Source organism: Dermacentor andersoni, chromosome 10 (genome assembly GCF_023375885.2).
Source record: "Dermacentor andersoni chromosome 10, qqDerAnde1_hic_scaffold, whole genome shotgun sequence".
Lineage (NCBI taxonomy): Eukaryota > Metazoa > Arthropoda > Arachnida > Ixodida > Ixodidae > Dermacentor > Dermacentor andersoni.
This window is the reverse complement of record NC_092823.1, coordinates 49,533,169-49,605,257: the sequence shown is the minus strand read 5'-3', so window position 1 is coordinate 49,605,257 and position 72,089 is coordinate 49,533,169. Positions and strand designations below refer to the sequence as shown.

Genomic DNA, 72,089 nt, shown 5'->3' with positions numbered 1-72,089 from the left:
TAGCTCACTGTACACGACACAGGGCAAAGGAAATCCGTGTTCAGCAACTATGTTAAATGCCATGTACGTAAATTTTACAACGCTACTCGTTCGAAGCGCGCACAGGTGCATATTGAAGAAAAGTTTCCAGGGTAGATAATTTAGTTCGTAATTTACACTAATTTTGCTCTAACCACGAGACATAATAATTTGAATATACTGCACGGAAAAACCTAGAGCGAATTAAATTGTGTGTCAGCTTCGTGTGTATACATATAGTCTTTCCTATGCATTAGGTTTTTTGCGTAATGCATTAACAGTTGACAGCCTATCTTATGATGTGTACTCTGTTTACATTACAGTTGTTTATTAGTTTACTCGTTTGTTTTGCGACTGGTGAAATGCCGGCATATATATATTTTCAACATTTGACATAACCCTGTATGTTTTGCAGGGACAACCCAGGACGTGCATTTCTCAGCACCCAGTCAACTGCCAAAAGTGACTCAAACACAGGCCACCAGTAAGTGGACATCAGTTGCAATTTCACATTATGCAGTTGGCGGCTGCCTTGTACGGAGACTTTCTTTTTTAATGAGATGGTGATGTCGTTCTAATGTACATTTTGACCACAAAGGTGCAATCATGTCTCACAGAGGCATACATGGTTGCTATTTTCTGCGAGGGACATGTTCTCGTGTTCGTGAAGCATTTGTGTTTGGCAGTATTGTCGCCCAATGAGTCGGATATAAACACTAACTCGCCACTGCCGGCAAGTAGTTGCGAGAAACGCATTATGACGCTGTAAAGTTATTTCATTAATTCGAAGGAAAGTTTTGCAGCAGGAAAAAAGGTTGCTATTCCAGGTAAATTGTCTTTTCCTCACAGGTTATTTAGCCAAACTGTGGATGCATGAAATTCGTGACTTATGAATAGATTTTAATTTATTCTTTAGTAATGCTTCTAAAAGAGACTAGAAATAGCATGTGACTACCTGTGCAATCAGCAGACCATACATTTACAGTCATAAGTGGCAGTTCCATGCAGTCTCGCACTTTATATAACCTTTCCTTTCAGCAACATTGGAACTGGTGGCTGCGTTTTCAGAAGAAGTGCACTTGACACTGTATATGTATGTGTGAATTCGGTTTTCTTTGTATGTGTCGGCTCACTGACAAACAGTGCAAAAATCTGTTGTACCATGAGCCTGACGACGCCTTCTGCTGCTAGAAATGCAGCACTTCGTATTTTATAGTACTGCATGACATTTAAATCAAAGCTACCACATAAAATGATCAAGAAAACTAACCGCTGTTATAGCTGTTTTCCTCAAAGAACGCTTGTCCTTTATGGGCTGTGTTAATCTGAGCTCTCCACCGATGTTTCAGTAGTATTATCCCTTAGTGAGTGAGAGATTGGGGGCAATTAATCGTGTTAGTGTTTAAGTGGTGTCCTAATTATGTGCATTTGTTCTAACAAAGTTGTCTAAATTACTTTATTGTGTAGTGTAAAGCTTATGAAACCATCAGCAACTACTGAGTTGCTAACACGCATATGGATTTGTCACTATACAGGTGGAACTCGGCTGTACCACTGCAGTGCTGCGGAAATTGCCTTCACCAGCGGCTTTGCAACAGCTGTTTCGCAGCATGTCGGTATGTGTTAATTTATAATTATGTTGGGATGGCCTAGTATTATGGACCACTGCTACTCTGTATTGTGACAGATCCATATGATAAGGGATGTAATGGGCACAGCGAAAACCTTTGAATTTTTTACTATGGTACATAAACAGGCTCTCCTTTTGATCACTGGAGCAGGAGAGAAGTGCATGCAGGCACTCCTGAATGTACATATATTTCAAAACATGAGAGAGACATATATACACACACACACACACACACACACACACACACACACACACACAATTAAACTAAAGGCAGGGACGTTCCATCTTTCATCTTGAATTGAATTGTGCAGCGCAAAAATACAACACAGACCACAGAGAAGCACACATGTTAACAGGTTTGATACACACATTAGTTCAACAGATTTGATACTTCAAGTGTGCTATTTTACACAAGGGGGAAGGGAAAAGGGAGAAAATCTGAAAAAAATGTGGAGTGGAAACAAAGGAATCGTGCCAAAAAGCATGAGAAGCATCGCGCAGCCAGGATCACCAGCAAGACATCTAAAAAGCACTCTGATAAAATTACATACAGGACAACCTTACGTATAGTTTGTTTCAATCAACTCAGATCACATGCAGCCATTACTGCAATCAAGTTGTTTCCTTATGTCATATGAGGGAATGATGTGGGCCCAAAAAACTGTTTAGAGCTGAAGGATTATGTTCCATTCTAGCCTCATTGCCTGCTTTTTTTATCATATTGTTATCAGCTGCTTATGTTAGGGACAAAAAGTAAAAGTACGAACTGTTTCCCGATTCGCCATTCCACACAACATGTCTTTGTGACTATATGTACATGCAGATGATCCATAGTTGAAAAATATTCAGTACAGTAGAATCTCATTACAAGATGCACTTGGTTGTAAGAGACATCTGAAAATGGTTTGGTTGGTTTTCTGATGTTTGCCACTTAACAAGACTGTATACAAGAGACACCTTTGTTACTAAGGATGACTTTTTATGTATTCACTACTTCGAAGGGACACAACCCAGACACATTCACTTTGTGCACCTTGTGTGCTCCGAAGGGCGTAAAGATCACGCAATCCTTACACAAGTCAATCGCGCATGTCTCTTTTAGCATGAACCAGAAAAGGAGGGCAACGAGGACAGTGCAGGGCAGAAAGTGTCGGCAGTTGAAGCTGACGAGCGTCTAAGAGCACCTCAAAGGTACTGCGAGCAACAAGGCTTGCAAAGTGAAGTGTTTAAATTCCAGAAGTTGGGAAGGAAGCTAACACAATCTACAGTCACTGAAAAGCTGTGAATGTCTTCCTTAAAGGGCCCCTAAACCACCGAGGTTGAAATTTAGTTGCGGTGTTGCAGTTCTACACAATAAGGCAATGAACAGGTAGCCACGAGAATTTCGAAACGGTGCAGTAATAGTGGAGCTACGTGTGTTTGATTATCGAAAAGTAGTCCCCACTCATTTTACTCTTTCATGTGGTACACGCCATATGGACAGTATCGTCTTTTCCTTGCCTAGTACACCTCTAAATGTTACGGGACAGGCCAACACCAACGAGCTCTGTTGCTGCCGCGCTGGCCCGTCGTCCTGCGATGGGTGGCGCTAATACAACGGAACTGTATGGTGACTCGTGTTGAAGAGCCTCATAGGGAGACCCTTCTGTTGGCATTTCTGTTCTTTGCCCCCATTGGCTGCCCACAATGGCATCGCGCGCAATGCGACGAGGAAGGAGTGTGTGTATTTGCTTGCAGGCCTTGCCGACAGTCGTACACTTTCGTTCGACCAATCGACAGCACCGGAAACTGGTGACATCATCAGAGACAGCCTGGTGACGTCAGGACAAACTGAGGGGTGCAGGATAGGTCCAGAGAGGTGCACGGGGTCATTTTCTTCATATTGTGGTGCTCCGGCAGTGCTACGCACTCTGGCATTTGGCTTCGTCGATCGTGACGGCATTCTGATTTCGATACGCTTGTTTACTTGAAATGTTCAAAAAATGTCGAGAAGTGGTTTAGGGGCCCTTTAAGCCAACCTGAGCATTTATTCCTTCAGATATATCAAAACATACTTAAGTGATGATGCATAATAAAGTGATCTAGTCTGGCTCCTCAGTGTCTCAAAATTTTTAGTTTCGAGAGACGTGTTTCCCGTGCCTCTTGCATATCTTCTGATGAGGCTTTACTGTAATATACACAAACAATTGTGTAACTCCTCCTGCAAGTATTATTCATTAAGCCCGGTCACTTATGTGCAAAGCTTGTGGTTAAGTCTTGATGTCCGTACTTTTTAGAGCTATGTTTATTAATTCATGCTGTTCTTATTGGTTCTTCGATGCAGGAGACAATGCCTACGAAATTATTGGCCCTGATCATGAGAGCCCTCAAGGGGCAAACAACATCTCTGTTGCAGAAGTGAGCCCGATACCACTTGGAAGTTACCATGACAGATGACACGGCAGCAATAGATACAGAGACTGCCAGGTCTACTGCAGCTGCAACAATCTACGAGGCAAGCAGCAGCGCATCAGCATCAGCAGCAGTGTCAGAAGGAACCACACCAGGCCTGGTAGAGCAACATGTGTGCTATCACTGACTTTTTTTTGTAGTGGATACAACTCATTTGCTCAACGTACAAAAGCTTTTCACCACGACTGTGAGCCAGTGTTATTGTGCAGCAAGTGCAAGACTAAGTTAGGTGTTATAACACAGTACAAGCATCACTTTAATATATGCAAATGCAAACATATTACAGTTGTTGCCTCCCCAGCCAGCCCACATAGTGACAACAATGTGGAACACATGGTGGGACACACCTCTCCCCCATTACAAGATAGTAGAGACTGTCAGTGTTGTTGCTAGATTGACTGGTCTTTGTAGGCAACTAGAAGGACAACACAGGTGTCATAAGATTGTTGTTGATGTTGTTGTTGAAGAGGTAAAAAAGAAGTTTGATGCAGCTGAAGTGCCAACTGATATTGAGCAAATCAAAAGCAACCACCTGAGAAAGCAACACTATCGAAATTTGGGTATCTATGTGCCGCCAACTCTGGTAAGAATGGCATAGGACAGAAGTGTGATGAAAATCACACAGACACTGCTGTTGCATCACTGGCCACAGTGAGCAGCGACTTGTAGGGCAAGAGAGTCAACTGAAACTAACATTATGATATAGTGTCATGCTCCCATGTGACCACTTTTCAAGTTATTTTGCAAGATACAGCTCAACCTCCAGAAACGAGACTGCAACTTGTCCGTAAAAAAGCTTTCACAAAAAATTATTCATAACGCTATTAACATAGCAGTATCCTTTTTTTTGTGTCGGTTCGAGGTTCCCGGCTGTCCATTAATGCAAAAATTGAGGAAAAAAAGAACATGTGTCGTACTTACACCTTTTTACGAGGGGGACAGAACTTTTCTAGTCATGCATCTTCATCATACTATCAAGTTTTTAAATGCCTTTTATAATTATTACCAGTTATATCTGAGTTGATTGTATGCATGTAGCAGGTGTAAAATCAGGTCAGTTGGATCAGATGCCTTATCTGCAAGCGAGCCCTATATTAAAGAAATTTGAATTAATATAGTTACGTTAGAGGCGCAGTCTTTCAGCACTTTATTGCCGGTGGTTTAAGCATTGCTCAATACTTTTGTGGGTGGCAATTTCAACCGGCACAGCACTGCGCTTTGCCACAGCCACATTTGTCTTCAAAGCGGTGTTTACCATTTGTGTTGATCTGTTTGTGTATGCATAGAGCAAGTTTTTAATTAATATTTTTCTGCATTCTTGTGCTTGCACTAAGCTTGTATAAGGCAGTTACAAAATGTGCGTCACTATAACGAACTGTTCTGTTGAGCTTACACTTGCAAATAATCGTGTTCAGATGGCCGCACTTCTATGCAGGTGCACCGCTAGCTTTGTGTATGTTCTCATGTTTGTATAAAGCTTATATAAGCTAGTTAGAAAATGTATGTCACTAAGCATTGTGATATTCTTTAAAGAACTGCTTGGTTGGTTTTACACTTGTCAATTAGTATTGAGGCGGTGGTATTCCCATGTATGCCCACTGCTAGCTTTCTGTGTCCTCACGTGTTTGTATTAAGTTTCTACAAGGGAGTTACAGCATGTACGTCACTAAGCGCTGTGATATTTTTTAAAGAACTGCTTTGTTGGTTTTACACCTGTGAGTAATAGTACTCGGGTGGCACTAGTCATGTGTAGGTACACAGGGACCATTTGTATACATTATGCTCATGTAAAGCAGTTACAAAGTGTATGTCACTAATTACTGTGATATTTGTTGAATTGCTGTGATGGTTTTACACGTGAATAATAGTGGTCAGGACACAGTACTTGCGGTTTATAGTTGAATTTATATACTGCCAAGGCATGGGCTGTATACGTACCAAAAGAAATGTATGTCATTATATTGTTGTGATTATTACTGTTTGGATTTTATTAAACTGTAATAAAATTGTTTCTTGTATCTATTGAGGTATGGCAATTTGTCATGCAACCAAACTGAGGACCTGAACTTGTGCATACAAATAAACAGCTAATTTAAGAGTATACTGCTCATATTCTGCTAAACCAGTTTAACAAATCTTGTACTACAATGCTGGAAAAATGACAGAGCTGACTCGGATGTACAGAAAAAGTTCTGCACTGACTGAAGGACTGCCCCACACTGGAGTTGGTAATGTTGCGTTTATTGGAGTAGAACGGGAAGTGCACTTCTATTGAAAACGTGACAGTCAATGCAGAAACATAAGGAAGACGAGCAGATGCACATTTATTTCAGGGCCCTCCATGCCTACTACTGCATTTCTAGTCTTCCTGTGCTCTGCGTATAAGCCCCTGTTCAGCCAAGGTTTTTACTCCATGACAGTTGTTCTACTGGGTTCGTAGCAATATTGAAGAAAAAAATTCAATGGTTTTCAAGGACTTTCGAGGCCCCGACACAGTAACTTCAAGGACCTCGTGCAATGTGTGTAGTAGTTTGGACAGGCAATAACTTGTTCAAGAACACCGTTAACTTTAATGCAAACAAAAGAAAACAAAACAAATCGCATTTCAGTGATTTCAAACATATCAAAGACTGCTAATTTGCCTTTCACCGCCCACCACTAAACGCACACAAGGAAGCATTTCAAGAAAGCGCTCAAAGGTTTTCTGCAATAGCACAATCAACTACTTGGACCTGCAACATTTGCAGTTTTTGAATACTGTTTGGTTTGACAGTGTATGTGATGTCATCTGTTGCCTCAGCTTTTTTCACCATCAAATAAGCAATAGTCATTTCTAATTTCTTTTTATTGTGTCTGTCGCTCTCAATTTACTCTTCACGGCTTCTCTTCGAATGCCTCAACTGTTGAGCTTCCTGCTTCTGCTCCTCCAAGCACATTTGTCGCCGGTTCCATGTGCATAAAACTGGTATCTGCAGCTCCTTTGTAATTTCAACTTTAAGGATGTCGCTTTCCTTCTATTACCTCCAGAGACAATTTTCTGTGACACGCGAAAGAGTGTCACAGAAGGGAAAAAAAGCGCTTGGCAATGTCTGCTAAGTCTAGCCAAGTGTATAAGTTTAAGGACTTTCCAGTACTTCTAAAAATTCAAGGGTTTTCAATGCCTTGAAAATGGCATTTTAGAAATAAAGGATTTTCAAGGATCGCTACAAACCCTGGATTCTAGCACCTAAATAATTTTACAAGCTTATTTTGGCATGGAGTTAGGAAATTCATGCTTTCTAGCTAACGCTGCACTATCTCTGTTCAGTGAAGCCACGAGAGCGCAACTATTTTGGAGTAAAGAAAAATACTGAAAGCTTTTAATACCACTCTTCTTTTTTTCTATGGAGCTTCGTATTGCCTAGTTAAGTTTACGAATGTGCCTGGTTTTGGCGGGCGTTTCTTCGACATTTTCTGGAAGAAGCAGATGTCTAGCCCCCGTATTCAGAAATGTATCTTAATAGAAAGCTCATGCTTGACTTGATATAAACGACGCCTGGTGCGAACGTCCCCCAAGACGCTCACTGCCTTTCTTTTGGTGCGTTCACGACTTGCGTCGTTTAGATCAAGTCAAGCATGGGCTTCAAGTTATGATGCATTTCTGCATATGGGGGTAAGCGTGCACAATTCCGGGCAACGCACTGTGCCATTGACACTGAGAGAAAACGGGGAAAACAGAGTTAACCACTTATGCTCCTAAACTTTCGCGTACCTGTGGTGTGCGTGTATCGTGGAAGAAACAGCGCAAACACAAGGACGAAAAAAAGCATCAACCACACCAGCGCTTCGTGGTGTGGCATGTTTTTGCGTCGTCCTTGTGTTGCGCTATTTCTTCTAAAATGCTCAACCAACTAGCCGTCAAGTCCATCCTGTGCATATATAAATTGAACACACGCATGAGTGTAGATGGTCTTCGAAGCTTTTAGAACGAGCACTGCCACAGGATACGAGCAGTGCACGCGTAACAAGTGGACACATTAGTCATTTAAACATGCGTGCCAATGCATTTGACGCGGCTATCGGCATAAGCAGTCTCCAAATGCTGGAATGCATGCGCTTCAAAACGCTAACGATCCGCTGCTAATGCAGGACAACAGCTCACAGCGGACTGAACCAAACTCTAAACTAATGCACTTGAAAAGAACGCCTACACGGCAGCGTGAGGCACGTCGAAATGCCTGGTACTGGCGTCGCAGTTGCTCAACAGTATACGCGCGAATTAAATTCACATACGTGGATGGTTGGCGCAATACTTTGTATCCGCGTATTTTGGAGAACATGGACTGGAGAAGCACTCGATCATGAGCTGAACGGCACATTTGTTATTTTCCCGTGGTGACGACAAGCCGTGAATAGTTCTCACGTTGTCGTCTACGTTGTCTTCCTTCGTTAGCCGTAGCAAGGAATGGAAATGATGCAAACGCACACGTATTCCAGTACACAACAGCACAGCACACTGCAGAGAAACCCCACCCACCACAGCCGATTCATCAAATACGTTTGATATATATATAACCTCTAAAAGAACACGACTGGGCGTGGCGGCGCTGTGGTGTAATGGTTATGATGTGTGTTTCGAATTGTACAAATGCGAGTGTACGCGGGTTCGAATTCACATGATGTATAGAGCATTGTGTTTCTTGATAAGTATGTGATTCCCTGACAATTGTATTCTAATTAGATTGTGTGACTCCTGATTGTGAAATTTGCGAAGATATTTGCAGATTAAATGTTAATTCGCTTTTTTTTCTCCTCAGTGGCGTTCGTGACGCATACGCATAGGCCACTTCAGAGCAGTCACGCCTCACGGTAGGCAGCAAATAGCCAGGAAAAAATGACTTTAAAATCCTGCATAACTTTGCTCACGTCTATTCTGAAGGCCGCTTGGAATCGGGCCGGTGTCTCTGAGGAGCCGCCTAGGGAACAGTATATCAGCGGCCCTAATTTGATCTGATTTCCTGCCTGCATGCGTGACCAGGACTTGGCTAAGAGGGTATTGGGAAGAGCACTAGCACTCTGTTCTGAAGGAGTACAAGCACTCTGTTTGGGGGAGTAGAAGTACTCGGTCTGGCGGTGTACTATTAACCCTGCGGGGAGAGTATTAGCACTCTGCGGAAGAGTACTAGCACTCCCTGTGGGAAGAGTATTATCACTCTGCGGAAGAGTACTAGCAATCCCTTGCGGTGGAGTAACAAAACTCTGTCAGGAGGAGTTGACCTACTCTCTCTCAAAGAGGGTCGATCTACTCTCGAAAAGAGAGTGAAATATGGGACAAGCAGCTACTCCCTCAAAGAGAGTGCCCGGCACTCCCTTAGTTTTTAGAGTGCAGTCAGCGTTCATCCTGTGCTCTTCCTTGTCAGTGCGCTGTTTAACGCTGTTTAAAATGAATTGGTAGACATTGTTTCTGTTTTTTAGGCTACTTACGCTGGTAGTGTAAGAGTATCTTCGCTGAATTAAACCAAGTGTACCTTAATGAGTGACACATTCTGAGTGACACATATTTGTTACTCGAGTTGCTACTTTGTTGCTACATATTTGTTACTCACGCAGATGGCATCGAAGTCAAATTTCACTCTAAGAAAGCGTCAGAGATTTTCATCGAACCCTGGCACCTACCAAGTCGCACGTCCACAGGACCCATACGGCGAAAAACTCCCGGGAAGTACGTGAAGGACCCTGAGAATGGGAACGCAATAAAAATGTTAATGATTTCGTGAATCCCCGTTACTTCAAGCGCGTTATTAACGACTTCAGTAAAGCATGATTTCGCATAAATTCCAAAGTGTGCTACTGTTCTGCATTTTTTTTTGTCCGCTTGTGCGTCCTCACGGATACTACCTGAAGCGCATTGGTCTATGTTGATCAGTAGCGTAGCCAACCGGGGCCAAAAGGTTGTCAATACCTAACTATTGAGCCGTATTGGGATGTGTAGAGCTCTCCCGAACCCGAGATTCTGGAACCATTCTAATGCACATCGTTCGAACTCGTCGCTTACTCCGAACTGCCAACTCGGAGCCTGGCGCACTGTCCACTACCCCAACGGTTAATGCACTGAAGTCTCGTGATGCATCCCGCACCTTGGTTCATATATACACCACCTCCCATCCGCGTGGACAATGGAACTCAAGCCAATCGGCGACGCGTCTGGTAGTAGTGATCGGTCGAGCGGGCTATGTATACCTGACAGTGCCGGCATGACCCTACACAAGAAAGGCAGCTTCGCGGTAGCGTGAAACTGGGTATGATTTCTTGAAGCACTTGTGCACTGAAGAGGGCACACAAAATGAGCGCAGGCAATGATTAACCTGTTTTACCTCCATTGTTCTTCATTGTAGTGGGCTCCGCGTGCAGATAATGACAAACACTGACCGCTGCCTGCCAGGAATGTTTGGGGCAGTTGTTAGGCCGCCCTGCGCATGAATGCGTGAATTAAGCAATAGTAGATGTACGCCACTTAATTTCACCCGTCCTGGACCAATCGAAAGGTTGCTTTCGAGTTACTCCGGGAAGACCATCATCATCGTCGTCATCATCATCATCAGTAATCTATGCCATGATCTCAGGACGTCTGCCCTCGCTCTCATTCGCAGAAAGAGAGAAAGAGGCAAAATGCGAAAGGCTGGAAGATTTGCTGTTCAATACCTTTATTACCCCATAACTTATCATTTCTACCCTTGAATTAAAGATTCAGAACTAACGCATTGCCGTCGACAGTCGTTGTGAAATTGTTTCTGCCGCAAACAATGTAGGGACGCAACCTACTGCCACTGTCGAAAGGAGCAATGTATGACGCGTGTACAGCAGTGGGACTCCTTGTTCGAGCTTGCCTGAGAGCACGCGACACCATCTAGCGCCGTCGCCGTGAAGCCTGCGCGTGGCCTTCGAAGTACCTGACGCGTGAGTGCGTGCGAGCGCTGAGAAACGCGTAAAGGCCAGGCCTCATGGAGCGAAGAAGCGACGCAATTTCGGCGGCCGCCGCTCGGCGTCGGCCGCCCGCCGCCCGATTTCCAAAAAGTGTCTGTCCAGCACAGAGCCATGCCGTTGTGGCGTGCTACCCTTGTGGCGGTGGCTCAGTTTGCTACCTTAGATGTTTGGAGAGGCATGCGGAAGTGATAAGAGCAAAGAGGAGGTTGTGCCGACGCGTTAACGGCTGTACGTGTTGCAGGAATGCTGCTATAGGAATGTTACGGCATATTTGTGCTGCATGAATGTGCTGCAAATGGGACTATTGGCACGTGCGTCACGTCGCGTTGCAACAAGTTGCTCATGAAAGTGTGAGCGTGCTAGTTTCCGTCATCACTACCTCGTGGTAGCTAGCTATTTCAGTCGCACTGTGTCTGGGATCGACCCACTTTCCCCAGCCACTACACAGCCTTCAGGACCCAGTTTACAAGGTGCACTATCATCTAAATCGCCTCAGGTCACAACGGAGCAGTGTGCGGAGTTCTTGTTTTTTGCTGGGGTACAATAAATCAGTCGTTGGCCCATCGCCGACACTGTCATGCTGTCGCCATCGTCAAACAACTGTCGATATCGTCTCGTCGCTTGGCTGTTGCCGCTACCCTCAAGCCCGCATCACAAGGCAAAATTATTTCGCTTGCTCTACGGGGATATATAGTATCATGAGTGCTGTAGTTATATCTTGTATATTGCTTCCGAGCTCTTCCTAGCGTTTGTTCAGAATGTCACTCAGGCTGTATGTTGTGTACGTTGAAGTTTGATTTGTCATTTTAATTTCATTTTATTTGGGCCCATTTACAAGCAAAGAGAGGCGGCCAAGGTAAAAGCTGCTTATTTGCAGCTTGAGTGGTCCCTGGCCCTTTTTACATATTGGCCTACTGGTGAGAAAGAACACTTTCACAAATTAAAAAAAAATAACATTAGGTTACATCGTGTAAAAGGAATAATTAAATTTCTTTCACTGTGAATGCACGTGGTTGCACTGTACCATGGAGATTTAAACCATAGTTTTCGCCAGACAGATGAGCTCCGATGGTGTGAAGGCATGGATGTCGATGGCGGCTTCTAGATAAGAATTTTGTAGCCATGGCAAGGTGTTTGCTACCCTTTAATGGCCGTAATTTGTTCTCGAAAAATGTATGATTCATTTTACATGGCTGCGCGGGTCATATATGGGTGCATTGCCTTTTAAGTTTGCTATATTTGTTTGTAAGTTGCTTCTATCTTTTACCTGAAAATAGTAGGTGCGTAGGAGAGCTTGTTTGTAGAGATTATGACTTTTTGTTATGTTGCCCTTGGTGAAAATACCCTCAGTGTGTGAGTTGTACGGCACACATGCAATAGCGCGTATTATTTCCTCTTTCGACAGCGATGTTCTAAAGGCAAATACAGGACATCATGTACTTCAATTCTGGGAAGCGGAATTTGCTGCGGATCCACTGCGCTCGTCGATCTGCTCTGTGGAGTGGTGCCGGACGCGCCTGGAATCCCTACTTTGCCTTCATGGAGGAAGGAAGAAGGATAGAGCATTACTCCACGCAGCCAGCCTTGGTAAGCGAACGCTCTGCGAAGTCAGCTTTTTACTCAGTGGCGGCCCAACACGGGACATCTTGCGTCGAGATGACGGAGCAAGAATCGAGATTTGCTGAGACGTTTAGTCGCGCCTCCTTCTGGCGCTCGGTCTCCCTGGCGTCTTATGCAGCCTGTCGTGCCTCTTTCAGCCGGTTTTATTCTTCTAGCAGGGCAGCGTCCATATGGACCAGTGCATACTATGGCGTAGTGCGGTGTGATGGGGGAGGGTGTGCCGTTGCGAACATGCACTACAGCCATTTTAAGATTGCGGCTAGTATCATCTCCAACCAATCTGCTTTACCGGTTGCTATTTGATGCTTACATCGACTCTCGGTTACGGGAGAGGCTGCAAATTTACAGCGAATCTGCCAAGAGCCACTTTCCCCAGGATCTTGTACACGTGTTAACACAAAATTATCGTCAACACGACTGGCTCCAGCCTAGTCTTCTTCCATAGCTGGCTCGTTGGCGCCCCTCGGCGCTACCGCGCGAACGCGCTCGTGCCACTGCTACCGATCTATCAATTAATTAATACAAAGATGTAACAAATTTTACAGACAATTACAGAGAAGTTGTTAAGGGCTAGTTCACCTAGGATCGTGTCCGTGTGCAGACACAAAATTCCCCATACCGGGGCCGATCCAGAAGATAGTGTAATACCGGGCCGACCCGTGGCGCAGGTGAAGCAGGCGTTAAGCAGTTCCTATACATGCGTCGATCCTCAAGATCGTGCAGTGCCGGGCCATCCGGCGACGGAGGTACCGTTCACCACTTGGAGGTTCACACGCACAGTTTCGCTGGTCATCCTTCACAGATTGGAAGGCCACTGGCTTTTTCTCGATCACCTCCTTCCTAAAGAAAAAGCAGGCACTGTGCCTCCAGACTCAGGGGAAGGAGCTCCCTCTCTGTTTCCCTCTGTTACTCTTGGACATGTGTGTTTCATATAAAATTTTGTATTAATAAGATTACCGGCAACACGAATCGACATTGTAGTACTCAAAGTGCAACTCCTAAGTCAACAGAGGTCTTAATCAAGAATATCGCTCACTTTACTGCTTTTGGTAGTAAAGCAGGTTGGGCACTGAGGATATTTTAACGAGCAAGGACAGTAGCGACCAGTCCCGGCATCAATATCTGTTTTTACCCTGCTAATGTGGCAGCACCTATTGTGGTATCCGTCAAGTGTTGACGAAAAGGTCACAAGCACGGGCAGTGTGTCGCGAATATATTTTGAAGTGACAATAACAACGACGCAACAACAAATTGCGTATTCAAATCTAGGAGGTATGGCTTTCGAAACGCGAAGCATGTATTCTACCACCACTATAAAAGCAAAAGTAGGCATCGTGCGCCTTTCACTGCAACGTGCCGCCACGGACTGCCAAAGTCAGAAGGTTGCAGAGCACGGGTTCTGGGAAAACGCTGCATTTCGGACAAGCTTGCGACAGTAACTAGCGAGAACGGCCATAAGTCTGTGTTAATCTACTAGCCCATCCTCAATATCAGATTACCAGTCTGCATGCCCTGACTACTGAACTATTCAGCGTTTTATCGAATCCTCACGTCGATAAACTTCTGAGGCAGCCTGCAGAGTTATGCCGTTTACTGACCGGCGTCTGAAAACAGTGCTGAGGAACAGTGCGCTACGTTCCGTTCTGCTATACCTAGTTTCATCTAAAATATCCCCTATTTCCTGAAATTTCTCGTGATGCTGACATATAGCTTTCACTTCCAACATCTCATTTTTGTCATGGCTCCTTTCTGAATAAATAAATGAACTATAGAACTTGCGCCCACCTATGCGCACGGCAGCTACCATTTCCGTTAAGCGTCATTGAGTTAACCTAGGAGTTTGAAGTAATGATTGACGGCAGAGTTATCGTAATCTGAACCTTCATATTGCCCTTCTTTTTCTTCGAAATACGGTGCTAACATCACTTATTCTCAATCGCTTGTTCTTTAAACTAGGCCATTAAAACTGCTTAATCACGCACCTAATACCCACCATACTGCTACGGAACAATATATGCGATCACGAAAAGGCGAGCAGTGTGAGGACGACGACGACGATTAGAAGCTAGCGCGGGCTGTTGCCTCTTGGCCAAGCGCCAATATTATAATAACCAGATGGCTTTTTCTTGTCGGTACCACTTATAAATATTTCACTGCTATTTAGGAGCCGGACTTTTGTGACAGCCTCATATGCTCATCAAACCAATTCACTGGAAGTTTTCCTGGCTGTATTGCAAATGTTCATTTGGTACATCACATCCTCCTGCTGCTTCTGGCCTGCAAACCCAACGTGTAGTTCTACCCCATAGCCTACTTGTGCTATGCATTTAATTTGCCACCATGATTATTTATGAAGAATAAGCCTTGTTTAGCTCTCTGGCAAAGAATACATCAGACGACGTGGTACTTACAGTTGTCTAACTATTGCGGCATTCTTTCTATCTCATAAGTATCAATGTTTAGATAACTTAAGAAGCGATTAGCATTATTTTCCTACTTCACGCATATTCAGCCTATCTATATGTTTGACTAGCCTATTACGCCAATCTAGTGACCCAAGGTGTCACTGGCTTGGGTTGTTTTGTGGTCCTGATGTCATCGTGATGGTTGCATTGTCGTTATTCCAGCTTCGTCGTCGAACTTTCGTAATGCTGTTGTCGTCATACAACAGTAATTATGCCAATGCCTTCATGGTTTTCGTCGTGATATTGCCTTCGTGGTTACGTCGACGTCATTTTCTCGTCATTCTGTCGTCGTCACTGCGCCGCTGTCATATAGTCTTCGTCATGATGTCATGGTCATTACTGACCCTGGCGAGCAAGAGTCATAGCAATAAGACACGATATCGGAGAGTGTGTATGTCGCATATAGCTGAAGCAATGAAAATCTTAGGAAGAGCACTACAGAATCTAAATAAAGGTGTTTTCAGGAATGCGGTGAGTCGCTATATTGCTTTAATTCTAATCTCATTAGCGTCGACTGTCATCGTTATACTGGTTTTGCCAAAATATATTTTATTTCTGTAATCATTCCGCTATTCTGTACTGCTCTTTGTTGCAAATAATGTTGAAATACATATTGTCCGTACGCTCGTTCCCGCCTTCCACGTACACGTTCTTTATGCAAATTCGTTCTGTCTCATCTTCTCGTGTACCTATACGTCGATGTCCTCACACAACAACATGACTGTTGTCCATGATTGTTTGACGCTCATGTTTGTTCGCGCCGAATCACATACATTCTCATCTTCGCTGAACGCGGAATGATCCTCGGTTGAATGTATTTGCTTTCGGTAGCACATGGTTCTGTATTTACGAATAAAAGGACGGCGGAGGAGGGTACCCTGCGCTATGGGGCGCAAAGCGCATCAGTTGGCGTGTCGGAGAATTTTCCCGCAGGGAACCTGACTATCCTGGTCACACGCAGCCTACCTTTTGCGAGCCAGCGATACGCGTTTCTTACATTCCATAATTCACGCACACACACACAAAAAATCATGCGCAATATCTGGCATCGCCTAGCACGTTTTGTGGGTAAAATTTAATTTAAAATGAAATGGTCGAATCCAAATTCTTTATTCTGGCTGCTCTTCTTTAGTGAACTGAACTTGCTACATTTACTCGGAACCATGTAGACCAATGCTCTACTGTAGACTCCAATTCATAAACAGGTGCATTAACATGTATTTCAGGCTTAGTAGGGTGGAGACCTACAAGAATTCCGATTGCGTGGAATGCACTCAATGCCAGGCAATCGTAATCGGACTGCCTGGTGGGGCAAGACCAACTGCACAAACTGAACATTCAAAAACCTTCACGGGTTTATAAAGGGTGCTTGGGTATCCCTAGGGTAACGTCCTCATGATCATATCTATTACAGACGACCCGAGAAGTACTATAAATAAAGTTTCAGATCACTGTCATAATTTGTTGTCACATATGTGTTTACGCTCAATATGATCTGAATGAAAAATCCGAGGACATCTAAGCACTTCTCATCAGTTGCGAATTCGAAAGCATTTACGTGCAAATGAACCCTGGTGATAGGTTCTGCGAGTTACGAACTCCTCGCGGGAAAACGAACGCGTTAAGACGCTTGGCGCGTTTTGATTTGATCGTACCGACGCGCATTTAGAACACAGGCAAGAGCTTGTGCGGTCAAGGAATGCGCGGATAACACAGGCTCCCGAGAGCGAGAGCGATGGTGACGTGGTTTCAATGCCCTCTCTCCCCACGCAACACCTGGCGCGCTATAGGCGCACCACGTGGCCGCACCCTCCACGTGACGGTGCGGCCACGTGGAGGGTATAGAGCATTAACATGGGTGATGCGTTGTAAGAAGCGATGAGCTGGATTGATCGGAGAACGGTGCGGCAAAATAGAAAAATATTGTGACACAGTGAAAGCCTTGCAAGTTTGAGGCGAACTTTAAGACTCGCTTGAAGTAGAAGTGTTTGGGCGTGAGCTAGTTGGTGCGGGCCTTTCATATTAAGCAGCGCCAGAAAACACACGGACAAAGGAGAGCACAGGACCAGCGCTGGCTGCCAACATCCTTATTAAAGTCCGCACAAATACATACAATTCGCAACGGTCTGAAAGAGAGAAAGGAAGAAAGGGAAGGCGAGTCATCGTCAGTCATCTCCCGTTGCACATGCGTCAAACGGGAAAATATACAAATACTCCTAAGTCACAAATTGAAAAGGCCTCAAAGATTTCCCTGGCCATCTGGTCGCTGTATCTTCTCAGCACACGTGTGTCTTTTAGGCGGGGTGAACAGACACACTTTGCCCAATGAATAGACAGATTACCACTCTTATTCTTGACACCGTACTCATGCTCGCGAAAACGTTCAATAAGGCAGCGTCCCGTTTGCCCTATGCCGGCTTCAGTAAAGATGTTGTTGGCAGTCAGCGTTCATCCTGTGCTCTTCCTTGTCAGTGCGCTGTTTAACGCTGTTTAAAATGAATTGGTAGACATTGTTTCTGTTTTTTAGGCTACTTACGCTGGTAGTGTAAGAGTATCTTCGCTGAATTAAACCAAGTGTACCTTAATGAGTGACACATTCTGAGTGACACATATTTGTTACTCGAGTTGCTACTTTGTTGCTACATATTTGTTACTCACGCAGATGGCATCGAAGTCAAATTTCACTCTAAGAAAGCGTCAGAGATTTTCATCGAACCCTGGCACCTACCAAGTCGCACGTCCACAGGACCCATACGGCGAAAAACTTCCGGGAAGTACGTGAAGGACCCTGAGAATGGGAACGCAATAAAAATGTTAATGATTTCGTGAATCCCCGTTACTTCAAGCGCGTTATTAACGACTTCAGTAAAGCATGATTTCGCATAAATTCCAAAGTGTGCTACTGTTCTGCATTTTTTTTTTGTCCGCTTGTGCGTCCTCACGGATACTACCTGAAGCGCATTGGTCTATGTTGATCAGTAGCGTAGCCAACCGGGGCCAAAAGGTTGTCAATACCTAACTATTGAGCCGTATTGGGATGTGTAGAGCTCTCCCGAACCCGAGATTCTGGAACCATTCTAATGCACATCGTTCGAACTCGTCGCTTACTCCGAACTGCCAACTCGGAGCCTGGCGCACTGTCCACTACCCCAACGGTCAATGCACTGAAGTCTCGTGATGCATCCCGCACCTTGGTTCATATATACACCACCTCCCATCCACGTGGACAATGGAACTGGAGCCAATCGGCCACGCGTCTGGTAGTGGTGATCGGTCGAGCGGGCTATGTATACCTGACAGTGCCGGCATGACCCTACACAAGAAAGGCAGCTTCGCGGTAGCGTGAAACTGGGTATGCTCTCTTGAATCACCTGTGCACTTAAGAGGGCACACAAAATTTGCGCAGGCAATGATTAACCTGTTTTACCTCCGTTGTTGTTCATTGTAGTGGGCTCCGCGTGCAGATAATGACAAACACTGACCGCTGCCTGCCAAGAATGTTTGGGGCAGTTGTTAGGCCGCCCTGCACATGAATGCGTGAATTAAGCAATAGTAGATGTACGGCGCTTAATTTCACCCCTCCTGGACCAATCGAAAGGTTGTTTTCGAGTTACTCCGGGACGACTATCATCATCGTCGTCATCACCATCATCAGTCATGTATGCCATGATCTCAGGACGTCTGCCCTCGCTCTCATTCGCAGAAAGAGAGAAAGAGTCGAAATGCGAAAGGCCGGAAGATTTGCTGTTCAACATTTTTATTACCCCATAACTTATCATTTCTACCCTTGAATTAAAGATTCAGAAATACCGCATTGCCGTCGACAGTCGTTGTGAAATTATTTCTGCCACAATCAATGTAGGGACGCAACCTAATGCCACTGTCAAAAGGAGTTATGTATGACGCGTGTACAGCAGTGGGACTCCTCGTTTAGAGCTTCCGTTCGCGTTTTACGCGTGGGACAAGCTAACATTATTTCCGTTGTAAAACTCGAAATTGTACTCATAAACGAGATCGTCCGGTTATTAGGAAGGTTAGTGCTCTATTAGCCTGTATCAACTATTTATAGCTACCACTTTCGTTTTCACATATTAGCGGTCAACCTTGACTGAGGTTGGAACAAAGGACAGATAGGTTAGGCTTTCTCTCGAAGAGCTGTTACTAGGGAGCCGGAAATGGTTAGGCTAATTCAATAGTTTATTGGAAAGTCGCATTCCCTATGCAAATGTCGCGCGCACATGTTGAACAGGTTAGTAACAGGTAGATCACCACGTTGTTACTTGCGTCGCGCGAGAGAGCGAACCAAAGTGGCTCTGGTGACTTTTCCGGTGTCCGTTTTTGGTAGTGAATCCACGAAGAAGACACCGCCGTATAGATGCCTGTGTAAAGCATGGCTACCTGTAAGGAAAGGGAACCAATTATTGTAAAATCCTTTGCTTACAGTGCCAATGTTCGAAACAAACTAAGGGTGTCATGCTGTGCCCTAGACCGACGAATTCGGAACGGCCATGCCAGCTAACCAAGTTTTGATATTCCAGCAGTCATATCAATGCGTGGCTCATAATCTGATATCCTGACTACTGTAGTATAGCCAAGTGAGGGGTAAACTCTTCCCCGCCCCGAAATTTCCGCACGGACCCTCGCCCTTCCTCCTTTACACCGGAACCGAAAATTTCAGGAGGCGGGCTCTGAAAGAACGACTTGTATAAAAGGGAAAGGCTGAACGGGAAACAAGGCGAGGGTAAGCGGCGGTCTGAGGAAAGGGGGGTTGATCAAAGGGATCGCTCAATGAGTAATGGGGCAAAAAGAGCCTCAATATAGCGTCACTAGAGCAATCTCGGGCCATTTGGGCATTCATTTGGGCAAACCAATGTTTAAAATATTTTCTATTTCGTGTAGGGATCATAGCAAGATGGCATGGGAGATTGTGGAAGCCTACGAAATTGAAAAAATTAGAGGACAGGTGGGTGAGCAAGTCATCAGTGTTGATATCTGAAAAAGAGATACGATTCCTCGATTGATCGTTGCAGCTATTGCAGTGTATGTTTTGATCATGCCTTTGACACGGTTCATTGGCATGCACCACTGAATGTTCTTTTTTGTCGCGTTTGTTTCCGTTCATTAGGTATATGTTTATTGATGCCTGATGACGTGGGCACTTTGTTTCCTTCAAAAAGCTTAATCACTGCTCTGGTATTATTGAGCCTCTTTGCTGCTATCGCCATTGGGTTTTTGCTCGTAACCACCGCTGCTGTGATGTCTCTTGGGTCGTCGTCGAGTGGGATTCCTGTGATGACTCCTTTGGCCGTCATGTCCGGTGCTGCGTCGTAAGCATTGGCCCCATAACATAACATTTGCCTTGAATCAAGTTACGTGCTACTTCCTGGTATTTGATTACGTGCTGTTGATCCAATGTACCGAAGATCATGATATTTTGATTATTGCTGCGGCAGACGATATCCTCCTTCCTTTTGCCTCGAGAGATGCCTGCCGCATCATGTGCTGCCACTGTTAGTTGAACTATACCATGCTCGGATATTTTGACTCGTCTAGATGGTCTGATCACAATCTTGTAATCCTTTCTAGTGAAACGTGGCGTTCTGCTTCCATCGTGTACTTTCTCTAGCCTGCCTTTCCTCGGGTTATCGTTGCGCTTGCCGAGCCTCATTAGTAAGAACGAGCTCTCGCGATGTTGGCAGGTTGGCCGGACTGATCTTCTGTGCCTGACCTCCTCCCATCCATTGCTTATATCGATTTCTTCCTGGGTTATGCTGCTCCCCTCTACGGTGACTTCCATTATTGAGAGAATGAGCGATAATTGTTGAAGAAGCCCGCTCTACGGCGCGCGGCCTCACGGCGCTCCTGCCAAAATGTCCGGGAAAAAAATTGTCGTAGAGGCTTGAAAAATGGGAATCCCACCTGGTGTTTGGTACCCACTTCCTCCTGGGAACAATATGAGTCCTTTCGTGTGTAGTTTTGGTGCTTTTTTGGCGGTTTGCGCTACAAAAACAACAGTAGAACACGGAGCCGTCGTGAGGTGCGTCCGCTCCCCCCGGTTTCCTCTTTCGTAAGACTGTACTGGGGCAAACCTGATTATAGAAAACCGGAGAGGAGCATGTTTATCCCATACGTATTGCCGCGCGCTTACGACTATACAAGAACACCGGCACATCCCTTGTGAAAGCCCGCTAGGCGGGCTGGAAAGCACCGCCTACGAAACAGCGTAACTGATTAGCGGTTTTGCACTTCAAACACGTTCCGAATACAATTCTGAATTTTGAGGGGTTCGAATATATTGAATATTAAATGTGTCCTTAGAATCTAATCGAATACGAACCGATTCAAATGGAATATTGGAGTTCGTATTATTCGCACAGCACTTGCCATTATGGACAGCGCTATTTGCTGAACAAGAACGGCCGCTGTTCGTGACGCATAACTTACTCGCTACTGTTGCCTTAATCTGTTCGGCGAGCAGCTCTGTGTCTTTCCTGCGGCCCTCGTCTGTGAGCACCACTGCAGCCGCGGGCGCCTCTCCGTAGTCGGGATTCGGGATTCCCACAACTGCCACCTCGGCAATATCAGACGCGTATTGCCGGAGAAGAAGCTCTTCCAGTTCGGCGGGAATCACGGGGTTGTCCAAGCACTTGATCAGCTGCTTAAGGCGCTCGACGATATAGATCCGGCCGTCTTCGTCGTAGTAGCCTGTGTCACCTGCACGATCGTTGCCATGAGCCTCCCGTCAAAATGTAAAATTTAGTTTCTGTAAATTATTTCACTTGACCAACTTTGCGACCAGCCTAATTCCATACACCACTGCTACCACGTGGGATGCTGGTATAACAATAGTCCACAGCAGACCTAACAACAACGATAATTATCATATCAAGCAGCTATAGTTAGTGATATGTCAGTAATGCAGTAGCAGCCTCTCTTTCAAAAACACATGATGAATGCTCCCTCCAAGTTTCAAGAAAAAGTTACCTTGCTGATGCAAATGGCACAACGAGGGGGTGCACAAGTTCATGTAAAAAATGCGCAACAACAGCACCAATTGCCAAGTATGAGGATGAGAACACTAACTGGTTAGCAGGAATTAATTGGCCGCGTCTTCTACAAACTACATGCTGGCTAATACCGGCGAGAAGATGCACTGCATACGAAAGGACGAATTTTCCGATTGTTTCCTTCACAGAGACGACTACCACTCGGCCCTTAGTAACAAGATACTTTTTACCCCATATCCATAACGCGTGTGGTTACAAGACGAAGAAGCGCCTGAGGTAGACAAAGGGCTGACCGTGAATGCAAATGATTGGGAGACTCGGCAAGGTGATCTGCGGGGCATATATTCACAGAACTGGTTACGATAGTTTCATTTGGTGTTTCATCCACCACGCCAGGCGATATTCTGCAGATCATCTTGTTTTAGCCGAATTGATTGCGGCATACGAAGCCACATCAGTTCATTATGACAGTGCGAAACAAAGTGGTTTTCGCGATTATATTTGGAATGATGACGGAAGCTACCACACCTAGGCGACTGCCTGCCCATGATGTTGGAGCAAAAATTACGATGGAACAAGAAAGTAAAAAAAAAAAGATACGGCGCGTGGTCTCACTTGATACGAGTGGGCCAATTGGAAAATTTGTGGGCCACGGCGAGGCTGAGCCAAGGCGAAAGGCAGATAGTTCCCAACCAGATCACGTTCTATAAACATTGTCGCTACACAAAGTCAGGAGTATTTTAAATGCACGTGCCGAGCATGGCCTGTAAACCAAAGTGTCGGCCTTTCTGGGACATTTTGATTTGACGGTTACTCTTAGACTGTAAACTTTTAATGCGACTAGCATATTTTGCATTGACAGACTTGTTTTCTTTCCGGCTATCTGTCTGAAATGATGGCCGATCTCGAAGGTAGTGCAGTGTAGAAATGCGGGCGTACTCGTTCATGGCGCTCATCAATTAAAAAGAAATCTAGGGCGATTCAGCCTCTAAGTTGAAGTTGACGAAAAACTGTCTTCATGGGTGAGTTAGGGGTGAGAATATTGTGTATTATTTATATAAGGTTCGTTATCCTCAGGGAGGCTTTGAGAAGGAACCTACACTTCGTCATCAATCATTATCGACTTCGTTCCATTTTCAAAATGCACAATGTTTGGAGTCGTGACGCGTTAGAGGCTTGCAACAGACATACTCGACACAGAAAGATTGGAGGTAATTCCCCAAGGAAGATACTTTCTTCGACAAATCATTCAACATTGCTCCGGTAGCGGATGGACTCGAACTCGCACCATGGGTTATGTTCCAGCACCGCAGCCCGGCATTTTAGCGCGCTTTGACACGAATGCGCTCTGGAAGAGGTAGGCTATAATTCTCAGCATTCGCACGCATCGGCACACCACGCATCTCAGACTACAAAAGAGTTATTGTAACCAACTATAGAGAAATATATAGAGAAATATATATTTTCTCTATATTGTAACCAATATAGAGAAAACTATATTGCTTTCCATAGCGCCTAGGCAATAAGCAGAGTAACCGCAAGGGCGCCGCCATGTGGTTACTGTGTGCGGGCGCACAGGCGCCGACGACAAGATGCGATTCAGACGAGATGCGCAAGCAACGCGATCTCGACTCTCCCTCGGTGTGGCGGCTCAATATAACTTGATAAGGTGGAAGCTTGGGCGAGTTGGCGATTCAATACTGACATGTTAGCACAGCGCAAAAGACGAGGACTCAAGGAAGAACACAGCAGAAGCGCTGCCTTCAACTTTGCATGTTGAAGACAGCGCTGTCTTCAACTATGCATGTTGAAGACAGCGCCTGTGTTGTGTTCTTCCTTCAGTCTTCGTCTTTTGTGCTGTGCAAACATGGCTCAATATAGTTCGGAGACCTACAAAGACATCTTTTCAAGTACTGTAAATTTAGATCAGAGTGTTTTAAATAAACACCGGGCCTTTCTCAGAAATATGCGGACTGAACTTTGCACATTGTCTACACGTTGTTGGTACATGTAAATGGTTGTTTATGCATCATATCTTATTTTTCAGTGGTTGCAACAAGGCAAGGCGTCTCCTATGTGGTTGTCACTTCTCTCGCCCAGCTTTTTCTCTGCACTATGCATAATAAATATAGGCAGAGGTCACGCGTGCACTTCGTGGGCGAGGCTGTAGATGGCGCAGTGGGCCCACAGGAAAGCACGAGAGGAGCTCGACTGCCAGTAGCGCCTCGAACATAAAGCGTTTTAGGTAAGCACCTACTTAGAAAGTCATTGTAGAAAAGTTCTGCCCCAATCGCTTTGTATTATCGGTCGCGGCGAGCATCCAAACCCTTGGATAACGGTGGCGTGGCTTGGACGAATCTAAAAAATCACGAAGTGCGAGAAGGAAAAAGTTATAGTGAGGAGGGTGACGCGCAAGCTATGGGTCACGCGCCCAAAGCTATCGGTCCACGGTGCACGTATATGCCTAGGCTGAGAGCATCGCAGATCGCTTTCAACATAGGGCTCGCACTACCACCCCATACGTGGAAGCAGCCGGATTCGAACGCCTTCGCTCCACTCCTGCCACCCGGCACGCACACACAGAAAAGCATAAACACCTCACACTCGCTGACACCACGGCAGCAGAAGCGAGCGAAGTGACCTTGTGGCCTCTCTTCCTGCCTCCCCCCCTCTCTCTCTCTTTATATATATACACATATATGTATGTATGTATGCATGTATGTATGTATGTATGTATGTATGTATGTATGTATGTATGTATGTATGTATGTATGTATGTATGTATGTATGTATGTATGTATGTATGTATGTATGTATGTATGTATGTATAAACTACTAGGATAACAGGGCACGCGCTGGCAGGTGTTTCATCTTAGGGAACTTGCTCCCGAAAGTGCCGCGCCGCTTTGGAAGGCCTTATTACCTCGACGCGTAATATGTCATGCTGTGAACTGGCGACGGTGGTGTTCCACTTCAGTGCCAAGATATTGAAATAAACAACAATAAATCGTCTCAACATTGAAAAACAAACAAGTTACACAGACAACTCATGCACTCTTTTCATAAGCATGTGTACCAACCTAAGCGCGAACATCGATAATCTAGTATACAAACATTGTACAAAGCTTCGCTTCTCGAATTATCCATCAATTGTGTTGTACTGCCTAATTTCCTAAGGTAACAGTTCTATGCATTTGGGTCTGTGCTATATCTTCTCCGAACTCTTTGTACAGTACAAGTACAACGCTTGCACTTCGGCGCACCCTTAAGCTCCCCCGTTTTCCAGGTTTGTCGGTGCGCAGCAAAGGCTGTTGTAATGAAATGCGCTACTAATCCACAATAACGAATCACGGAAAGATCGCACACGACAACTGGACAAGTGCATCGTCTATTCTTGTGGCCAAGTATCGCATTTCGCTACAGCATGTAGTACAACAAAGTAAGTCTAACCTTAGGCATTCTAGAAAGGTTTATGTTGCTTGAGTCGCCCACCCTCTGAAGTTTAACACAGTACGTGGCCTCGGAGACTGCGACATGCTATTATGTTTGCCTCAGTGCAGCATCCTCCATCACTTCTGATTCTGACATTGGGGGCGAAGTGTTTCGCGTGCCTAATTAGTTTGCATATTGTTAACTTTTTCACTTTGGAGACCGAGGTATTTTTTTCTTTTTATAAATAATTTTTCTCGCCTATACGTGGAGACTCTGAACATCTTATTTAGCGGGAGGATAATTTGCAGGCGCAGTTCGGCTTCGTTCCTTTCAGCACGATTAAGAAATATAAAAAAATAATATATAGCACCCAGCCCATAAAATTTCAGCATTTAAATTTGTATAGCACGTGCCAATATAGTTCGAAAAATACAGTACTTGTTTTTGTGCTGAATTGAGGCGACAGTCTAATTATCCCCAATTTGACTTTCATTATAGCAAAAAAGGTCAAAGGATGAATTAAAGGAAAAAGGAGTGAAAATCTGACACTAAACGAAAATGAACACCACTGTAATTAGCATTAAAATCCCAATGATTGCAACACTGCATGTTACCTGACTTGCTCCAACCGTCCTCGTCGATCAGATCAGCGGTTTCTTTGGGTCGTTTGTAGTATCCTCTCATCATCGACTCTGCGCGATAGCAGACTTCACCTGTTTTATGGGGACCGAGTTTCTCACCCGTAAGCACATCAACTATCTGAAAATCAACCATAAAAGTTGATGTTAGCGTTAAAAATAAATCTGAAATTGTTATTTATTAGTGAGATACTAAAGTAAAATCACTGTCAATGCACCGAAGGCCATCGACAAATATGTTACAAATATACAGTTTAGAGAAAAAATAAACACCAGCTGGCTGATAATGGAAGGCTATTAAAAGACATAAAATTATATGTCATGCACTTTATACATATTGTTTCCGACCTGCGGCTCTCGTGTCTGCTGCCGTCCTCTCCGATGTCCAGCTCATCTGCTCACAATGTGATTAACCACTTTTCGTTCCACTTATTTAGAAAACCACGAAGGAATGATTGTAGAAAGGTAGCCAGGAACTTCGGAAGGATGTTTCTTCCAGGTAAATGTGATGAAAGACATATTTGCAATTATCATTTGCAGAAAAATAGGCGTAAGCGGATCCCGCATTAAGAGGGCTGGGGAGAGCACGATGTCCTGCACGTCTCATTAGCCACTGGCATCAATATTTCGGGAGTAGGAGGGGGGGGGGGGGAGTACTTACTACAGTATATAGGTAAAAAAGATGGTTCAGCCATTCCGTCATTTCTTTGTTCGCAATGCTCAGTATTCGAAATCCTTGAGACTTACTACGCTAGGAAATTATGATCGACACTTCGGCTACCTAAGCTGGAAATTGGGCACGCAGCGCAAGGATTTGCAGGTTAGCGAGAGAAAACTTTGTTATTGTGAGAAAAGCAGAGAGGTCGGCTGGATAAATTTGAAGGCTAAATGTGTGGAGCGTAAACATCCTTCGAGTTCAAGTTTGATGCTCCGGATCAATACATTGTGTTCGAGAATCAACAGGTGATGCTTGAAAAATGTGAAGGGACAAACATGCTCTTCGAGCACGGGATTGAGAAATATTGCAGCCAACATACCTGAAAGTGTTGCTTATTTTAGACATGAGCCTACATCTCCCCTAGATATTATTAATCACACGGGACCGTTGAACAGCACGTCGACCAGTGCCCTGTCACGGAATGCACCTGTGAAAGTAGGCAGGAAAAGGGCATGCGCGTAGTGTGTTCTGGTGTATGAGCATCATCCGCTGGGCTGTGACAATGAAGTCTGCGTAACCCCTTCTATTTATGAGCTAATCTATCATTTGAAAGTGCCTATTTTACCTACTGTGCGTCCAGGAGGACGTGCGCTTATTTCTGTGTGCGTCAGAGAAGCACATAAGCAGAAGTAGGGGCTAGGGGGAGCTTAACCGAGTAGCGTAGCACACGATGCTCGGACGAGAGCGTAGTATTTGCGCACACTCTTACCCTCGCTAAATTTGTAGGAGCGCTCCGCGACACGACGCTGACCGTCGTGCGGGTCGACACTCCTGTGAGGTTACTAAAATGTTGCAGGGTTGCACATGAGCACACAAAAATATGGCGGAAAGTTTTCGGAGCGCATTTCGACGAACGTTATGGTGGCCTTATCTAGTTTCGTTCGACGAGGCAGGCGATTTCATTATATCGTGGGGCGGTGTTCGACGCAAAGCACATCGTAGAATTGTGGTGGAAATGAAAATATATTGTGTCCCTGCTGACGAAAACTAGCACGCTGTTATTCCACAATGATCTATCCTTTTTTTATTTTTGCAATGGAACGAGCGGGGCGAGGCGCAGAAGGGACAAGAAGTGTCGCATGATAATATAGAGTGCAAAGCAAACTGTGTACCGTTACGTGACTTAAACCAATGCATAAACAGCTACTGAGCTAACTTGTCTGATCGCCAGAGAGTGATTTCTTATTTCGACTTAGCGAGTGTTGAAAGGGAGCGGAGCCTTCGTGAAGACAAGCAGAATGGTGGGTTAACTTGACCCTGAAGAGAAACAGTAAGCTGAGTTTGTACGAACTACGAACCTTGAGGAACGCGAACAGTTTTGTTCCCTACGAAAAGGCGACCTATTAGCACATAGACTCATAGTTAACAACCACCGTCTTCTTCCTCGATTTTTCTCGCTAACTCGGTGGTGTGTTTTCATCGCAGTCATGAACTTCCTTGCGCTCAACCAATCAGATGGCATCATAACACGTGACCGCGTACGTAACAGATCGTTACCCTCTCCTTTACAAGGAACCGAAACAAGAGGCTCGCCGCGATGGATGTCGTCACTGACGCGGAGCCCTGTAACGAAAATATTGCCACGGAAGCGGGACTGCATTTCAGCAACTTCAGTTCAACATAACGCGAGATGATCTTCTTAGATTGTGCGGCAGGTGTTGCTTCGTATGATGCAGGCCGCAGGCCGCAGGCCGAGACGACGGAAAGCGAAGCCTCGTCTTTTTCGAGAGATGACGAGGCATCGGAACGGGCGTCAGCTGAAGAGGGTACAGCCGTTCGAGAGGTACTGCAGCAACTCCAGACGTGACTCACCAGGACCACCGACTAGTAGATGTTCGAGTTTCTACATATTCACCGCATTGCTGGCGTAAAAAACGATGATATCACTCCGTGGAACTTGGAATGAACGCGACGAAGCAAGAGTTCACTGCACGGACTGAACATCCTTCCTTCGTATATTGTGCAACGTCTACTACGGCTTCTCATCACTTGCGCAACACTCCGGCGAAGTTGATAAAATTTTATAAGTCATCGCGCAGTGGCTGCGACGAACTGCAGTCTTATTAGTTGGAGTTTTATGGTATGTGCGACTGGTGGCCTGCATCCCGTGAAGCAGAGTCGGGCAGATCCGGCGTTCCCCGAGCTCAGAGGTAGAGGACAAGCGCGCCAGCCGAACGTGCGACTCGCTCTCGGAGGAGGAAATGGCAGATGCGAAACCACGTGACTACTGCCAACGTCCGATGTTTTGCCTATCCAAAGCTCCTGGCGCTACCGGGAAAAGCGGCGGACGCGCCGGCGGGACGAGCGTTCGTCGAGACGCCAGCGTGCAGTGGCCTAGGTTGCCTAGGTTACCGTGGGCCGTCGCCAACAGCCGCGACGCGGCGCTGCGATGACGTTTCAATTGAAGTCCCTCAATCATTTGAAAGTACCGCCAGGCTTTGATCCAGCCGACAACGCCTGCGATAGGCTGATCGGTGACATGTGACCTTGCTCCGCCTCTTTGCCGCCATGAAAGTTCCTGCGCGCCGGGCGAAGAGCGCGCGTTTCGCCTGTTGTGCTATGCACATCGCTGCGATAATTTCGTTCCGGGAGGTCGGAAATGCCTTGTTGCTGTGCGGTTGGGTGCCGAAACCGGACGAAGGATGGCAAGAAGTTATTTTGCATCGCGCGCGGCAACCAGAACCTAACCAGACGAAAGTATGGTTACACAGAATTGCACGGACGGACTTTGAACCGTCGGTAACAGCACGACTATGCGAGGCAAGTAACATGCAACGATACAAAGGTGCCATAGAAAGTATACACGTGCGTGCGTTGATCGGTGATAGTATTTCACTCGCGTGCATGAATGTTGAGGGCCGAAGTTTGTGGAGATTATTTATTTTAGTTCGCTGTGAGCCCGCTGAATAGAACGGCAAGACCTAGGATGCGAAGGACCGAAATGCCTTGTTGCTGTGCGGATGGGTGCCGAGATCAGACGGAGGACGACAAGAAGTTATTTTGCATCCCGCGCAGCAAACAAAACCTAACCAGAAGGTAATTCTGGTTGCATAGAAATGGACGGAAAGACTGAACCGTCGGTAACTGCACGACTATGCGAGGAAAGTAACGTAGAGCGATACGAAGGTGCGAGAGAAAGTATACACCTGTGTGTGCAGAGCTGCAGTATTATTTGATTCGCGCGCATGAATGTTGACGGCCGAAGTTTGTGGAGATTACTGATTTTAGTGCATTACGAGCCCGTTGGCTTAGCAAGTGCAGTATGACCTAGCATGCAAGTAAATAGTGGGGCAGAAACGCATTAACTCGCTGACAAATATCCGCATTGCGTTACGTGCGATAAAAAATAAAATTCAGCAGCGAATTCTACTTTTACACTTTCCCGTGTTTGTGCGCGCGTTGTTAACTGCGCTTTACAACATGTCCAAAATGTAATTTCTAATATCCTAATCGTATTTTGTGCATTGCATATGTGAATAAATATATTGCTAAGTGCCTGCATTACTCTGTTTTTAAAAACGAATACTGCATAGCCACAGCTACTGGCCGTCAAATAATAAAGCGTAATACAGTATATCAAAGTACATTACATACAGCTGCGAGCTCGTTCCTTCCAAGTTTCCCTTACACTCGAAGATGTTTCAGTAATCGGCAATGCCATTTTACTGATGAAAAACACACAACTGCAAATGAACATAAGAAAAACGCCACGAGCGATGCGCGGATTGCCAGCAAAACACAGTGCAGTAATAGCTGGGTCAATCCGCGTGCGTTTCGTATAAGGGCCCTCTAATTCTTACGGGGATTTAGCGGTGCGCGGAGGCGAAAAGGGATAAACACAACAATGCGCGTCATGATTCGAGTTTACGCGGCGACGTCGCACGGTTCACGAGAACAGTCAACCACATTCACACACGCGCACACACTACGCTCGATGTTGGTGTGCCGCGAGATCAGATCGCGCTGGCAGCCCGAACACGATCGAGGAGACACGCTGACACGATCCATACCACCTCTTCATCATGTCACGACAGTTGCACTGGCTCGTAGCATTGAACCACAAGACACAGCAGTCGTCGTGTAATCGCTACACGACAGACACACTCAGCGACAAGAAGACTGTTGGCGCACTCGTTTCCACAAACACACAGGATGTTGTTTAGTTGCCGTGAGGGTCACGCGCTTTGAGAATCGCACGTTTGAGCGACGTTATGTCGAACGTTTTCCGGTCCAAGCGACTGTCAGCCTTCATTTTTACACGACTTCTTCGTTCAATGCAAGCGCTATGTGTACGCAACACACTTACATGCAAAAGATTTCACAGAGCATACGGGATTAAGCGTAAGCAATCACCAAGGCTCGCGCGGCGATTGAGCGCAAACGAACGAAATGTAAACATGCGGAATCGAGGCGATCAAGCCCTCATTACGCTCTCTTGAGCTATTTTCTTGGAGCACTTATTTGAAATTAAAGGACTAAATTTAGCAGTTCGGGTCCTTCTTTCGTTTTTCGCCACAGTCAGGCACCAGAAGGTTTTATTTCCGCTCTATGCAGATATTTTTTCACCTCACGAATGCCGCGGCGCCGCGGTTTAGCGTGGGCGCCGTCTGCTACAGGAACTTCCTAGGTGGCGCGCGCGGCAGATGGCGCTACCTTGGAAATTATAGAGGGACCTTAGTTTCAATCTCGATGACTGCTCCGGCGATAGGGCTTGGAGCGCCTCAGAGCGCTCGAAGCTAGACGAGAGCAATTGACAAGAAGCAGCCGAAGGTAGGGCGCGCACGCTCGCGAGAGCGCAACAGAGCACTCGGAAACGACCAGCCGAAGATGGCATTAGTAAAGCGTTGGTTTGGGCTGGTAATAGTACGTAGTATATCAGTCTTGCGTGCTGAGTTTCATGCAGTTTGCGTTCAGTAGCAATCAGGGGCCCTAAAACGTAGAAGTATTCCGATATGTCTTTATTCAAATTTCCTGCCACCAAATTTACGTAGACGTCGACTCAAGCATTGGGTGGTGGCCCGCGGCTTTGATCGTACACGCCAATGAAACGCTCTCCTCGTTTAGAGATGGTCCTCTCGGTTTGCTTTAAAGCGAATAGGTCTCACTAGCCGAGCGGCAGACCACACCGTTCTTCAGCCCCTGACAGACCGACGAGCGACCGACGAGTTATTAACGACAGGTCAACAAATACTACAGGACCAACGTCTCGGAAGAACGCAATATGTTCCCCCACACAAAGCTCTCAATAAACTCCAGGCAAGGGACTGCCGCCGCCTGCAAACTAGCACATACCCACACTTGTCGCGTCTGCACGCAATCTCCCCAGACAGTTATACGTCCCGGACATGTCCCCGGTGTAGCAACCACACAGCGACACTTGCGCACATAACACACGAATGTACTGACCGTCCGGGCGACCCAATTTCGCCACGAGTCACGACACACACAGTCACTACGTGGTCTTGGGAGGCGAGACTCTCCGAACTGGACCTGGGAAGCCAACTGGCGACCCTCGACCAGGCCCGGCGAGCCGCGATCGCCAGTGGAGCCCTGTCAGAGGGAACCACCCACGAATAAACCGCGCAACGGTTTCTGCAATAATAACGTTCCTCCTCCTCCTCCTCCTCCTCCTCCTCCTCCTTCTTTAAAGCAAATAGCATTGCCTAGCATGACGATTTTTTTTATCTAATTGGCTGACAAGAGATGAAAAGCACACAGTAGAGTGCTGCCTATCGGTGTGGCTGTGCTAGCGCAGTAAAAGCACCTTGCTTTTACTGCGCTTTTACTGCTTTCACCTGCTAAGCAAGCTGAAGCTAAGCTTCACCTTGCTTCGCTTTTGTGACTGGTAGAAAATCGCGTAGGCGCGCAAGGGAAGGGTAAGTATGTAGCTAGAACGTATTCTAGGCGAAGAAAAGACGACAAAGCGATGTCGCTGGAAAGTAGACAATAGGGCCAGTTAGTATAGATTCATGGCTAATTGGAAGTGCACAGGCACTCAACCTTCTGTGCTCGTTGTGTCTCGTTCGTTCTTCATTGTGGTTTGGAATGAATTCTTTTAATATTGTTTAGTCTAGTCATGCACATTCAGTGTGTAACCGTCATACCAGATGAGCTTTCGCCGCTCTCTTGACGTTGCTTGAGAGACGCGCGAAGTGAGGACGACCGGAAAAACGTTTGATCAGTCTTGGAGAGCTTATTGAAGAAATTGAATAGAAAAGTTTGGAATAGCTTTATGTTATGACGCCTCAGGGTGGCATTGCTTGATTGCGATTCTGCCACATTTGCGCAAATTGAGCAAGGAAGGTATCAGCTCAGGGTCAAAGTTTATTGAAGACTTTGGCCCTGATCTAGCTCAATCGCCTATATCTCGGTCGAAATTGCCCCGTGTGACGATGGTATTACAGGCTGCTTTCAATCGACAAATGTTTCCGCAAACGGCGCCTTCAGGAGCTGTTTACGGGATACTGTTAGGCAATGTACCATTTTCCGTTGTTTAGAAATGTTTCCGTGCAGGAGTGAATGAGTGCTCCGCGTCATCAAATATTTCAATACTACTTTGATGTGGTTTCAATTGTGGTTGTGGGCACTGCATAGCGCTCAGCAACATTACGGAGAAAGAAACCTTCCTCGGCGAGTTGGGCAATCCTTTGACCTCTGCGCAGCTCGCAGGATGCATCACGGAATATTAGGAGCGCCACTTCCTGTGTCTGAGTCTCCTGGCACCCAATATTTCGCAGTTTCAGCTGCGGGTGAAGAGAGACCTCATGAATGAAGACATCCAAAAGTAAGCTTCTTTTACTTGAGTGGATTGCATCAAACCGTCTACTTCTTTTCTTAACTCATGCACTTTCTTATTACATTACTGGACATGCCATCATGGTAACCTGCGCTTTGTATCTGAGGAACATTATTGGCCAGACTAAAGAGATGCATGTTTCACCTTACGGTAATACGTTGCCTGCAATTTTCGAAAGCAAGGAAACAGGTGCTAAGTGTCGGTGGATCTCTAATAAAACTGCTGTACGTGCCAGCATTACTCCAACCTTGTTACTGTGGCTCCTGTTGCTCATGAAGCAGCAAATTATGTCCCCGCATGTATCACGTGTGTCGCCATTCCTGTATGTGTCTCTACGAGAAGGAAAATCTTGCGTGCCCTATAACTCCTCGACGCCGCTGTCATACCGTGTCGAGGAGCCGCAGTGTTTGTACAAGTGCGCGCCGCTCGGCATCGACATCAGCTGTGGGACTCTGCTCTTCCTTGTTGTCGTTGCATTGCAGCAGTGTTTCTTCAAAGCAGAAAATCTGTCCCATCAAATGTCATGTGCGTCACTGTTCCTGTAGGTGTCTCTATGACCCGTGAAAACTTGCACGTCATATTACTCCTCGACAATGGTGTGACTTCAGTGACGACAATGGTAGGACGACATTCTGACAGCAATAGCGAGGCAATGAGGGCAAGACGAGAGTCAGATGTCGAAGTTAGATTGGCGACGACGGAACGATCATGATGGCAGTGTGACAAGGAATGATAGAAGGCTGTATGACGTTAATGCAATGACGACGATGGTATGACCACGGTATGAGGACAATGGGATCGCGACTAATGCATGGCGACAAAGGCGTGACAACGACTTCATTAGAAAGCCTGTAGGATGATGATGGTCTGGCGACGGCGGCGTGACGAGAGTGATAAGCAAGCTGGATTGACGACGATGGTCCGAACATGACATCATGTTCATGACATTGTGACAACGGATGCGTGATAGCGAATGTTTGACGAAGACGCAATGTCGACGATTGCACAATAACGGCGGCATAATCAAGATCAAGATGCCTTCTTCCTGCAGTGGACATGAAATACGCTGGCGATGATGATGAATGAAGCTTTAAGGACGACAGCTTGAGTACAACAGCATGTGAAAGACCGATTGACGTCGAAGAAATGACGAAGGAGAGATGACCAGGACGGCATGACGACAATGGTGTGACAACGACGGTGTGACGAGAATTAAACGATGAAGTTAGAAGACGACGATGGAACGTCGACGACGGCATGATGACAATGGTAGGAGAACGAATGCATGCGGGTCACTGCATGACTACTACAGAAAAACGACGATGGCATGACGACGGTATGAGAACAATCGGAACACGATGAGTTTATGGCAGCAATGGCGTGACGAATACTGCACCAGGAAGCCTGTACGACGACGATGGCGTGACGACGGCGGCATGACGAGAGTCAGAGGAGGAAGAGGGAGTTAAAACCAAGACGACACCTCGACGATGGTGTGACAACGTAGGCATGACCACTGAAGGAGGATGCTGCAACGGCGATGGTGTGGAGAAAACCGGATAACGAACCTGATACAATGGCGTCGCAACGGCTACGACGCAATGACTATGACAGCATAATGATATTAGCACATAGCTAGTGGCCTCAGCTATTAGGCAACTTGGACCAGTGGGTTGGCGTAGAAGGCGTGACGATGACGGCATGACGAGAGTCAGATCAAGAAGTTAGAATGACGACTATAAAACGAATGCGAGCACATAGATAGTAGGCCAAACTAGTCTCCTTGTAGGTGGAACGGGCTACATTGATATACAGGGTGATCATTTATAGAATAAAGGAATTCTTTCAAATAGTCTGTTGGAGATAACATAATTGTAGTCCTTGAGCGGGTTTATTCATAGGCGGATATTGCTTGGAAAAGAAATGTAAACACATATTAAGTTAATAAAGAAACATCCACTAACTATCTTTTGGACTAAATACTTTACGGCAGATCATGCAATTTACGAGTGATAGCTGGTGAGCCTGCAACCTGTATCCACTTTAAATGAATTTACAGAATAACACCAGTTTCGAAATATGCGCCATTATGCTTGCCATAAAAGTGTACTGTTGTCCCGCTCAGTTTTTTTAACGAAGGCTCTTTTATGAATTGAAGCACAAAATTGGAACGCCCATGTATTTCGTCCCACAATTTCGAAAATAATATCTAAAGGCTGGTGTCATCCTGGAAATTCCTTGCAAGTGGATACGTTCTGCAAAGCTCACTGACTACAATTCGTAAATTGCAATAAGTAGTGTAAAGTGTAGTGTAGTGAACGACGGAGCTATTCAGTTAATTTTCGTAAATTCGTTGAATATGCATTTTGATTTCTCGTGCTAGTAATGCCCGCCTCCTGAAATAATAGAGCTAAAGGAGAAGAATCAGGCTATCAACCGCACGCGACTTTCAAAACTTCCATACAGCCTCAAATGATCATTCTTAATAGATAAGTCCAAAACGCCCCAAGTAAGCAAATATTTCGATTTCCATTAAAAACGGTGGAATCGAGTGCCTCTTACCTTGATTGTAACATTCGTAGCAGGGAAGCCGACGTCAGCGCTGATGCTGAGCTCTTTGCTCTTAGGCTGAGAAGTAACACAGCAGCAGGCTTCGGTAGTTCCATATACGTGCACCAGGAGCTCTAGACCACCGAACACTCTACGAGATTCTTCGGCCAAATGCGTCGAAAGGAAGCTGCCACCCGCGCCGATGCCCCGCATGCTGGGCAGCGTTCTGCCAGCGCGCCGCATTTCACGCACCAGAGCTTGAAGCCTGCCTGGGAACATTTGTGCTGCCGTCGCCTGCAGGAGGTTGAAACCCACAGCGTGAGCAAACTCTCGAACCAAGCTTTCGATGTGGCTCTTTCAGTTTCGGTTACTTATTCTTTAAATGGGCGGGGGGGAAAGCACTCACGGCTATTTCATATTTTTCATGTTACCTCCATTTCCAGGTTTTTTTACCGTCATGTTTGCTTGTTTCCAAGTTACGTCAACATTTTGTTGAATTTATTTTCCTGCGTTTACCGCGGTTCGCTGCGATGTTATTCTCCGATATGAGATCTAATAGGAGGTCTCGCTCACACTCTCGTGACTGTGAGACATCTTTTTGAGTTTATGTATTTTAATGCAGTGCATGACTTGTATTTATGTGTTCACAAAAACCGTATAGTTCTTGTTCAACTCGGCAGACAAAAAGCAATGCTTCAATAGGCTTAGCCAAGTTTGGATTGGTATGCATAACAGAAAAAATAGTAGCCAAGAAAGGGAGAAGCATTTTATTTTGCGATATCTTGAGCACTCAAATCGACATAGCGAAGAAGCGTCGAATGTGAGTTTCGGTTCAGATATACAGTAGAGGTGAAACACCCAAGAATCAATGTAAGGTCAAGCATACGATCCGGTATGCTGATTGAATACGCGACGACGTGTAGAAGATCCCACTATATTGTGACGCTTGATGTTTGTTTCAAACTGTTTGAATTCATGCTGAATTATTCGAGGAGATGAAGACTTCAGGTATTCATATTTATCAATGAGGCAGAGTATCCAAATAATTCATACCTTGACAACTTAAACGGAAGTCGTGTGGGCAGTTTCAAGAAGCTATGGGGAGATTTACGTGACGCCTTATGTTTCCTAGATGTCTAAACCATAGGAACGTCTTTGGATGAGGAGATGAACCCTTGATCACTGCCTTTTGATTGCCGCTCAACAGCGTGATTGTGTTAATTTATCAGGCACTCCATGCGATTGCCACTTCATCGCCTCCGTTAGCCGAAATTTAGTAAAGAGGACCGAGCACGGAAAGCACATTGTATATTAAAGAAATAGAATCGATCGCAGCTGATGACCTGCAAATAAGTTCCTCAAAACCTTCTTTACCCTAAGCAAGACACTTTAAACGTTATATCCTAACATCTTAAACAGGTTTGAATATTTTTTTTAGTACCCGCTACTTTGTAGAATAGTCAAAAGCACTCAATAAACAGTGTAGTTGGAGGGGACTCTAGTTCAACACATTAGTCGACCGCTCATGTCCCCTCCTAATATTTACCAGTTCACTGATGGATTGACACTGCCACTTGTTGTGAGCGCGCACTTTAGCTCAGAAACCGCCTTGTTACGAAAAAGAACTGAACGTGAACTAAGGAAATGTGACGTCGTAGTAACTTTGCTTGAGAAGGCAAAGACGTGAAGACAACTCAACCTTGTGTTTGTCGACAGCGTCCATTATTTCCAGAGGGGTCATGTTCGCTGGTACAAGTGCATACGTTGCGCCGTCAAGAACAGCTATCATGCCGTACAGCATGCCCGCCTGATGTGTGATCGGGTTCAAGCCAAGAAGGATGTCTGGCTCTCCCCAGGGCACGTGAATCCTGCACAGAAAGCGATGTGAATCACTGGCCCACCACAAGATGGCGATGCTTACAACCTGCTAGTGTAATAGCCAAACGTGTTCTTAGATCTTCAGACGTTGGTCCTTCCAGCAATGGCACTGCTCCTTGCGTATACGAGAGAACTACTGGAAATGCACTAAGCGTGACAGTAAGATGACCTTCTGAAATATTCACGGGAAAATGAAACTCGTTTCCAATAGGCGACCGAAAAGCGGGGTGGAGTAGAGGTAGAACACATGGGGTCTTAATCTCATGTTATGCTACTGACGCGCCATACTGCTGACCTTTCTCAACGAATTAAGGGCCAACCTCAGCGTAATTTTGGATCGCTTAACGAGTCCGATTTTAGATTGCTTAGATAAAGAGCAGCTTCCTTGTAAAGCTATACAATTGAAATACGAGTCTATGCACCACAGAAAGATGGCAAAAAAGACGGTTTGATACCAAGACAAAAATAAAATATCCTTACCACTCACATGTAACAGTAATAGCGAGGCTGTCGTTGATGTTAACCGAAATGGCAGATCGCCTCGATTTCATCTACGATGAAAACCTCGCCCTAGTGTTGATTCATCGTTTTTGCACACTTGTCGTTGATGTACATGGAAATGGCAAAGCGTCTCAATTTTGTCTAGAATGAGAACGTCGCCCTAGTTTAATTGTTTGTTCACACTCGGAAGATTCTGAAGCCGACTGCTTCATTTGCTACTGGATGTGTTTTGCGGTTCGGGCACAGCACACACGCATTCCGGCAATCAATCAAGAACTGGTTCATACCCAGTGGCACAAATTCATTGACCCTCGCCGTCTGTTCCGGCAAATATCTAGTGGAACAGAGCCAGGTGCTCAAGTTGTGCACTGAGCAAGAGAGCAACAGCCAGTGTCCAACGGGAGCCACCAGCAGCGATGCGCAAAACAAATTTATGCTTCGCTTTAAAACACTGCCATTAGGGCTTGCCGGTAAGTACGCATGACACAGAATGTTGAGAAGTGGCGCTGCTCTAGCCATTCTATAGTGGCTTCTCGGCGTGCCTTCCGAATTTAGGTGGTGCACCGAAAGATCTCCGAGGCAAGTATTGCAGGTGAAGTGCTTGGGTTAATGTCACAAGAAATAATCCATCAGAAGATTATTTACCGTATAATTACACTGATATACGCCCTAGCAATTTTTAATATCGTGCAAGCGTTGACCGCACAGCATTTGCTCAGCCCTGTATAGAGCGCGGGGCATTCTTAAAGTGAAGAGCGCCGCAGATAGGGCGGCTCTCTAACTGGAAATTGCCTTTCGCGCGTGCGCATAGTCAGCGATGGCGTTACCGCCGCTGCGTCAAGGCTGCTGGCACGCCGTGTGCTTGGCACTCACGAACCATTACCCAAAAATTTCAAGAGTGTACACCCTTGACATTTTTTCTACGCTTCAGGAGTGCCCCTCGATACAAGGCTGCGGACACTATCACAAACTGCAGGGGTGAATATACGTACACGTCAGTGCAGTCATACCTGCTAACCGCCAGGTTCATTTGTTGTTTGCTTAAGTGCTATTGCATGCACCAGTTGCCACTTCTTGTTTTCACTTAAGCCTTGCATACGTCTTCACTACCACCAGATTTTATGCTGCACAGTGAACATGTCGCCAATGCATGCTATATGAGTTCTCCTTTGTCGTTCAGGCTCGATTGACTGTAGAAACTGAGCCGACGTGGCAGGTATTAATGCTTCGCTGCTCAAAGACAGCCAATGCATAGCAACTATAAACAGCGTAGTTTATCAGTATTTCATGAACCGGAACAAGCGTCTGGTACCCATGAAGAGTGCTGTAATTAACGTTGCTATAAAGGACCAACTCAAGGAATAATTCGGCCATGGCGACCGCATTTCGATGGAGGCGAAATGCGAAAACACCCGTCTACTTAGATTTAGGTGCACGTTAAAGATCCCCAAGTGGTTGAAATTTCCGGAGTCCTCCCATACGGCGTGCCTCATAATCAGAAAGTGGTTTTAGCACGTAAAACCCCATAATTTTTTAAACGAATAATTTGTGCTTGCAGATAAGAACGTTTGTAGACGGAATAATGACAGCGCTGGAAAATAAATGAAATATTATGTTTTACAAGCCATAGCCATAACATAATTGTGAGGCACGGCGTTGGGGGGGAAGGGGCGGGAGTCTTGAAAATAATTTTGACCACATGCGTTTCTTAGACAAGCAGCTAAATCTTGGTACACGAGCGCTCTTCCATTTCCCCCATTCGAAATGTGGCTGCCGCGGTCTGGATCAAGCCCGCGAACTCAAACTCAACAATCGTTAACGACGTAATCTATAGGCGTTAGGCTACCAGGAACCCTGCTCTTTTCCCATGTAACTCAAACTATGATTGCACAATGTTTCAGCTAGTCCGGCTTCTGTAAATGCTTCTGGACACCATGCTTGCTTGTCGAAGCCGTCGCTGATATTCTGCACTTATATCTGGTGCTACAAAAAGAATTATCTGGGCGGTGTGATTCAGTTGGCCGTTCTGAGCTATTGCAGTTATGTATTTTATATCCTTGTTTCGCCGCGCCTCATAAGTTAGTAAGGGAAAAGACGTGCAATCGGTCAGAAACGAATAAGAACAGAACAAACTTAGCTGTCATTACATAACTACATGAAACTTAGGTACTTATTACGAAATGTGGGGTAACAACTTGCAGCGATCATCAGCGCACGGTGACGGTATACATCTATGCATTCGAATTCTATGTTTAATGAAAAAAGTGTCGCTAAACTCCATCACCGTCATAACTAGAGACCGGATGTCTAGGCACTAAAGATAGCATTTTCCGGGCTTCTATAAAAGACACTAGATTTTTAATTAATAGCATATATAGGCGCCAACCGCTGTCTTTTAGGCATGAATAAGCTCAAATGATAAGAACTTGAAAAGTTAAAGTCTGGGGTGTTACGCGCAAGAACCACCGTGTGATTATGAGGCATGCCGTAGTGACCCTCAAACAATTTGGACCACCTGGTATACTTAAACCTGCACCCACTGCACGGTACACGAGCCATTCACCCTCAATAAAATGGAGCCGCCAGGGTCGGGATATGACCCTGCGCCCTCGGTATTCGCAGGGCAATGCCAAAGCCACCACGGCACCAAAACGGGTATTCAAAACTTCCACTGTGCACCTGTGGTGGTGGTAGCTGCGGTGGTGTAGCAACAGGCGGGTTTAGCCAAGCGATCAAGAGCAGCAATTGCTCCTCCCGAGCGTCTCCTATAAAATCACTGTGGTGTTTTACTACATGTACATCAGACCAGTCTTTCTTAAGAATCCAATAAGGAGACGTGAAGTTTCTTTGCGGGCAATAAGTGGTCCTTCGGGGAACACAAGGTGTTGCAGACACGTATGTGGAAGGTCCTTTTGTTCCAGATTTTTCAGGACAGCGTCCCTTTCGTCTCGGAATTTCGGACACGACAACAGAGAGTGTTCAATGTCTCTGGTCTCGTCGTATGTCGTACAGCTCTGTGAATTGATGCACCCACTGCTAAAAACCTATGCTGGTGTACTAGCAGACCCTGTCCTTATTCAAGCATAACTGCGAGTAGGCCTAGTTGGAACAGATTCATCTTAAAACTTTTTGTGCGCAAACAAACAAACACACTTGTATAAGTGAGGCTTCCTCTGGAAGAAATTCCTTGGTTACGCATGGCATACGTGGTGGAAACGAAAGCGACCTACAGTGGTTTCGAATGTCAGATTTCTTGATTGCTCTTCGGGCCCTTGACTTTGGGAGGATGACGGAGTGCTGCGTACGCAAGAGCATCAGCTTTTCCTCTGCCAGCAATGCCAATGAAGTAGGGAATGTACTGAAATTTTACCGTGAGGCCTTTGTTACCGAGTTCTTTCACGAGAGCTAGTGATTTGCGTGGAAACTTGCTGGGTGGTAGGCCATGGTAGAGTTGTTTCAACGCGGCCTTTGAGTCTGTAAGGAGGACCACATTTTGTGGAGGCAATCTGTTTAGTTTGCGCAGAGCAGCAGCTATTGCCACGCCTTCCACGACTGTCGAAGAAGCTATACAGTCCAGACAGCCAGACCACGCATATCTTAGAGAGGGAATATAGAATGCAGCTGCGCCGCGATCTTCGTCTACTTTGACAGAGTCATCTATGTATACTTGGAGGTGGTTCGAGTAAGCCGTATTGTGTCAGGCGAGGGTAGATTTACGGGCGCGAGTCGACTCTCGCGGAGAATGTAAACGCAGCATCGTCGCCTTAGGAACTATAGGAAGGAATTAGCTGCGGGACTGCCGCGCCGGTGAAGCTGCGAGACACCAACGGCCGAAGCAGAAGCAAAATGGCGTCCCCCACGGCAACTTCGCTCGCCGCAGCGTGCTCTACGCAAAACTATTTCTCGGCACTCAGCCACCAACGTGCACTCGGCCCGCTACCGGAAACCATTTACACCGGAAGTCGGCTGTACTTCCTTTATACGACACCATGTGGCGCTACGTTCTCGCGAGAGTTAATGCGCTACATGTAAACGGCGTCGCATCGCCTTTCCCAAATGTGCTTGGAAATGCGATGCGCCACTGTCGCATTCATGCAAACGGGGCTTTTGACTGCAGTCGTGGTACACTTAAGTTGCATGTTATATCCTCGATGTCTAGGGTAGGTCCGCATTTGTCCTCCGTCTCGACCAGCGTAATCCTATAGCTCTACGCATGTTCAGTGCTGCATAAAAATGTGGACGCGGCAGTTGCCTACACGTTCCAACCACACCGCATAGGGTCTCTCAGTATCCAAATCACTGACAATTTGTTTTTCCCACTAACATCAATCACTTTGTCACCCCAGAGAGTATGGTGCGCATTAACGTTCCCACATATAACCCTCGGAGCAGGGAAGCGGCTGAAGAGATCTCTTCTGATCTCTCCCATCGGGACCTTCTGATTAGCGCTCACAGATACGGACGCCATGTCGAGGCTTCATTTTCCTAACCACACCTGCACAGCAGCGACTTCCAAAGCCCTGCTGCAGAGGCATTGAACTGGTAGGACGAAATCAGGTATTTCACGTCTGACATATAGCATGACGCTTCCGTTCGGAAACGTCGGAATACTCCAGTTTCCATGTGTGACGTAAGCAACAATTGCTCTGGAATTTGGAAGGCCAGCCTCGGACAGGGCCGATATTGGCACAGACATGTTACGTAGGAAAAGTGACAGATCAGGTAAATCCAGGGAAAACACGGGGAATGCGCGAGATGGAAACCTTGTTCACGTCTTGCTCATCGTCAGATCAGGTAAATGACACACAAGACCCGCACAGTTCCATCGTAAAGAGGAAGCACTTTTGGACGAGACGGTGAACATTGTGTCCTGACCCCGTCCATCTTGCTAGGTGTTTTACGAGGAGGCAGAGCTCAGAATCAGACTCTAGAGCCAGGACTACTTCTAGCACGTCCTTTGTGGAGCTAGCCGGCATCTTCTTTATGTGTGATCGCAGGGCTTTGAACAGAGTACATAGCACCTGTCCACAGTCGTCCTGTGGCGTTGCTGTTTTACCGCAGCGCGAATGTGGTCACTGCCGTGCACACACATAACTCCGTTGTTCCGGTTGTTCAGCAGTCTTACCGTATACAGGACCTCGGTCCGCTGCACTATGTGGCCACTGTGTCCTGGGTTTCTGATATAGGCTTCAAGCTTGGGAATTCAGTATCTGTCTTCGAGCTTCCATTGATTGACTCTGCGCGGCTTTCCATCTTTTATTTCGTCTTGTTCTCATCACTTACCTTTGTTCCCAAAATAAGTGTTTTCTTTCGCTGTATTGCCCCTGCCAACGTAGGACGCTTGCTATAACTAGCCGGTTGGGCACCAATACAATTTGCACAAAGATAGTTCCCGCTGCGCTTGCATGCTTTGAAATCATCTGATCCTCCGCATCTCTTACATCGCTGCTCACCACGGTAGTACTTGGCCGCATGTCCGTAGCGCTGACATTTGAAGCATCGAGATGGTGTCTCTACGCAACCAATGGTCTTATGTTTTGTGAAGCCAAAGTTGATCTTCCCTTGGATGGGCCGTGTTTGGAGCAAACGCGAGAACTACGGCGTTGGTTCACCTGGACTCCTATTCCGACTCAGAAATTTGGATACGTCGTAGACTGACGAGAAACAACAGTTTCTCGTAAGTCTACCGCTTCGGCGCTCCTCTAATAATACAAGTGTTCTGCAGATAAGAGTTGGCCGATCCGGCTGATACAGCAATCCCCGAGTCTGACTTGCAACTAAGAAGGGTGTTCATAAGTCCTTGTGTCTGGACATTCAAAAGCCACGCCACTAGAGAAGTAAATCGACTACTAAGTGTCGATGCGCGACGAATTCAGTGCCTGCAGACAGATTACTGAGATGTAATTTTTTTCTTGTCAAATTCTTCTGCGACAGATGGAGTTATCACTGGGATTCCGACGGTCCTCTTTTTGCCGTAGCGCACAAGGCTGAAGCCGTGATGGTGGAGATCGATGATGTCCGCTATATCACAATCAACAATAAGCGTGGACTCGTCGTCTGTTTCTGCAGCCTCGTATCGCTTACGTGCATGGTTGCTCTCAGAGTCAGTTGGCTGTCTCTGGCACGGCGTCAGGTCTGGCGTAGTCATGACGGAGCTATCGCTGCTACCAGATCGGGCTCTTGTGCAGGCTCCTATCGAAGCGACGGAAGGGGAAGCCACCCCCTCTCCCTCCCCCGGCCTCCTGTAGGACAGATATCTTGGCGAGTCGTCTGACGTCTTCTACAATGCTCGTTGACGAAACGTCGAAAAAAACGCCAAAAACTAGGAAGCCAAAAAGCAGTGCCAATATATTGAACAAAACTTGCTCTTGTTCGTGCACCTCAGAAGGAATGTTTTTTGTTAGGAACACAGCGCACTAAAACCCAGTTTCGTGTACGTAATCTTAGGTTTTTGATAAAATGGAATGAGGCACATTGTGTAGATTACTAGATGTATCTCAAGTTTCCTGTGATTAGACACTAAGAGAAAAGTTGAGGTGGCAGTGAGAAACAAGTACCATCTCAATATTTTCGAATTTCATAAAGCATTCGTTTGTAGAAATAGAACGCTCAACATCCACGGTAGTTTGCAACCCAGATTTGTACTTCGGAACTTTTGATGATCCAATGCCGTAAACAGAATCGCAGAATGTTGGATAGTCAGGGCCTTTGACAGTTCTTTCTGTATTGAAATCTCGGGATTTTTGCCCGAGAGAGATTGACGTTGGGGGAATCCTCGTGTCCCATGACGATCGCACGCGCGGCAAACGTCCCGCCTGTCCCAAGCACAAGCATGTTTTGGGAGAGGGAGGAAGCCTTCCTTTCGCGGGCAGAGCACGGGAATCGCAAGTGCTATCAGCCCCAACGGGCGTGTCACGTGAAGTGCCTCCGACACGGCATGAGAATCTTTCGGCATCAGCAAGCAGTGACTGCAGAAGGCTTCGCCGCCACTCCAATTTTCCTGTACGTGGTGAGTCAACCACGTTTTTGCCGTGGAATAGGACGCAGCAAGCAGGATATTCTCAGCTGGTACGTAGGCAGTGCTTTTCAGGCTATTATTCTCTTCGAGGAATACCCCAGTGGTGTAAACTATAGCTGACTGGCCTGCTCGAAGTTTCAGTTGTAATAGTAATAACTGCTTTCCAAATTTACATCAGGTGGTCGTCCGTTGTTTCCTCGAGCTTGTACCAGGCTGCGGTTGAAGCGAAGAGGTGTTCTAACCGTGGCGTGCCGAGGTGTAGCCCCGTCGGCACCCCTTATTCCTAAAACATTTCAAACTGACTCTATTAGCAAGAGGTACATTGGGTTATGGTGAACTTTCTCTGAGCGTCCGAAATGAGCTCTACAGTCTGGGTCAAAGTTGTGGCCAAGCCTTAAGCTTGTCGATAATGCCGTCTGTAAACATGAATTTAGCGCTAGAATAAGCTACGGTGCCTTCAAGCGCATTGTCTCGTAGCCCAGTTGGAGCCCTTCTAACAACCATACTCCCATCTGTTGCGAATCTGTGATTAGGAAGTTCTACCTGGACCACAATATTCTCAGCGTTCGAGGGTTACCGGACAGGTGTACGACAGCACGAATGCTTGTAGCGGCATTTTGCAACGCTCCGTCTAACAACGACACGCTTTCCTGTTCCGCGAGTGCTCTTTTTTGAGAAATAAACGTTTAAGAAGGTTAGGTATCCACGATTTTCCCGCTGCCGGAGAATGGCAGCAGTAGAAAAGGGTAATACACCTGGTTACTGCAATAACTGCTCTTTAATATCCGGCTACTCAAGTTATTACACCTCCGGTAAGCCGCTGTTCCACAAACAGAAGTTTGCAGACAAACAATATCACTGTAATGTTCTGAAATAGGTTACGCTGGCAGTGTTTTTGGTAATAATCAGCTATATACAGCCGAGTGCGCCCCCGGGTAATAACATTGTAAACAAATAAAGTTCACCATGAAGCAAGGAAAAATTCATTTTTAGGCTCTGAAAATCCAATATAGGCACCAACATGAATATAGGTATGTATAGACACCAATAACAATGCCTATCAATTGTTTCTAGGCCCATAACCCGTTCTTTTGCGTTGAATAGGCACAATAAGGGCGTAAGAAAGAAAATATATAATTAGCCTAAAGTTCCGGTCTCTAGTCATAACTGTCTTTTGTTCTTCCTCGTGTTGACAAAAATATTTTAAAATTCACTGCTTGCTTTTCAACCGACAAGCAGTACACGTTTGAAAATCGTAGCAGCAGCATTATCGTATATTACTAGGCGCATGATCTCGACTAAAAAATTTCGGCGAGCCGCAGGAGAGGTGTGCTCAGACAGAGCAGCTACAACGACGTTGGAGGTTAGTCACGCTATCTTACAGTAATTTAAAGAAGCTGACTTCACCTCTTTGGCTGACTAAACTTTGCAGAAAACCATGATTTGCGTAATAACGAACAGCCCTTACACAATCTTTCAATAAAACTAAGAAAAGCATTGACCTGTTAAAGCGACTATTATTTACCTGGCTGTGTAGAAGCACGCCACGTAACTGAAGTGAGTCACCTCAGCGCCCTTGGGCAAGCCAGTGGTTCCCGATGTGTAGCACACAGCAAGAACGGTGTTTTTGGGATCGGCGACGGCGCATTCGCGGAACTTTTCTTCATCGATTTTCGAAAATTCGGAGGTAGAGACAAAGTCGGCTGCTTGTCCCACGGTGAATCGTCCCTGAATGGAAAAGTAAATTCAAAAGGCCTTTTTCATGACCTTCCCAAACTAATAGGAATTCTTACTGCATGATCGTAGTACTCTATCTGGAAGGCGATATGCTATAACAAAAGACCGGTCTTTGAGGTGATGCAGCCTCATGTAACGGCATACCTTATGGAGGTCCTTGCCGAACAACCTACACCTCAATCAACACAGCAAATAGAGCGAGTTGCTAGGTTAATACTTCTATGCATATGTTCAGCGCGACACAGACAGTATGGATGGTTTCGCCCTGCGGTAGGCCATACCAGAATAATGAGCAGGGCCCTGCGTTCAGAATGGAAGAGGCTGCTCATCGAATGCCTCAGGGCGAAAGGCGCTTTCCAGAAAGGAAGGCAACGACAATGTCGTTTGTACATCGAGTTGTCCAGGACGAGGCGGTCTACGTTTGATTTCTTTCGAGCAACTTCCGGCGTGGCCCACCCTCGAGAAAGAAAACACCGATTCCAACAAGCACAGTGCTCAAAGTGACGTGTATCACTGCCCCAGAGAATCACTTGGCCGTTTTCAATCTAGGACCAAAGTTTTTCATGCGACCTAATTTGAATGCCCTTGGAACGATAGCTACAATTAGACCTGTTACAGGGCAGGTAGAAGAAAATGACAGGTCTAGATGTATTTCAAGTGTGCTGGCGTACTAGCAAGGTCCCTTGCGTTTACCGAGGCGAAGTTAGAACGGAGGCAAGAGCTGGTGCGGACAAGGAACGCGTGGATAACACAGGCTTCCGGCAGGGACAGCAACGGTGACTTGCCGTCGCGGCGATGCCCTCTCCCCTCACGCAACACCTGGAACGGCAGCAGCTGTTCTGCTCCGCCCGCTTTGCTTCGTCGAGGAGCGCACGTGAGGAGGCGTCGAGTGCAGTGAGAATTTAGGTGCCGTTTCGCATAGGCACCGGCTTTTTTATTCAATGGGCCATTTCATGCTTTCGCATCAAAAAACTCAGTGCCCTTCCACTTTGCGAAGAAGGACGGCCAGCGAAGCTGTGTAAGTGGGCCCCTAATGCGAACTGCACTCCGCCGCGGGTTGGCCCGGCATTGCACTGTCTTCGGAATCGGCGCACGTATCCCCCATACATAAAGGGAAGCTGAAAAGTTTTCCAGAAAAAAAATGAGTGAAGAGCTGTGTGTAATGGTTTTCAACCCTCCGAATTCGAACATCGCATCGAAATTGAGCGAAAGAAAGCGCAAATAGATTTTGTTTCGACGGAAAGTACAGCAACAGACTCGGGGCAGCTCGCGCGCCTCGTTTCCGCCTGTGATTGGTCGGGCGCTTCGTGACGTCAGCAATGGCGTTCGTCCGGACCGACCGCTGCCGCCACACATGAAGCACGGTGCAAGGTGGTTTGGCGCTGTGGTTTGGTGAGACGGTAATAGTAAATTTCGAGAGCTTGCGTTTCTCTCAGGAGTTCGGCGTTGCTCCCTACAGGTACGTAGCCGGCCTCTCCAAGAAGCAAAAGATGCTGGTAGCAAGCAGTGCTTTCAACGCGAACGAAAGCGAAGTGTTAGCATCTCCTCGTGTTAGAAATGTTCTTTGGCGAGTATGTTTTTTGCAAAGCTGTATTTAGCGGTCCAGTGTGTTAGTTTCCGGGCAAACAACTGTACCGTTATGTTCCTGCATGCCTCCTCGTGGAACGTAAACAGGGATGCGATAGTCGGCATTTGTGCACTGCCCCAAAGCTGTCGGCAATCTACACAGACGGTTTACATGCGGCAAAAGTTTTCCGGCTCTTGTAGGACGTGTAGTGACCTTCATTAGCGCACCATCTGCACGCTACTCGTTCGGAGCCGAAAAGGCGGCGGATTCCGTCGGCTAGGCGACACAGCCGGTTTCTCTCTGTGCGCGAGCGGTAGCGTAGCGGCCTGGCGTGCGCCGGCTTTCAAACACCTGCAAACTTTACACTTGCGCTGCGTTATGGTAGCTGCATGTAGGCTGTTTCACAACACACGTGCGTATAGAATATTAACGGCAGTTTGCGACGAAACCTGCGTCAAGGGTGGGAGATAAACATGTACCTTCCGTTCAGCGTGCTAACACGAAGGAGCTAGCAGTAAATCAAAATCCTGGTTTGGACGAGTTCGCATATTCATAAGGTCTTCCATGACCAGTTACCATCCGTCCGCCCACACCCGTCTCGCGTTTGTGCGTTCGTTGCCCCGACCTTTTCGCACTGCGTTTAGAAAGCCTGCTAGCAGCAAGTCGTACTCTCACTCATTCACGCATTATTGATCAACTCTGGTAGTAATCGTCGTCACGGAACTGGTTAGGGCACAGTGCTGTTGTTCTTGAGCGCTTAATATTCTTTCGATCCACAGCAGCCTCCCACTAAGCTGCAAGCTTCTTGTCTTGCGGGAAGCAATAGAAGATCGTCGCGGCCGCTGGTGTTCGCGCAACTGCAGGCTGCACAGAACGCCGGCATGATCAGCCCACCACCTCAATTAATTCTGCGCACGTCAAATACCACTCTACATACACACAAACAAGGAATGCAGGGTCGAGCGAAGCAGATTATGACGGCACGTACGCAGAAACAAGCGCGGTCAAGCACGGTCGCGGAGACTGTGAAGGAGCGGAACACAAGTGCTGACGTCACTACGCCGCGGTTTCCGGTCTCCGCTCGCATCGTCAGCGTCAGCAGCAGCGCGCGGCGCTCGACGGGGGGCGGAGCGACAGTGCAATTTTAACCGGCGATTACGTCGCTCCTAAGTGAAAAATCCCGCCCAAAATTTTACCTGCATGGTTTATAAGGTTCCCGCATCCGTTTATGAACGTGTTATTGAATTCGACAGACTCTTCAGTTTCCCTTTAATGCCTGCTTCACCTTCGGCGCAGGTCGGTCCGGTATTGCACTAGCTTCGGAATGGCCCCATGTACGGTAGCGCCGGAAGACGCCAACGAGCCAGCTGTGGAACAAGACGGCTACGCTAGAGCGAATCCTGATGACGATAGTTGTGTGTCTACACGTGGACACGAATCGGGTGGAACTAGCCCTTAGCCGCTTCGCTGTAAAAAAAGAAAGACAAGTTAGACGTTATTCCCTATGCACACTGGATGGGACATGGACTGGAGGAAATCTCTAATAAATGTCAGGTACGAGTTGTCTTTTCTGCCAGAAATCATTTAAGTTATTGTGTAATCTGTTCAATAAACGTCGGCAGGTGTCAACAACACCGTGTCGGATCATGCGCGCGCGGCAGTTCGTCCAGTGTTGAGTAGGCGTGTTTCAAGTTAAAGTTCATGTTTATTTCTCAGACAATATGCTGGAAGGTTCGCTGGGCTAGAAGCCGTAAAAAACGGCTTAACGGGGCCCAGGTGACCGTTACATGGCAGCGGTTATACAAGGTGCACAGGTAAAGGACTAAGATAGGCCGTTACAAATGCAAAAATGAAAAACGTACAGATTACAATGCATAATATAACATATGAATAAATCAGACAAATACAATTGAAATGCGATGCACATAAAAATACATATGCAAATTTCAACACATAGTACCACATATTTATCACTCACACAAACACACTAAAAATGCTGCGAAAAAAATTTTATGCTTTGAATGACTGATTTGCAAGCAGCACATATATTATATATAGTAGATATTTATAGATACTGAATCTTTTACTAGCAAACAATAGAACAAAAAGAAAGAACGTAACTGTTTTTTACTGCAACTGGTTGTGTTTTCACATGTGTTTAGTGTTGTTGGGACGTTGTATGCCAAAATTTTATACTTATAAGTTGTACGAAATCGAGGTATGGACCATATATGGGTGTTTCTTGTAGGTGCTGTAATAACACGACGCTCTAGACATGATAATGCTGTAATAAAGTGCGAGAGTTCTCTATTTGAAAAGTAGAGTGTGTTCAACAAACGTATGAGTAAATGTTGTCAACCCGAACTATACTGAACCTTTCAAACGATTTGCAAGTGGTTCCCGGGCCTTGAATGTTTCCAATGTAGCGAATTATCCTTGTTTGTAGAACAAGTATTTTATTTATGTTTGTTTTTGTTGTTGGGCCCCAAATCAACGTACAATAATTTAAATGTGAGTTAATCAATGCGTGATATATTTCAAGTATGGCCTTGAGTGGCAGCAGACTACGGCAGTGAGACAAGACTCCTGTTACAGATGAGATTTTCCTACATAGGTAGTTAACGTGAGCATCCCAACTTAAGGTCGATGAAAAGTAAACCCCATGTATTTTATGCGCATCAACAATATCTATTTGCTGTGAATCAAGAATTAACGGCTGATGAGTAGGCACTATTTTATTTTTAGCATGAAATATAACAGCTTTAGTCTTATTTGGATTAATATTTAGTCTATTGATTTTTGACCACGAGGAAATCTCCGAAAGTACGTCGTTAGTTTTGGATATTAAATGAGGCAGGTTAATGTCAGAGATAAGTATCGTTGAATCATCTGCGTATATTACGTACTTAACTGTTGTGCCCAGGTTCAGGATATCGTTGATATAAACACTGAACATCAGGGGACAGAGAATACTCCCTTTCGGCACACCGCAAGTGATAGGTAAAAATGACGAGCTACATTTATTAATGTGTACACTCTGGAATCTATTTTGAAGATAAGATTCTAGTAAAGATAAGCAACTACCACGAATGCCATTTGATTCTAGTTTTTGCAAAAGAATGCTGTGGTCGAGGGAATCAAAGGCCTTGCCGAAATCTAAAAAAATACTGTGTGAATTCATTTTTTTCAACGCCATGAACTATAGCTTCTTTTCAGTGTCAGCAGTGCAGTTTCAGTAGACCTGCCACTTCGAAAGCCAAATTGATCATCTGTTAGAACATTAAGTTTATTGAAGAAACGCGTAATTCAAACAAAGAAACTTTTTTTCTAGGCACTTAGAGAAGACAGGAAGGACAGAAATAGGTCTGTAACTACTTTCTATGTTACGACCTCCTCCCTTAAAAATGACTGATACTCTGCCTCTTTTCATAGCTTCTGGAGAAACTCCAGATTCGATAATTAGGTTAAAGATATGTGCAAAAAGTTCTGTGATGAAATGTATGACGTGTTTAATAGGAGAGATCTGCAAATTATCGGCATCAAGTGATTTAGTATTATTTAAGCACATAAAAGTGTGATACACTTCATTTTTATCTGTTGGATCAAGAAAGATGCTTTGCTTCATATTACCACGTCCTGTAGCCAAGTCCTCATGTTCATTACATGGAGTTACGGCGTTTAAGAGGTGGTCGTTGAAGTGGTTTGCGAGTGATGTGCTAGTTAAATCGCGACCGCTAAGTGTTAAGCATTCAGGCAGAGCATGTTTATTTTCGCGCCCAAGTATATTATTGATGAGCTTCCAAGTGGCGTTACATCGTTGTCGACCAGCATTTTCAAAAAATCGACGATAATAGGCTTCTTTAGCACGTCTGAGTTCTGCATTTAGTCCATCTCAAAGTTTCTTAAATTCTTTCAACACTTGCATAGAGCGGGTGCGCAAGCATGAATAACAGATATTTTGACTTTTTATCATTTTCAGATGCTCACGGGTGGCCCAAGGTTTTTTTACTTTTTTAGAGGTTTGAATGTTTTGAAAGGAAAATGTTTTGCGAAGTTACGAATAAAAATTTTAATGAAGTCATCGTAAGCATAATTTGCAGTTTTCTTCTGCTTTACAGTGGACCAGCTTTCATTCATTATGTCGTTTTGAATCATTCAATACTCTCAGCTGTTATTTGTTGAATAATCAGCTGCTCCTGTCGTAAATTTTTATCTAGTGGTTCGTTATTGTAATTTAGAAAGACAGGACAGTGCTCACTAATATCAGAGATGATAACACCTGTGCTGTAGACAATAGTGTCAAAATTTGTCACGATAAGATCTAAAGCCGATGCTGTGGAGCATACCGCTATCGCGCGGCAACGTGGACTTCGGACAGACTGGAAGGTGCCCAAATGTTCGTGTTCGGGGCCACCACTATGCTATTAGGAGCTTTACAAGCTCAAATCTGGCTGCGCATTGCAGGCTCTGCCAATGCGATTCCCTGTTTTACCAAACCGAAGTGCTTTTCCAAAATTTGCCCTGGTTCAACGCGGGTAAGGCAAGTTTGTCAAGTGATAGCACGCTTTAGCTTGCTTTGCGAAAGAACAGAGACGCTGCTCGGCGCGGCAGCAGCAGCGAGCGAATTCACCTTCATGCTCGGCCTCGCTGCAACGGGAACTAAGTGTCGAAAGCACAGCGCATGCGCAGGTACCAGCACTCGGCGCACATTCTACACATCGCAGATCGCTTTCAAGATACGGGCACCCACGCGGCGTAGGCAGCAGCCGGCGGTCCCAGTTTATCTGGCAGGCTGTCACAGTTTGACCTTGGCTGGGCTTGAAGGTAAAATTTATGGAACCAGGCGTTTTCCGGGATTTGTACCTGGAGTAGTAGAGCTATCGCTCTAAATATGGAAATCAAATAACCTGAGAGTTAGTCCAGCCATATCACATGCGTACTGATTCCGCCTCTTTGTGAGCCAAAAGTATATTTAATGCATCAGAAAGAAACATAATTTTTGAATGACCTGATTTCTCGGCACACTTGCATAATATGTACGCACTGCGTGACTTAAGTGCCTGAACGAGAAGAAAAGGGGCTTAACCGAGGGACCCGATTTTTATTATTAATATCATAAGGAGCCAATGAACACTGACACCAAGGACAACATAGGGGAAATTACTTGTGCTTAATAAATGAATTAAAGAAACGATAACTTAATGAAAATGAAAGTGGATGAAAAAACAACTTGACGCAGGTGGGGAACGATCCCACAACCTTCGCAGTTCGCGTGCGATGCTCTACTAATTGAGCTACCGCGGCGACGTTTCCCCATCCACTTTCTTGTGTATTTTTGTTTCCTAGTAGAACTCTGGGAGCGTTAGCCAGCGCCCCCACTCGCGTACCTTGGTGGCGGATGTGGAACATCCTTTCTGCCGCAGGCGTCACGAGAACGGGATCTTTTTGGGGCAAGGCATCCGGTAACCGGGTGTTTGTTGGCTTATGATATTACTAATAAAAATCGGGCCCCTACGTTAACCCCCTTTTTATATTTTATTACATAACGAGAGTCTCGAATACGGCAACATTGATGCCTTCAGGTATCATGCGTGGGTTTATTGACGATTAGACTCTCGCATCTGCTGTTGCTGATGTTCTTCGGAGGCAACATCACTGGCCGCATTCTCTACTTTCGCAGAGGCAAGTCGTCGTTGGTTATAGTAGCGTCTCTGCTGCCAACTCCTCTCCTCGAACTCGGCTTGTTGTTCGGCCATGCGCACAGTTCGTGGTCTTCCCACTTTTCCCATATTTTGTTGGAGTTGGAACTGTCGCATTGGTCCACCTCTGCAATGCACAATCCGGTTCTTACACACCGTGGCGGCCACTTCGGCGCACATCCCCGTGTGTTCCCGCCACAACTGCCACGCCGTTGTATCGAGGGCAGACGACAGCAGACGCAGCCAGCCCCCACTGCGTAAGCGATGCACGCGGTGAAATCACGTGTCCCTCCTTTCTCCTACACCGTACTATCGTTCGTTATCTTTTTTGTTCACTATACATACGTGAGACAGCCCAGATACGCCCCCCTCCCCTTTATGAGGAGACGCATACGGCTCATTCACACAGGTCCGTCAGGTAAACAGCTTCGCTGTAAAAATCGGGTGCTATTTCTACCTCTCGATGTTATTCATATAAAGCTCGGCTATTGCGCCGTAACTTTACAGACAAATCGCCGTTGGAAATGGGGCAAGGCGTGCGATGTTTTTGCATGCTTACTTAGCGTACATAGACGCCTACAAACACTGCAAATGCGCTGCGACTCACCTTCAGCTTTAAGCCCGCAACTGCTTTCCTAACCTTCTCTGCATTCGGCTCGTCGGTGATGACGTGTGTGCAGTCACCGTCTTCCACTTCGTATCGCAGCTCATCTGCACATAGCACATAGAGTACGATTCATTCTCTAAATCTACACTTTCGGCTAAATTATAGCTGACAGTTGAATATGTTGCATCGGATCCAAGAGGATACCGCGTTTGGTCTCAATGTGTTAAACGATGCGCTGATAGGCCTAATAAGAATTCGCACGAACGCATCAAGAGGACGTTGAAGATAGCAACGCGGTTGCGTTACTTTAGCTTTTTATTTCTTTGCTTCGCTTCAGCGATATTCCATATTGTCACGCTAAGCCGGTGCGCAATGCTCTATCGAACAGCGTGACGCGGATGCTTTCTCGTTGCAGCATCCAACAACTGCGCGGTCGCCTTGTCATTTGTTCGCGGCCACGAAGCCAGCCATTGGGTAGACTCGCCATTTTGAAATCACTTTAGTGAGGTCTTCTGTGTTGCACGTCCAACGTGCGGGGCCTACTTCGCTTGGCATTTTTCTATGTGCTTTGCGCCCGAACATTCAAAAGCGGAAAATTATTAGAGGAAAGGTAGCGAGCAGGAAACTATTCAACATGATGTTTCCGAACGCGACGCAAATTTTGCATTCGAGCTTATACGCAAATATGTAAACCAAATCTAACTGCAGGCAACTAAATTTAACTACATAGCTAATTAACAAGGCAGACACACTGATAAGTGTGCGCAAGGCGACTGTTAACAAAATAACGTTAGTCTCACCGTCATATCTCGTGGAACTCTTCTTCTTTAATTGCGTGAGATGCGTTGGTAGAACATACGATATAAATTTCAGAAAGGAAATGGAGTGGCGATGGCTACCGGTCGGAATAACCTAGGATTGTGATTTGTTACAGCTATGCCATTACGTTTTACCTTTCCTTTTGTATTAGTGCAGGGCACTTCTCCGACTCAGCAGGCTAGCTATGGTTTGCTAGGGCTGCACGCAATTTCGGCCTCAAGCTTGCTCGTGATCCAGTGCTCGCCTGCTTTGAAACAGTGTTATGGATTGTGGGTGCACAGCAGTCTGCCACGTTGAGTAAAATTTGTGCGCTTCATTTAAACTTCGCATTGATGGCAGCGTTGACAAAACAGCAGAAATTAGCGTAGAATTAAGTTGCGCGGGAGCACTCCTTCGAACCGTACAGATTTAGGCATTACATGAGTCACGGAAGACAGTGGCGCTCAGGTATACGGAAGTAGTCTTTGCAGCACTGCAAGCGAAATGACTCGGGATGGGTAGTCTTGAGGGTAAGATAATCTCAATCAATTAAAGCTAATTTATTGCAGGCATTCGTTTAAAATTTTTGCGAGGATTTTTTCTTTGGAGATACTCTCTTTGTGTAAACGCTTTTTAAGTACGAGCAAACGCATGCCTGAAGCTAATTAAATCAGCACTCTACACTTACCATAAACCTCCCACACCTTAAATGTCACATGATATCGAGTTTGAGTGGCTCCTTAAGTTTTCCAAGCGCGTACATCCGTTGTTGATTTCACACCAACTGTGTCAGAGCCTCTTCCGTGGTTTACTTACAATCTAGTGTAATGCTCACCAAGAAGCCAATAAAGAGAATAAAAGAATTGTTCATCGACTGGCCATCGATTTGCTGCTGGAATCTTTTCTGATTGAAACCAACTTTGGTAGCACATCAACGGGATGTCTGCCCGTTGTGTAATCCCACTCAGGGCACAAGCAGCTTTCGAATGGACTCTTTTCCGTCCCAGTGACCAAGGAGCTCGCATGAAATACAAAACATCTTCTAAACCTTGTCTTGCTCAGGGACCGCGGTGATTTTTTCATTATAGCACTTGATTACAACTCGATTACCTCTTAATTACAAGCAGCCGCCGCAGTAGCTTACAGACTATGGCGTTATGCTGCTAAGCTCGAGGTCAGCGGCTCGATCCCCGCCGCGGCCATCGCATTTCGATGGGGGCTAAATGCAATAAGATTAGTGTACGTAGAATTTCTGCGCATGTTACCAACAGTGCGTGGTAAAATTTATTCCACAGCCCCTCATTATGTGCTTCATAATGGGACCGCGCTTTTGGCACGTGAAAACCTAGGGTTTTACTTAAATTCGATAGCAAGTAGAGACCTGCGCTAAGGAGCGAATTCGCATTGTTAATGGATGCACGGTACAGATATTGTACGGGTCAAGCCATCGCTGTTGTTCAGTTTAAAGCAAGAGCTTTCAGGAAAATCGCGTTCGAACCGACCCTCGCAGATTACTTAGAAAAAAAAAAAAGCTGTTCGTTTTCGCCGGGGGACATCTAATTCTGAAGTCGTGTGCCAGGAAAACGACTGCCTCAGGACCGTCTCCTTACTTTCGGTGAGCAAGGAACTGGCCAGGAAAACTGTCGCGCCCGCTAGGATGCAACCGTATATGGCTATGAGATTTTCCACGCTGTTATTCACGTGAATGCAGACATGGTCGCCGGGAAGCATGCCATTCTGCAGGAAACCGATGGCGTAACGCTGCATGTAAGCCAGAACCTCGGCCCGCGTGAGGGTGAGATTGTCATCGACCTGCAAGTAATTGTGATACAAAGGCTGATTTAGAAACAGTTAAGCGATTTTCACTACAGAGATGGCATTCAATGATCAGAAATGTTTACACTGAAAAGCTTTAGTGCCCAGCTTGTGCCGTCCACGCGACACTTTTGCACGTGAACGAAGTGGATCTTTATATGTATAGAGAAATGAACAGCACTATGCATATGGCACTAACCTTCTACGTGCTTAGTGTACGGTATTTATTTGATTGCCTACATAACGCTCATTGTGTAGCTAGCAGGGTTGCTCTAGGCTGTCATACAACAAGTGCCAATTTGGCACCGTTTGGACAAGTCAAACTTTCTTTTATACGAGTTATTTTGTAATTCTGCTAGAACAATGAGATTAGGAGGATTTGCTTACGGAATCTGACTGTAAGCGGGTATTACACACAAACAACCAGTAACTGCTACTTGAGCGAAAACGTATTCAGCCAAGACAATATTACTCACAGTTTCGGGACAACTGTTTACATTGAGGACATCACGGCATCACGGAACAGTTCACAGCAACATTGAAATACCTACTTAAATACCAGAATGCTAGCACAGTCCAGCGTTTACCCAAAGTTTTTGAAGTGCTCTAGAATTATGTTGCACATTTACATGGAAAAAGTTTGTGCAGTGTGATAATTAGCGTGTCGATAGTAAAGCTTTTCCCTGTGCAATCTCTCACAACCACTCTGCAGTCTGCTGTATTTGTGCAATGACAGTTTGTTTATGCCGCCGCTACACTTCACCGCGCGCTGCAACAAAGATGCAAGCCACCTAACCCATTCCAGAATTCTATTATTTTTCGTCTTAACTTCGGTTGTTGTTGGAAATGCGAAAAGCGAACTTAACCGCTGCAACTACAAATTCGGTCTTAAGCGTGACAATTGCGGTCTGCGCTTGTTTATTCGGCGGTCATAACTTCGAAAAGCGCTATTTTTATATCTACGTTGAAAATCTGGCAACAAACACATAAAGGCGAGCAAGCCTTTAGCGGCAGTGACGTGGCTGGCACCACAGCATTAAGCATGGTACAGCATTTTAAATAAGGAAACCGGAGACAATAATATCGGAGAATTTCTGGCTTCTTTTCGTATCGCCGGGTGTATGTGCACTGAATGCGCAACTAATTTGTTTGAGACCTCCACTTGTGTCCTGAGCCTCTCAAGAGCCTCACTTCGGTAAGCCCTCACACAATAGCAGGCACCGCAGCGATATTAGCAAAGTACTCATATTCGCTCTAACATGTATACACACACACACACACAGAGAGAGAGAGAGATAGAGAGAGAGAGAGGCTAACCTGAGGAACAAAATATAAGGCAAAACGTGTTCAGCTCATTCGTGGCTCTCACAACCACACTCCTGTCTGCCGTTTTAGTCCGTGCTGCAAACCTCCGAAGCCAGTTTTTCCAAAGTTGCATGAAAAAATTGCCTCGATTCACCTATTTTCATATGACGGTGCCTAAGTTCGTGGATATGGGGCTATATGGCTCTCCTACTTAACGCCCCCATATTCGCCTAAGCAGACGTCAGCATGTTTATACGTCACTCTACATGCAAACCAAGCTTGCACTACAAGAAACTACCAAGATTGACATGGAATTCGCTAAGAGATATACAGCCATTATAGAACAAAGGAATGTTAGAACGGTGTGCCACTTCACGACATCGATGTGCGAGGGACGTTGTGAAAGTAAGCTTCGTCATTTTACAGCGAAGCTGTATATCGATAGCCGATTTGTCCATCCGTCCGTCTGTAGGTCGCCTGTATGTCGAAAAATCCTTCGGCGCAACCCCATGCGCGTGCGCGAAAAAGAAACGGAGAGGCGCGCGATTAGCCAACACCACCTAGATAGCACGAGGCCTGTTTACTCTGATCCATGATGTCATGCTAGCTGCCCAGAAATTTTCAGTGACAAGACCGGAGTTATGAAAGCGGTGACGTCAAAAGCACTGAAGTAAAAATGCCTTGTGCTATTTGGGTCGTGTTGAATTAACTGCGCCTGTAGTGATGTCATTGCTCTCCGTGGAAGCCGGCTCTCCCGCTCCGAAATGGGTAGGCCACACGTCATACTTACTCCTTAGGAGCAGGTAGCTTTCGATCAGCCACGCCGCGCGCAGAACCGGAAACGAGCTCGTCTACGCCGTGCGGATTCTACAGCCCGGGCAGAAGCACATGCTCGTGCAACTGAGCGCAAGCAGCCACTGCTTACCGAGGATCCGGCAGCCTACAAGGTCGTCGCTTAACGGGCCCGTCACCAGGCCTGCCTATTTTGAGCTGACAAGCGCGGAGCATACAATACGTGATAACGATCATGTCTACAAAGAATTACATCGCTACGCGCCGCGGGATGTTCTGAAATTTCAAACCGAACGCGGTTTTCCTTTCCCCTCGCGGCTGCCGCATGCCAAGCCGGAGGATGACGTACACGGGCTAGTGCGCCTACGTACACGTGTTCGCGCTGTGACGTTGCTCGTGATGGCACATGACGTCGAGAATTATTCAAACCAAGATCGGTTATTTGTGTAATATGTTGCTAGAAGAGCCGAATTGAAGCTTAGAGAAGCTTAGAGAAATAGTAAGACAAACAAACCGAATATCTCCATCTTGTTATTCTACTTGGCAACGCAGCAATAGTGTTGTACTTCCGTTTTGTCCGCTTGTTCCCACGTCGTGCAGTCGCGCGCGCAGCCACTGAAACTACGTCGTTTTCTGCCGTGTCGCAGCGCGGGATCATGCTCGGTGATCCGCTCGTGTCTGCCTCAGTATTCGTGTAGCAATGGCTTATACCGCTAGTCAGGTGTCCTCGTGCAGAGCGCGCAAGATCGCGTGCTGCGTGAAACGAGACAATCGAAACAGCTCGCACGCGAAGCCATCAGCGAAAGTGCGCCGCACCGGAAGAAAGCGAGGAGAAAAAAAAGATGGTGGCAGGGCCCATGACGTATGCGTCACGCAATCCTCGAGGTCCGGTATGGAGCAGCGCAGGCAACGCAGGGAAGGAATTTTGCTTGCGGAGGCTAGACAGGACAAGTGGCGAGAGCGTCTACATTAGTGGTGAAAGCTCGTCTCCTGAAATCACGTATTCGCCCCACTGAAATATTTCTATCTTGGCTATTAATGAGCCGATCTAAAAAAATTTTGTGGCAGAACACTCTCTAGAGGGCGCGTAACCACTTCCAGCGTTTAATCAAAATTTTCTATGGAGCCTTGTGAGGGGTCCTTTAATGAAACCGCCGGGATTAACCCAGTGGTAAACACCGGCGCCGCACGTTTCAGCATCGGTGGGTAACCACCTGCACCGAGCGCTTTGGTGGAGATATTTTAAAAGAGAAGATGGTACACCAGCTGAAACAAATAATTCCCATAAGAAGCCATCCTTTTTGCTGTTTCAACGGCGGAATGAGCTTCAGCGGAGGAGGTATGACGCATGCCCGGAGTGCCGAAGAAGAAGGAGTAGCAGCAAACCGGCGTGCGCGAGTTTATTCGAGTACAAATCACGATGCCAAACAGACGTGTGCTGACAATGTGGTTGCCAATGGAAGTGCGTGCTGTTATTCGGTACGAATGGATAGGTGTGACTAGGGTGTCTGTCATCCATGACCACTTACATATCGTTTAGGGCGAACAGGTCATGTCTGAGGGCTTGCATCGCAGGGCACCGAGTTTTGCCAGGTTTCTTCAAACTGATTGCATGCTACGGAAAATGTCTGAATGTCGGTAGCGACTGTGTTGAAAAATAGTGCAAGGTGTATGTTTTATGATGACATGGTGTATTTCTGTTTGGCAATGAAGTTCCCGTGTGAACATAAATCGCAGATCTTACTTTGGGAAAGTAACTCGTAAAATATGTACTATGCAATTTTCTCGCCACTACGCTTACACGCTAACAAGTGAGTCCCAGCGGAACATGCAGAAGGGCCGTCGAATCACCCCCCTCCCACCTCCCAAATGGGAAATTGTGCCCAAACTCGTGGCCACTAGGAATCCACAATGAGACAACGTCGAAGGTTGCACTGTCTATGCCCCTCCTTGTCGTGCAACGCTAGATACATGTATGTGTCCGCTTATACCTGTGTGCTTTGTCTATTATCGCAACAGCGATCGTGTTGTTAGTCCCACATAAATATTTTCTTCAAAGTCCACATACATCGACAGCACAGTCAGACGTGCAAATGGTAATAGCGCAGTAGCTGTGCTCTGTTAATGAGACCAGGAGATCCGCACCTTTCTGTTTACTTGGCGAGATTAGTTGACTGCGCAGCAGTGCAATCATAAGTCACATTTCGCAGGCCATTGCGAAGGTAAGTTTCGGCGCTTGAAATCAAACCACGCTGTCCCGACAGCTGTTCTATGTACCGGTCATCGCATTGTTGCAGTGATGGTTTCTTAAGTCTCTCAATTTTTCTTTCCTCCACGCCCCAGCACAATTAATTCCTAAATCTCTGCAAATATTTGTTTTCTCCTAAACAAAGCCTTAATTCCCTACATTTAAGAAATTTTCCTGGGTTCGGCATCACAGGCGTCAGTGCAATAGCACCTCGTGCATCCATTCGGCACAAGACGCGCTGTGATGATAGGCAGAGCTAAACGAGCTAAATCGTTTCGTGTTAGCTTTTAATCGAGTTAGAATTGGTGCCACGGATCATATAATTCAGAAATGATAGTTACATATTAAAATTGTTGCTTTAGAGAGAATTTTATTACTATCTAACTTACGTATAATGTACACAACAGGTGAAATTAGGCCAACCACTTGTACTTTAAGTTCGCTATGCTTTGTGTAAAATCCTTGAGTTTTGTCTCAATTCATGAGCTTATTTACTTAGCGACTTTCTGTTTCACCGTTATTCCTCTCACGCAAACCTCATAAAAGTGACTGAATCTACAAGTATCACTACCCATACAACACCGCAGGAACAATGTTCTTACCAGCGCTACCTTGTTGGGGTTAATCAGCAACTTCTCTTTTGCCAAGGCGTAAAATGAGCACACAGGGATGTCGATATGCGGGTATGGTGAGTAGATAAGGCGATCTTCGATGCGAGCCTTCATGGTTTCAGCGGTGCAAGTCCCTTTGAAGCACTGTAAGGTAGCGCGAAATTCACATTTTTCAGCAGCTGTCTCTTGCTATTAGTTTCAATATTTCCTGCGCTTTGTGCAGGCGCTCTGAAATGTTACAAGCGATGGCAACTATGATGATGATGAAATCCACAGAAATTATTGTCGATACACTGTGACTTGTTGGGTGATGACAGCGCCGCGTACATTTTTTGAAGCATTCGCTTCTGTTTCAACGCCATTTTTGAGTAGCAGCTAGACAACAGGAACCAAAGGCTTACGAGCAAGTCAATTTGCCGCTTGGCGCAGTGCATGGGAAAAGAACACCCACAGGGGCTTACGATTATTCGTCCGTGATGCGCCATATTTCAGACTTCAGGCGCCAGTCCATTTATGCTATAAATCAAGCTACTGTGGTTTACTTAAGAAAACCTTTGTTTAGACACGACCCTCATTTCGCCAAGAAAATTGTCAATTAAAACTCTTGTATCACTTATTTTTTTTCGAATTAACAAATCGCGCAAGCATAAACACTATCGAATGTAAAATAAGCAAATACAGTAACAAACAAGATGTTGTAAAACTGCTTGCTTGTACTACCGCAATGTCAGTTGTAATAGCAGATACCTTGACAGATACTTCATTTTAGGCTCCAGAAAGGGCACCAATATTCTGAAACTTATTTTTACCGAAATATTCTTGGTACCCCTTAGCACAGCATCTGTTCACGTCGTAAGAAGCAGTCGCTTTTACGGCGGAAATAACACTGGATATTTAAGGACATTGATCCTCATTTTGTCACTCTCAACTGTTTGTTCAATAACTGAATGAACAAGTTGTTTATTTGCATAATATATTGTAATCTACTTATATTGCAATGACGCAGCTATTCAGTGGACTACTGCAGGAGTGGGAAAACGAAACAAAGCTGACACACACAAAATGGCGTCATGAAAAGGATTAAAAACACATATACATGAAAGGAGGTGAGGGCGAGCAGTCAATGGAATTCAAGAATTTCTGGGGGGGGGGGGGGGTAAAGTTTGGGTAGTACCAGGCTGATTTTGTCAGATCTTGTAAATTTAATAAATGGCGCGTAGGAGATGTGGTTACCTTTATTTGGTGCCGGCAGCTCCCTTTCACATAGATACGCGCCAATAACAAAGCCCACAGATATCCAAAAGAAATCGCTTAAAATCAATTAAACTGAAAGTCAACTCAGAAACAGAACAACACAAAGTCGAACCACATAACCACACTGAAGTCAACACAAGGTCTGCTCACCTAATTACACTATAGTCAGGACAGATAAAAAAACACAATTCATTCACACGAAGGCACATAAATCTAGGCATTAAATTAAACAAAGTGTGTAGAAATCAAACACATAAAGTGAGTTTATCACAGATAAATACACTAATCGATAGTTTCCAAGAATGTCGTTCGCTTCTAGAAATCTTCGGAGTGCGAATAATGCTCGCCTTTCAATGAATATGTAGGCCACGGACCTAAGGTCTTCCTGAGGCTGAAGGGCCAGCGATCCAATGCTGTTAAATGACGTGTTACATGTTGCCTTTGTGTCGTGTCGCGGACGTTTAAGCTAAATGTGTTGCATATCCTCATCTACGAGGTCACAAGTGCATTAGGGAACATTAGCCCTTTAATTTTCTTTGCAGGAAGAGCCTTGTACCCGCGGTACCAAGCCGCAGACGATGAACAGCGTTTCAAAGGTTGTCGTATGCAATGTGCAAGGCATTTTAAATTGAAGCAAAGTGTTAACTTAAAATAAATCTTAAGGCTTACAAATATGATAGAATCATATCGCTTTGTAACCACGGACCGAGATCTTTCTTAGTAGATCGCGCAATTCGCCGTGCGTTAAAAGTCGGCACTCACCAAACGAAGCTAGAAGCATACCCATAGGGAAAAGTTGTGGTAACTCGTTAATATGAACTTTGTCCTTCAAAAATTATTGAATAACGGGAAGAGGCTTAGTGCTCTACCACGGCTAGTCTGAATTGCCTGCGAAACCGAATTAGAATCTAGGATGGGCGGAAATGTAACTCGTGTCATTGCATTTTGTGCACCCGCGGGCTTTTGTGCCCAGTTCTGTTTTTCTTATCGAGGGTGCCCGTCGTCTTAGCTTTGCTCCGTATTTTCGCGGTAGTTCGTTGTGATCTCCAGGTGGTCGGTGTTGTGGTGGACTGTGCCTACCACGAAGTGTTGGGCGCGGAAAAAAATTGGGACGCGAATCAGCAAGGAAAAAGAGAAGCAATTGTCGCTCATCAGTGTGGAGTTCGAGGGGATGAAAGAACCTATGAAGCATGGTATTTCTATTGAACACCGTGGCTCAGGGAATAAAATGACGTGTTTTGAGATCACTGAACCAATTTTTCTAAGTTCGTACTTTTTGGCCAACTCACACGTTTGGGAAACTTATCGGTTCCAAACTACTATGACGAAAATTATTTGGAAGACTGTTTCTAGGCTGGAAGCTTGTTCAGAATAAGACTATGGAGAGCTTGAATTCCTACATTACTTCTATAAATAGCAAAAGTATAAATTTCTGGATGACACTGAAGCGACTGTCTGTCGTGGAGGTCATTGCCCCATGCTCCGAAAATCTAGTTTACCTCGACATGCCTCGCCGTGGGGGTCATTGCCCTCTGCGCTTCCTTGGAGCCGATGCGTCTACCCGACTGGGGCGCCACCAGAGCCACTCGGCAAACCTGCTTTTACTTCTGAATAAAGCCAGTAAACTGTCCGTTCTCAAGCTGTCAATACGCGTATTCTTTGCCTCCGCTAAACCGAGTTCACAACAAGTGGTGACCCAGGACATCTATGGTTTTTTTTTCTCGAACACTAGCCATGGACGACGCTGCTCCTACTCCGGCTGACTGAGGCGACGCCACGATTACATCTCCTCTCATCGCTGAAGAGATTCAGCTGCCCAGGTTTTAGCCCAAGGATCCCCGAGTTTGGTTTAAGCAAGTAAAGGCCTGTTTTCAACTCCGGCGCATCACTTCAGAGACAGGAAAGTACCTGCACGTCGCCAGCGCGGTGTTTCTCAATATCGCCGATGCCATAGACCACTTGCTAGCGGGTACGCCTGCGGCCACAAGATAGGACGACCTGAAAGGCATGGTGATGCAGTGCCTCCAGCAATCGCAAAAGAGTAGGATCCAACAGCTCCTCTCCGAGGAACTCTGCAAGTAACTACCGTCACAACTCCTGCACCAGTTGCGTCAGTCAGAGGATGAGCACTCCATAAACGAGATCCCGTTTCCAATTTTGCGCGAGCTGTTCTTGCAACACCTCCCCCAGTCAGCACGCGCTGTACTGGAGGGTTTCGAAAAGACCAGTCTCTATCGATTAGCTGCACTCTCATACCGTATATGCAAGTGTTCGCCTGTGGCACAGCTGCCTATCGCTGCTGCGAGAGTCTCAGAGCTAGGAGAACGACCCTAGTGCCTAAAGGATTCAGTCGGCCGCCCTGAAGACGCTGACGACGAGTGCCAACACTGGTGACCAACTTCGGCGCCGCGATTCGCCTTCTCAGTCTCGCAACGCACCTGGAGACTCGCCGCGGCAGTTGTGCTGGTGCCACCACCGCTTTCGCGAGCAAACAAGTCACTGCACCCAGCCCTGTTCACGGACGGGAAACGCGCCGCCCAGTCGCTAACGGCGGTATGCGACATCGGCCCTTGCGCAAGCCGCCTGTTCTTCGTAATCGACCGCATCACCAGCACGCGCCTCCTCGTCGACACCGGAGCCGAGCTATCCATCGTTCCCGCCACGGCCGCAGATCGCCCACGCGGCAAGTCCACACGTACGCTCTACGCACTGAAAAACACTGCCATCACATCGTATGCGCTCCGGTGAATAACGCAACATATCAGACTCCGGCGCTTGCACAGGTGGGTCTTTGTGATCGCCGACGTTAGCCTTGCCATACTGGGAGCGGACAGCCTTCGACATTTCAACCTAGATATGAGTGCTCACGATCGGTGCCGTGCTTAAAAGATAACGTCACATCCCTCGATGTACTTGACCTGAAGTACAACCTCACCTCATTTGGCACCCATACGTTTCGGCCGGCCTCAACTTACAAAATACTTCCTGAGTACCGGCAACTTATGAAACCCCGTAACGATGCGCTGCCCGTGAAGCACAAGGTGACGCATCATATCACCACCACACGCCCAGCTGTCACCGCCGAGTCGCGGAGGTTAACTGGACGCAGGTTGGAAGTCGCACGCCGTGAGTTCGAACACATGCTTCAGCTCAGCGCTATTAGCCCTCTGTCCAGCAATAGGTCTTCACCTCTCCATCCCTTTCCAAAGCAGGACAGTGGCGACTGATGGTGTTGTTGTGATTACCACGCTCTGAATTCCATCACTACTTCAAATCAATATCCCCTTCCCCATATACATGACTTCAGCGCTGGTCTCGCAGGAACCAAAATATACAGCAAGATCTATTTAATGAGCGCTTACCACCAAATTCCTGTCGAACCCAGCGACACTCCGAAGGCAGCAATCACTACTACGTTTGACCTGTTTGAGTCCAAAGCAGGACAGTGGCGACTGATGGTGTTGTTGTGATTACCACGCTCTGAATTCCATCACTACTTCAAGTCAACATCCCCTTCCCCATATACATGACTTCAGCGCTGGTCTCGCAGGAACCAAAATATACAGCAAGAGCTATTTAACGAGCGCTTACCACCAAATTCCTGTCGACCCAGCGACACTCCGAAGGCAGCAATCACTACTACGCTTGACCTGCTTGAGTCCAAAGCAGGACAGTGGCGACTGATGGTGTTGTTGTGATTACCACGCTCTGAATTCCACCACTACTTCAAATCAACATCCCCTTCCCCATATACATGTCCACACGCCTTACAGTTTGAAGATAGTGGTGCAAACTTTTCAAAGGATCCTAGACGACGTTGCGAGCGGACTCCCGTTATTTTTCGTCTACTTTGACGACATTCTCGTTGCAAGTAGCATAGACGAAGACAACGAAGAGCTATATTTGAGCGACTGGACCAGCCCGACCTGGTCCTAAAACTCCGGAAATGCATTTTCGGAATTGAGGCCCTGGATTTCCTCGGTCATCGCATGTCACCCCAAGGCATCAATCAGTGGAATAACGGGTGCCGGAAATCGAGGACTTCCTCTCTCCAACCTCCTTCCGAAAGTTGCACGAGTTTCTGGGGCTCATAAATTTTCACAGGCACTTCATACCACCCTCTGCGCAAGTTCTTCAGCTGGTTACCGAACTGCTGCGTCGCGACTTAAAAAAAAAGTCTACCTTCCACTGGTCCTGGGAGCACGCAAACTCCTTCCAGGAAGCGAAAACACGGTTGGTGACTACAGTGTTGCTGATTGATTCGTTGCCCGACGCGCCAACTCGCATTATGGGAGACGCGTCGACCACTGCAGTGGGTGCGGTACTGCAGCAGCACTATGGCACAGACTAACGGCCTTTGGGCTCCTTCTCAAAGCGCTTCAAACCTACAGAAGCGGGCTACAGCGCCTTCGGGAGGGAGATGTTGGCCATCTATTGCACTGTCAAGCATTTCCGTTTCTTGTTCTTGAAGGCTGTGGCTTTTACATTCTTACCGACCACAAGCCGTTAACCTTCGTTTGCTAGAACAACTGTTCCTCGTAGTCAGAACGTGAGCTTCGGCAACTTTCCTATATCTGCGAATTTTCTACGGACATCCGGCATATCTCTGAGACAGAAAATCAGGCACCCGATGCATTGTCACGGATCGGCGCGGTGTTTGCTGGCCCTGTGGATTTCCAAGCTCTAGCCTCCGCCCGGCAAAAACGCCCCTAGCACCACGAATTTCGGGAAAAGGCTCATCGCTACAGCTTGCGTAGGTTCCACCGTCCTACACAACAACATTTTTCACATGCGACACATCGCAAGCAGCTTCTCACTCATTTGTGCGCCATCAGTTTCGGCGGCCAATATTCGATTCGCAGACGCTTATGAGAGGCCGTTTCGTCTGGCCAGGGATCCACAAGGATGTTCGAAGCTGGGCAAGAAGCTGCCAAGCCTGTCAAGCCGTGAAAATAACACAGGACACAGATTCAGCGGTGCAGCATTTCGCCCACCAGAGTGGCGTCTTGATCACGTGCGTTTAGACATAGTAAGGCCTCTTCCGGCCTGCCATGGTTTCAGGTACCTCCTCACGTGTGTCGAACGGTACTCAAGGTGGCCTGAGGCGACGCCTCTACAAGACTTCACGGCTGAAACAGTGGCGGAAGCATTTGTTGCTACGCGGGTGTCGAGGTACGGTTGCCCTTTGCACATAACTACTGACCGAGGCCGGCAATTCTAAAGCTCTCTTTTTCCTGCTCTGGCGAGACTGCTCGGCACACGTTCATAACACCACGGCTTACCGCCCGCAAAGCGACGGCATGTTCGATCGTCTCCACCGACAACTGAAGGCGTCATCGACCGCCACGCTCGACAGACAGCACTGGGTGGAAACGCTATCCCTAGTACTACTGCGGCTGCGAACAGCAATCAAGGATGACCTCGGAGTCAGGGTAGCCGAGATGTCTATGGGTCAGGAATCCGCGTTCCAGGCCAGTTTTTCGACACTCAGTAACACACTCTGCAAGCTACTGCGCAGCACTTTAGAGGGAAGCTGCGTTCCTGGCTCGGCCAGCTTTGACCTTCAGCCCAGCGTGTCACCCGCGGGCAGCCTTTGTTTAGGACACAACCACTAACGTATTTCTTCGTCGTGACTCTATCAAGCCACCGCGGACTCCTTCCTATGAAGGTCCCTGTCGTGTGGTTTCGCGTTCAAAGAAAACCTTCAAGATTGTTGTTCGCGGCAAAGAAGAGAGTGTCGTGTGACAACGTGAAACCAGTGTATCTCCAAGATTAACGCTTTATTCCTTCCGCCATTCACACCTAAGCCTCCGCCATTCAAGAGGGTGGGGGGAGGGGTCTTGTAGCGACCGTCCATCACTTCGCCGTGCGTCGCCGGCCGTGGGGTCATTGCCTCCTGTTCTTGGAACAGAGGCGGCTATCTGATTGGGGCACCACCACATGCTCTCGGCAAACCTGCTTTTACTTTCGAATCGCCATTCCCAATGTGTCATAACGTAGTCCTTGCCTCCGATAAATGGAGCCCCCAACAACCGCAACAAAAAAAAAATCTTTCCAAGTGATGTGATTTCTACAGAACAAGACATAAAATTTGAGGAGGCTGGCACTCTTCTGCAATGCATGGCGTCCAGAAAATATTTATTAAGAAAACTTTTATCCAGCTTTATCGTTTTCACTATGGTAGCCTTCCTAAGGGGGCATACTCATTGCCTCAATAAGACATGTATAACTTTTTTTTTACGTTAACACTAGGGGAATGAAATGTACATGTTCCGATGAAAGAAAGATACATCATCCTACACAATTTTGTTAAAATCGGCGTGCAGGTGTAAGAGTTTGCCGTTCAGTCACGTTCTTGAGAACTTCGTCCTCACCTCTGGTGCGTCCTAGTGTACACCGGAGTGGAGCAACGCGCTTGTGCTTCACACTCTCGGCGTCGAAGTTCAGCGCATATTTAACAACCCTGCGGCTTTCACCTTCGGACAACGGAAAACCTGGAGAGCCACTTGCTACTAATAAAGCATCAATAGATAGCAAGGGCACTGCCGGTAGTTCGTCGCACGACATCGCAGTCGCAGCTCCTCGCGCGCGTTTTACCTCAACAAGCCATACTGTGGCGAACGGAACCGCTTTGGGAGGCGCATTCTGCAAGCACAAAAAATCAGTCAATGAGTTTGTTATCGCGTTGCCTGAGCTTTCTTCCTAGTGGTATTTTCTTTCTCGAGAAGATTTCCTGCTTGATGTGTTCATGGCGGGTGCATCGTTTCAGAGCTTGTGAAAGCGTTTTCTACTTGAAGGGGCGTCTCTTGCAATGAGGGGCGGTAGTGCTGGCGACGCAATTAGAGCAGCCAAACATCGACTTCAGAGAATTTGCTCCTTAAGACGGTAGACGTATAAATACTCGTGGAAATGGTTCAGCGCGCGTACCGCATTTCGGCGGGACCTCTGAGGATTCACGCAGCTACCTGTCGCAAAGGTACTGCCACGCGTCTTCCCAGAACAATGCTGCCCCGTCTTGCTGTCCCGCCATAGGCAAGCGTTTCCAATTATGGTATCATTGTTGACATCCCCTCACTGTGTAACGAATGACACGCCGCTTCTGTACGTGACGTAGACAGCCAAGATTCATCCAACAAGAAACCTTGTGCATTCCGTCGGTGATGACACTGTATCAGGGCTTCCCGTTACAGTTTCGGTTCGTAGTGCAAACATAAGCGTCCTTGTAGATTCAGGATCATCAGTTTCCATTATGTCGCATGATCTTTTAAGCATCACTTCGAAGGACGCGTGTCTTGTGGCTCTTGGGCGAAGCTGGTAGGCTATTGAAAGCAGCCGATTGATGTCCGCCATTGTTTCTTCCCAAATGTGACGTACAGCAATTGCACGACATGCCTTCTTCTTTATGTTGTTGAAGAAAGGCACCTCGTTCTTGTATGTTGACGCTTTTAAAGCACTTGTCCTCCAAAATGAGGCCGCGTCCCTTCAGTGTCTTGAGACTACTACGCTCATAAAAGCTCGAAATGAACAATCTTCTGTCCATACCGAGGCCACGCAGCCTGTTAACCTTCCTGTGGAAGGAGTTCAAAACATGCTCCACTGTAAAGCCATCTGCATCAAAACTTAGGCGCTTTCCACTATCACTGCGACCATTGGTCTCGGAAGAACTTAGTCGTTTGAACAGTGTGGAGGTTATAGAGCGCTCAGAGGCATCGGGATGGGTGTCGTCCATTATGGTGGTCAAAAAAGAAAGACGGAGGTATTTGCGTGCGTGTAGACATCCAGGCCTCAAACTAAGTCGTTGTAACAATACTTTCCCCCTTCCTCACCCAGAACGGCTATTGCACAGTCGTGTGGAGACAACGCACTTCTCAGCTTGAGGGGGGCAACGCACCGTCAAGTTGTGCTCCATCCTGACAGCCGAAATCTAAGAGTATTGGTGACCCATGGCGGTTTATTCCGTTTTAAGCATGT

At 46.3% G+C, this 72,089-nt stretch overlaps 1 protein-coding gene and 2 long non-coding RNA genes across 4 annotated transcripts in view; 2 read left to right on the top strand and 1 right to left on the bottom strand.

The window, feature by feature from the left end:
* Positions 1-4,150, top strand: part of LOC140213795 (uncharacterized) — a 4,212-nt gene extending 62 nt beyond the window's left edge. The window contains exons 1-3 of the long non-coding RNA XR_011890771.1: positions 1-502; positions 1,554-1,634; positions 3,972-4,150. The exon at positions 1-502 is cut by the window's left edge and continues 62 nt beyond it. This is a non-coding gene — a long non-coding RNA (uncharacterized lncRNA). The remainder of the gene's footprint in view (positions 503-1,553; positions 1,635-3,971) is intronic.
* Positions 4,151-18,886: 14,736 nt separating this feature from the next.
* Positions 18,887-57,899, bottom strand: LOC126543490 (probable 4-coumarate--CoA ligase 3). 2 transcript variants are annotated; one of them, XM_072284840.1, is made up of 8 exons: positions 57,795-57,899; positions 55,296-55,399; positions 47,211-47,413; positions 37,988-38,156; positions 36,301-36,582; positions 26,201-26,345; positions 21,592-21,861; positions 18,887-19,545 (listed from the first exon to the last, which is right to left on the bottom strand). In XM_072284840.1, the coding sequence occupies exons 4-8, from the start codon at positions 38,087-38,089 to the stop codon at positions 19,424-19,426; spliced, it is 921 nt and encodes a 306-aa protein (XP_072140941.1). In that variant the 5' UTR covers positions 38,090-38,156; positions 47,211-47,413; positions 55,296-55,399; positions 57,795-57,899; the 3' UTR covers positions 18,887-19,423. The 2 variants fall into 2 exon arrangements, with proteins under 2 accessions (XP_072140941.1, XP_072140940.1); XM_072284839.1 differs by lacking the exon at positions 57,795-57,899 and having other exon boundaries at positions 55,296-56,422.
* LOC129380641 (uncharacterized) lies at positions 48,735-53,071 on the top strand. The gene is made up of 4 exons (XR_008608823.2): positions 48,735-48,881; positions 50,286-50,543; positions 52,321-52,352; positions 52,969-53,071. It is a non-coding gene; the product is annotated as an uncharacterized lncRNA (long non-coding RNA).
* Positions 57,900-72,089: the final 14,190 nt, after the last annotated feature.

Bases quoted from the DNA above. Each gene is read 5' to 3' on its own strand.
- LOC126543490 (XM_072284840.1), bottom strand. From the start codon at position 38,089: ATGCTGTACGGCATGATAGCTGTTCTTGACGGCGCAACGTATGCACTT. The intron at 36,583-37,987 runs GTTGAGTTGTCT...AACCTCCTGCAG, and splicing joins ACGCTGTCGACAAACACAAG to GCGACGGCAGCACAAATGTT. The intron at 26,346-36,300 runs GTAAGAGGCACT...GTTGATTTTCAG, and splicing joins CTACGAATGTTACAATCAAG to ATAGTTGATGTGCTTACGGG.